The 60,948-nt window shown below is 44.5% G+C and overlaps 1 long non-coding RNA gene across 1 annotated transcript; it reads left to right on the top strand.

Moving 5' to 3' along the window:
- Positions 1–24,798: 24,798 nt before the first annotated feature.
- On the top strand, positions 24,799–28,675 carry LOC122239382. Its single transcript, XR_006218400.1, has 2 exons — positions 24,799–26,789; positions 28,134–28,675. It is a non-coding gene; the product is annotated as an uncharacterized LOC122239382 (long non-coding RNA).
- Positions 28,676–60,948: the final 32,273 nt, after the last annotated feature.

Below are 60,948 nucleotides of genomic sequence, written 5' to 3'. Positions count from 1 at the left end.
CTGAGAGGCATGGATCTCCGCCCCCTCGCCCATGTGAGGGAGAGGCAGATGAAGCAAAAGAGAAGAAAAACAACTCCTGAGGAAGAGCCACTTCAAGGGAAGGCTGCCCTCCCTTAGGGGTGGGGACAGTTCCCCCCGGGGGCCCCGTGGCTGCCTAGGCTGCATGCACTCAGGTAGATGAGCACATGACGACTAAGCCTCAAACTCCTTCTAGCTGCTTCTCGCTGTGGGTGCTTTCTCTGGGTTTAATCTGGGGATTCAGAGGAATGGCAGGGAGAAGGGAGTATCAGTCAGCTGGCAATGCCAAAGAAACTTCCAAGGCTTTCCACGGACTGGCTTAGCACTTGAAGACTCTTTCCTGTTCTGACTTGAGCTTCTCAATCTTTCCTATTGTTTTTCTCATTAAAAAAACCCAACCCTGTTCCCACTTCCCACTGATGGTTCAGACCATGCAATTCCTGCCTGTGGCCATGGCCACTCCTGTCATCTGAATGTCTGTTGCGGCCTTTCCATCCGGCCTGGGGCCAGGGGCCCTCTTCCCCTTCCCAGTCCATCACAGCGGATCCTGTACAATTACACTGGGCTCCTGTTCTATTGCCCCCTCTTGTTCTGGCCTGCATTTAAATCTTGTCGTTTAAAGCTCCTGACTATGAAATAATACCTACTTTCTGCAGAAAATACAAAAAACGCAGAAACGTATAAAGAGGAAAAAGTCATCCACAGCCCCTTCCTCTGACATAGCCACCCTGTACATCAGGGTGGGTTTGTTGCCCGTCTTTTTTCTATGTGTCCATCTATTATTATGTGATGGTTCTTTGAAACTCAGGTCATGCTGTCAATGTAGTTTCTCGCTTTAGCCAGTTAAGATTATAACACAAATATTTTCCCATCAGGGTTCTTTCCAAACCTGATGGTTCACAACCACACAATATCCTATTCAATGAGGAAACACCGTTAATTCCATCGTTGGTAGTTTCCAAAAAGGTTGTGCTCATCAACAGTCCCATTAGCAGAGTAGGACGGTGCCCACATCACTTCCTGTGTCACTATAGTGTCTTGAGAAGCAGGCACCGAGATGCATTTGGATGGGGGTGATGCCAGTGTGAAGGGGAAGGTGGGGAGGGGGGCAGGGCCAGCAGAAGAGCCTTCAGATGGAAATTTGGGAAGGCGAGAGAGGAAAGGGTAGTGTAGAAATGGCTCAGACTGTGGCATGATTCTAAGAAAGTTTTGAGCAGAGGTAGGGAACCCCCAAACCAAAGTTTCTTGCAAGAATGGGCTGGTCTGAGGACCCTTGTCACTCTCAAGCTGTGGTTGGGACCCTTAGGGGTCACCAGGGGGCAGGCAGCTAGAGCTGTCAGTCAATTCTGCTTCCCAGGCTTCCCAGGCAGGCTCCCTGGAAGGGGACCTGAACAGCCCCACCCCCCGCCACCCCTCTTCACCTCGTCAACTGTGAATATAATTAAAATACACAGTTATTAACTGCAAAAAAGATCTCATTTTGCTGATGTGCCTTTTTCTGATTAACCTTGAGATCAAACATTTATCATGAATTTAGTTACACACTTGTATTTCTTCTAAAAATTGTATGCTTGGGATTCTCTGTCTGCCCAGGATTGTCTTCCTTATTGATGTATAAAAGTATTTGCTGTATTAAAGCTTTTAGCTCTTTGTTCATTTCCTTCAAATATTTTTATTTTTAAAAAAAATTTTTTTTTCAACGTTTTTTATTTATTTTTGGGACAGAGAGAGACAGAGCATGAACGGGGGAGGGGCAGAGAGAGAGGGAGACACAGAATCGGAAACAGGCTCCAGGCTCCGAGCCATCAGCCCAGAGCCTGACGCGGGGCTCGAACTCAGCCCAGAGCCTGACGCGGGGCTCGAACTCACGGACCGCGAGATCGTGACCTGGCTGAAGTCGGACGCTCAACCGACTGCGCCACCCAGGCGCCCCAACCTTCAAATATTTTTAACCGATGTATCATTTCCTTTTATGTTTTGTGCAGGTTGTTTTTGATATGTTTTTAGATAACTCCTTCTGTTCTGATCATCACTTTCATTTACTTCATGATCAAAAAGCTTTTGCTAGGGGCACCTGGGTGGCTCAGTCTGCTAAGCATCCCACTTCAGCTCAGGTCACGATCTCATGGTTCACGAGTTTGAGCCCTGCATCCGGCTCTGTGCTGGCAGCTCGGAGCCTAGAGCCTGCTTCACATTCTGTGTCTCCCTCTCTCTCTGCCCCTTCCATGCTTGTGCTTGCTCTCTCTCTCTCTCTCTCTCTCTCTCAAAAATAAATAAAACATTAAAAATTTTTTTTAAAAAGCCTTTCCTCACCTAGGCTTTAGTTAAATATACACCAATATTTCCTTTTAGATATTTTTGGATTCATTTTTTTTTACATTTAGTACACTCAAATGTTTTTGAATGTATGTTATGAGATAGGAATCAAATTTGATTCCTTCCCCTTCCCAAACGGCCATATTTTCCAATTTCCCTTTTAGATAATTCAAACATTAACCATTGCTTTCTGGTATTTCATTTCTCAGATTTAAGTTTAAAAAAAAACATATAATAGGTTTCAGGACTGTGTGGTTCCACTTCTTCAATTGATTTGAGTCTTGCATCAGTAACACACTATTTTAATGACTGTATCAATAATAATATAGTTGGGTATCTCTTAGGGAAAGTACTTCCTTGATATTCTTTAAACAACTCTTAATTATTCTCCTCTCATCATTTTTTCCCCTTCCAGATCAGCTTTAGAATCTTTCATCAAGGTAAAAAAAAAAAAATCCCACTGGGATTTAGTTAGGCTTGCATTTCACCTAACAATTACTTTGGTGAGGATTACCAGCATTAATATATTGAATGTTTCAATCCAAGGTTACGTCTTTCCATTAACTTTTCTCTTTTATCCATCTCTGTAAAAGGTTTGTGTTTTTAATATAGGTCTTTGACATTTGTCATTAGTGTGGTTTCTGAGTTTTTTCAATCCTCCCAATATACTCCTATATTTTCTGCTTGTTGTTGGAATAGAGGAAAGAAATCAATTTGGGAGATTTTGGTATATTTGGGTAGATTTTGGTATATATTCCTTAATGTCTTATTAATACGAAGAATCTTCCAATTGATGCTCTTATAGTATCTTGATGAATAATCATATTATAGTCTACAGGACTATAGAAAGGAGTTTCCGCCTTTCTAACAGGTGTGTGGCTATTGTAGAGTGTGAAGGCAAGTTGGAGTGTTGTCCTCTTGCCTTCATGTTTGAATTTCCAGGCTATGGGGTTGAATTTAGTTTGGAATTTCAAGTAACTGTATAAAGGATGGCCGTGATTTGGGGTTGGGGGTTGTCAAAATGCCAAGTGGGTTTAAAAAACTTGAACGGTGCTGTTCTGGAGTGCCAGATGGACAGGATGGGCTCTATTTCAGGACAGTCCCCTTACTGTGCCCAACTGATATCCCTGCTGAATGCTAGGAGTATGCTTACTCCAGGATGCTGGCTAGGTGCTTGGAGAGGCAGTGGGATTGAGATCTTCTAGGAAAGCTGAGAATCCCAACAAGGCCACGGGTTGGAAGAATGTGGGGTTGCGAACGCACACACGAGCCAACAGGACCAAGGTTTCCCCTCAAACGAGCCAACCAGCAAAAACCAACCCCAGACAAGCCCTTTAGATGCTTTTCAAAGTTCTAATCCTTGTGCCTTTCCATCAGCTGTTCCAGAGGATGTTTCCCGACCGTTGGTTCATGAACTCTGAGAGGCGCATGGAGGAATTAAAGAAGATAAATATCCAATTTTCAAACCCTATACGTTAAGTGTTTTTGAACAATTCCCCTTTAAGGCCAAGTGTGGGTGCTATGTATGTGTATTGGTCACATCTGTGGGGTAGCTCGGGGAGACTCTCTGAGCATCTTTAAAACTTATGCCATCCTTGGGTGGCCTGGCTCTCACTGCCAGCTGCCATGATGTTTTCTGACCACCAAACAGTCTCAGTTTTTTCCCTTAGTCCTTCGTTATTTGCTTTAGACCCGCTTTGGCCTTGTTAGTTAAAAATGGGGAGCAAAGGGAATCCTGGTGCTGAGTTACAAGTTACTGCAGAGCACAAACATGGAAATAATTCTATAGACGTGCTGCAGGATAACCCTTTCCAGGTCCCCAAGTGGTAATCATCTCCTCAAAATCCTCAGTTTGAGCAGCATTTTGAAGGACTCTTGCACCGAGAGGCCTCCGATTCCTCAAACACCGTTGTTCAAAAGGAAAATGAATGTGCATTTCAGGGAGGCAGAAATAAAAGCCTTCGTTTGCTGCAGTGTGATGTATGTGGAAGTGTGGAATAGGTGTGATCGTTCTCTACCCTTCAGAAACAAAACATAAAAATCACGACAGCAAATTCACGTAATTAAAAAAATTATATCTTTCTGCAGCTTTGATCTATTTTTCAGACTGCCATGGGTAGTTAAATTTCAATTTGTGTTCTATTTTTTGATTTCTCCAAACCAAACACAATAGAGGTTGAAACATACTTGTTGACTGTGCTTTTTCTTTTAGCCGGTATCATTCTGAGAACAGGTGTAACCAGATGCCCTCCTTAGCCTATAAACACATTTCTGAAATTACTCTAAAATGCTCAATTAACTTTGAGCAAAGTAGTTTCCTGTATCTGCAAGAAATGGATGTTTTCTAAAATAAGAAAATAAATAAAAAAGAAATCCACGTTTTCAAAATGTCACCCCAGTAAATGATAGTGTCGACATGAGGCATGAGGATATTAGAGAGTGGGGGCAGAATTTGTAATAGCTGATTGAAAGTAGGGCCAGTTGTCTATCAAGGTATTTCTAATCTTGGCAATGAGGTCATGTTATTTGCATGAAGAAGAGCTCAGCTACAGTGGGGGACTTGTATCTGGTTCACCTAAAAGTGGGTCCAAGTTACTCACAAATATGAATGGAAATTCAGACTATATCCCATATTCTTGAACTGGAAATTCTTATCTGAGAACGACAGTTTCTATATGCCTTGTTTTGATGCTAGAATACAGACTTCCTACATGCATCAGTACAGGGATCTGAACTGGTCTCATTTAGTGTATTTCAAAGCCTTTTTTTTTTTTTTTTTTTTAATCAACAGAGCCAAAAATCCACACGAGCTACAGCCTTATGTTGTTCCTACGAGATGTCTCCTTGGGGTGATAATCAGCAAGCTAATTTGTCTCTAGACCACTGTGCTTAAATCCTTGTTTCTTGGGTACAATAGTAGCCAAAGACAGCTATAGTTGGGTTTAATCAAGAAAGAACTGACATTGGAACTTTAAAAAAAAATTAAGAATTATAAAAGCATGAAAGCGACTGCTTACTGTAAAAATGTCAAATAATCTGACACTATATGTAATAAATGAGTGTTCTAATTTACCTGCTTTCTTCCTTCCTCTCCCCAGTGCACCCCACCCCCCCAACCCCTCCCTGGATCTCATGGACAGATATGCTGGCCCTCCATCAAGGACGTATATTATCTGAGATTTTTTTTTATGGCAAAGAGAAATTGATAATAATTTGTGAAGATTAGATGTGGTTTCTGACTAGGAAGATTTTTTATTTTTTTCCTGGCTGCAGGCTCGACAGTTCGTCCGAAGCCGACCCCAAAGAGTTCAGTTCGAGGAGCCATCACTTGATAGGCAGCGAGGTAAGAAACCCTCTCTTAGTTGTCTGCTGGACAGACTCGCACAGCTCTGCTACAAAGCAGCATGTGGCCAATACAGCCTTGCATATTTTGGTTTCTAATCATCCCAGTTAGATATCTTAAAAGTTTAAAGAAGGGTGATAAACGCAGCCCGATGTGATATAATCCATGGTGCTGGCCCCTGGTAGAAACGAAGTTAGATTTTGTTTTTTCAGATGTATACTATAGACCACATTGAACACTACCCGTGCTATTTATAAGTCAGGGAGATTTTCTGCTTAGATTAATAATCTGTTTCTAGAGGAACAGCTCATGGGAAAATATTCTCTTTTCCATGTCTAAACAGGGAAGGCCCATTGCCTGGGCTAAAAAAGTCTTAGAATTTAGGTTTTGATAACTCTTTAGTGGAGTAAACAGAATCAAAGATCATTAGAGGAGACCATAGTCCCCAAGCAGACAGAAAGGACCACACATACAGAAGGAATGTAAATGTAGCTGCCTTAATTTTTTTTTAATTGAGAGAAGCTAATCTCTCCCCTTTGAAAAACCCACTTGAACGTCCCTCTTTGTTATGTAGAGAGAGCAGTGAGAGCAAGCAGTTGCTTTTTTATGGATTTAGACTGTTATAGAACCTTCCTTGACTTGCCCTCAGAAGTCTCCTGAATGCAGAGCTAATTAGGTGAGGAAGTAAATCTACTTGCATAAGAGCTAGGACCTTCTGGCAAAGACTCCAACCTCTAATTCCTGATATTCAAAGTCCTGAAGTCTTTTGGGATGGATAAAGGTGCACCACACTCAGGCATAAAATACTACCTTGACTACTGGCCCAGGCTCAATGTAAGGCCACAAGGAGGAGGTCAGTTGGGGGAAGGGATGGGATTCTAGCACACTCTGTGGGGATGGAAGCAATCCTTGACCCAGTCACTCAGGCACGCTGGACGTGCTTTGGAAATAGCCACCGAGTGTGTGTGTGTGTGTGTGTGTGTACACACCCGTGCATACTCATAAGCATGCTCAAAGGTGGGGCCTAGGTTGAGTTTAACATCATGGAAGTGGGGTCACCTTCTCTTGAAGAAGTCTACAGCCTGTTCAGGACATTGTCACTGCTGGACCAGCTCAAGTCCGGGGACCCTCCACAGGGTCAGTGTTCAATGGTGACACCATGTGGCAGTCACGCCTGACAGCGAGAAGAACTGGCCAGACTCTACCTTTCTTTCCCTGAGACATTTGAGAGTCACACAGCACTTACATAGGATCCCAAGGAGCCAGGGAAGGGCAAGCCAGAGTGGCACCTGTTGAATCCCAGAATTTCTGGAAGCCAGATTTCTGGCCTCCTCCTTTCCTGTCCAAGGAGGTGCTTTCCAAGGACTCTCTCTGGAGAAAGGGTGTTGAGCAAGGAGTGAAGACCAATATTAAGCTTTGCCCACTCTGAGAGGTAATAAACCAACCGGGGTCTAGGCAGGCTGCACACCAGATTTGGCTGAGGGTTATCTGGGGGCAAATGCCCATTTAGATCCGCCCCCGGGAGCATCGCCTTCCTGCTGTGAATTCATCTGTGATTACAAACAAGGAGATTGGTCTATTTCTCAGTGTTCAGCCACAGGTAAGTGGTACGGGCTGCAAACTGGACACTGCGATGCAACTTGAGTCTCTGGAAGGATTTCTGAGCACCCCCTACTTGGGAGACAAAGGACCCAAGCTTCTTGGGGCAAATGTCCCAAGGCAGCAGGGCCTCTCCACGGCGAAGGCACCAGGAGCAGGTACAAAGTGAGTTAAGTTTCCATGTTTAGAACCAGGCTCAAAATCGATCTGGCCTTTTTAAAACCAAAGGATAGAGATATGGAACAGAGAAGGACCAAAAATAAGCTAAAATCACAATCTAGCCGCTCGGCCTTACTGCATGTGCAAGGTTGTCATGTGATTGCCATGTCTCTCCAGCCTGAGGCCTGTGGGAGCAGGTCTCTGGGAGCCCCAGTAACCATTGAGACCCTCAGGGCGGCTTCTGGCTGGCATCCACACGGGAGTTACCTGCAGGAGAGGAGCTCTTTTATCTCACCATTTGGAAGGAAGTTGGGAAGAAACCATCATCTGTTCAGAAGTCAGATTCAGCTGGGGCAAGAGGGAACTAGAAATTTCTAGAGGCCTGTTCTCTACTTTAACCTCCACTATGCTTACGGCACCCTGGGCATTTTCTCCCTGCTCTTAGAATTGTAAGTACAAACTTGGGTCATCATTTGATTAATATCTGTCTCATTGTTCTAGATCACTGTTTTCCTGGGGGCAGAGATCCTGTCTGTCTGCTAGACACTTTTTAATCTTTACGAAGGCAAGGAGGTTGAAGTGTCCACACAAACTTTTGGGGACGTGACCACCTGTCAGTATCCAGGCACAGAGTAGGAGGTGGTATCTGGGGCTATCGGGGCCACTTTGTTTTGAGTTGGGATGCTGCTTAGAGTCAGGGGACATGTGCTCAATGGCAGCTTCAAAGCTACTGTAGAAAAGATCCCCCCACCGCCCCCCACTGACCCTGCTTTGGCCCCACTGACATACTTCTAAGCTAGTTTCAGACTGTAATACTTCTAGGCCTTCCTTGTGATGATTGACTGGGGAGAAATGGACAGAAAGAAAGGTGGGGGTCTCCCAGGCCCCAGGAGAGTTTGGGTCAACCTGGGGGACAGTTGCCATGGCTTAAAAACGTCACCCAAACATACAAGCTGGTCATTTGTTTCAGAAGGAACCTGGCTGAAGAGAAGGGCAAAGAATAAAGGGGTGATGGGTGCTCCTTTGGGGGGTCCTGGGGTAAGGGCTGGTGACAGTTTCTGCCACCATCTCTGGTGTCCCTCCATTTTCCCAGTGCTGAGAGCACCATCATCGATACTCCAAGATTTCCTGTCTCATGTGGAGTTGGGGCTCCCAGGTGACAGTGCCCATCAGGAAATGGGCGGAGACTCTAGGTTCCAGGAAGAAAGAATCAGTGTACATCAGCCAAATTTATAAAAGTTTCTTAATAGTCAAGATCCTAATCACCTGCAAACCAAAAACAAAGAAAGTGCCAAAGCATAAAGCAAAAGCTAAAAGGGTGTTGGGGCTACGGGGTTGAATTGGGAGTAACATTATTACCCTCTCTCCCCACTGCCTGATTCAAAAGTCCATCATCTCATGCTAACCGGGGAGAAGGCAGGGCCTTGGGCTGGCTCGGACCCACCAGGAAAGGCTACCTAGTTTAGATTTTCTTGTTTATTTGTTGGTCCCTCTCCGCCTACTGAGCCGTGGGCATCTGGAGGTGGGGTCTGCCACATGTTCCTGTACCCACCAGATGCATTTGATCCATGCTTAGGGGTGAAAGCGTCTTCGGAGCGGGGGTCCTTCCAGAGTGCTGTCACCTGGTTTCTATTCAGGCAAATGTTGAACACAATCAAGATATAATCCCCAGGACATGGCACTGGGCTGCCTCGTGGGGGACTCCCGCCTGCGTCATTGACGTGCAGGAGGCAGGGAAAATTGAGTTGTGGGGTGAAGAAGAAAAAGCTGATGGGTTTCAGACAATCATGGACCGCTAGTACTGGAGGGCCACTTCCAGGCCCCCAAGTTCAAAGACCTCATTTTACATCAGAAGCGACTGTGGCCTGGAGGGCCCTGTGTGTTTCCTTTGCTCAGGCCTTTCTGGGGCTGGGTCCAGGGAGCCTCCACACTGGACAAGGTGGAGCCTGCAGGGGTGGATCCCTGGGGCTGCTTGGTCACAGCCTACAGTGGCTTGCATGGCTTGGGCAGCTGCCCTGTCTTGCATAAGCCCCCTCCCCGGGTGGGGCCAAAGAGGGTTTCACAGCTGAGGGCCCAGGCACAAGGGACCTTTCGACCCAGAGTCAACAGGAGCTGCTCATTTTTGGTGGTGTGACCAAAGTACAGAGGGAAAGATACAGGAGGGCTTACTCCAGAGCACTTGACCCTCCAGAGAATGAGCCCTGGACTGGGGAACCCCGCCCCCACCCCCCAGAGGTCAGGTTGGCCTTCTCCTCTCTGATCATCTTCTGGAGCAACCCCTACCTGATCTCACCCTTGCTGCAAAGTCTGCCCCATCCCCACCCCTCCCACACGTAGGAAGTATCAGGGACCACAGACGCTATTCCAGAGGTAGAAGCTGAGGGCCTTAGGAAGCTTCGACAACATCAAAGAGGAGAGAGGAGCAGGGGCCTCCTGTACACATCGAGTGTGAATAGAAATGGCACTTCAGGGGAAATAGCCAGACGTGGGCACCAATAGAAAGTGGCCCTCACGTCTGGGCCAAGGTAGACTTGGCTGTGTGCCTTGTGAGGAGCACCAGTAGATAGATGGATCAGATGGTGGGGAAATAGGATTGGCCTCATTCTTGGTCTAACACACTTTTCTGCAGAGATCCTCGTCACTCTCTGCAACCTACTCGTCAAGAAGAAAGGCCTGAATCACAAGAAGTAGGAACTGGTGGGCCACTGAGCCAACAGAAAGACAAGTGGCACCATTTGTTCCCTAAGCACAAGTCAGTTCAGGGGTCTGGGGGTCTCTAGGCAGCACACCAGCCGTCCTCTGTGAGCTGCCTTCTGCTTGAGTCACCTGGTTGGTGGAACAGCTGGTTGCAAATCTCTCTACTGAGATGCACCAGTATTGCTTAGGGCACGATGACCCAGGTCCAAGGAAAATATTCTCCGATGCCTGAAGAGATGTGGTCTGGGGGGGGGGGCAGGGAAGAGTGGAGAGGGAGAAAAGACGTGTATAATCAGACTCATCCCTCTGGTGGGATTTCTATTCTGCATCCAGGATATAGTCCTTTCCTATAACCTGACTGCAAATGAACTCTTTGCCTATGCTCTCAAATAATGGCCAGCCCCCCGCTGTGGAATGGCACCCAGTTCTTCCAAACCAGAAACTCAATGTCATCTTTGACCCCAGCAAAGTCAGTCACTACTCCCTGGTGCCTTCCCAATGTCATTTGCTGACTCGTGCGTCCCCTAAGTCTCCAGATGAGCTCCGATCCTGGCTGCCAGGCACCCGAGCCTGTGCAAACGTTCCCAACTGGTCTCCCAGACTGAGGACACAACCCTTCCAGTCCTTTCCATGCACCACTGACAAGCGATTCTCCCCTGCCACCATTTCCTCCCCGCTAGGCTCACAGAACCTTCAACAGCTTCCCATTGCCCACAGGTTAAAGTCCAAAGTCTCCAACTTGGTGTGAGTGACCGGACAGTGTGTGGCTCCCTGCCTCCCTCTCTTGCTTCGTCCTTCTTGTCTTCTGCAGGTGCCCTCCATCCCTGTCCAAATGTTCCCTCAAATGTTCCTGAGCACTTTGTGTCCCCCCACCTGCTCCCCCTAAGCGTTAAATTTCACTCAGATTCCAGCTGAAACTGGCCTCTGCAGTCATGCAGACTTCTTTAGGAATCTTAAGAACCAATTAGTCCCCCTCCCCCCTGCCTTCAATGGTTCCCTGTATTTGTTCACCTCTTGCTAAAGACACTGTAAATTCCTTGAGGGCACGGATTGGCTTTTATGGTTCCGAGGCCTCGGCCTTGACCAACGGGCCTGAAGACTGTGCCTGCTGCCTTACGATGTCCCCTGACCCCCCAGGACTGGGTTCCAGGCGATTGCAGCATGCCATTTGGAGAGGTGCATCTAACTGTCGACGCCATACTGACGTCCAGGGTGGGCTGGAAAAAACTTGGACTGAGGTGAAAGAAGCAGGGAGAAAGGAAGAAAGGAAAGGAGAGTCTGGAGGTGCTCCTTGTGTTCTTGAGGGAAAAGGGGAACCTCTCTGGACCCATCAACAAGGAATACCAACCCTGCCCCAGCCCCAGAGTGGAAATCACTGTCGCCGTGTGGAGCGTTCATCACATCCCTCCCGGACTTCCTGGGCACACACAGACGACACGGCTATAGGTCATTGGAGAAGCTGGTTGGTTGGACATAGTCCCATGGACGCAACAGATACTATCGCTTTCAGGGGACTGGGCGTCTCACATGGACACAGAGCGACCCTTGCCATCCAGAGAAGAATGGAGAAAAAGAGTGTGGGTAAAGATGCGGGCAAGCGGCTGGGGCTCCTGCTCTGCCCACCCGGGGGGCGGGCAGTGGCAATGTGGGGAGGCCCAGAAGATGACAAATTTCTTCTGTCAAAACTAAAAGACTGTCAAGTGATTCCCAAGGTCACACCCTCTTTAAGCTGGAACTGAACACGGTTCATAGATGTCCTCAAACCCCAGCCATTGGGGGTGTGAGTGGCAACCCACCCTTCTCTGGATTCTCAGGGTCAGGGAAGGCCGGTGACATGGAAGGAGTTTTCTGAGTGGAGAAAAGGGGTTGGGGTCTGAAAGATGGGGGTCCTCTGCCCGGTGGGAGGAAGGCAGGGGGGCAAAGGCCGGTGCCCAGGATGTGGTGCTGATCAGCGTCATCCTGGCGATAGGGTGGTGCCTTCTCTTTCTCTGCCCCATGCCCACCTCTCCCTGCCCCTTCCCCTCTCGCCGGGGCTCAGCGGCCAATCACCTCAACAACTCATAAACGTCATGGAGAGTGGGGTGCAGGGGTTCAGGGAAGACAGCCATGGAGAGGGATGCAGGCTGGGTCCTCCCACGCCTGGCCTGGCCTCCCTGAGACTTTGCTGGGCGTCCAGCTCCCTCCGCCTCCCTGGGGGCAGAGGGGTGGGGGATGGGGCGGCTCTCAGATCAGTTCAGATTTGGAACTTTCCTTGGTACCCCTTGAGAATAAAAAAGGCTGTCGGGGGCAAGCTGAATAAGGCACATCACCTATCTTACAATAGTGTTTTTCACACTGTGGGTCGCAAACCGTTAGTGGGTTGTGAAATCAGTTTAGTGGTTTACAGCCAGCACTTTAAAACAACAAGATTAAAAAAAAAAGCCTCAGTGTATCATTTACAGAAAAGGTAAGTGGGTTTTTTTGTTTTGGTTTTTTTATGATCATAGGTACATCTATCTGTGCCTGTATCTCAATCTAGATTGTATAAAAATATCTGTACTGGGTGGGGGTGAAAAGTTAATTTCTTTCCATGGTTTCGGGGTCAAAAAAAATTGAAGAACATCGGCCTACCCTAGGATGTCACTGTTGGGCCCAGCTGACCCTGAAGTCGTGCAGGGAGGCCAAGTCTGAGGCTCAGGGCCTACTTTGGCCACATGGACTGGACAGCCTGGGATTAGGTGACCACTTCATTGGGCCCCATCTCTCCTTGGAGTGAGGACATGTGGGGCAGCTGGACGAGGAAGATTGAAGACAAGAAGCCTCCTTTGGAGGCCTCTGAGTGTGTCTCTAGCCGTAGCCAGATCCCTCAGCTCTCCCTTACTGTGGTTGTTCATGTTAGCTTCTGAGATGTACGGACTGGAAAAAGAGAGCCCAGAAGAACTGGGTGATGGCAAGGCAGAATGGGAAAACAGGAGTTTGTCAGCATGTGTCAGCAGCCTTCAGGGCCCTGATGCTTATTTGAGCTTAGGGGCTGGGCAGGGACAGGCCCTTGCCTTAGCTAAAGGCATGACATCCAAGATATGGAAGAGTTGGGAGGCCCCAGGGCTGGAGACCTTTGTCCAGGCAGATCAGTCCCAAAGGGCCCCATGGGGAGACCATGAGTGAGAGCACGAGGGTCTGGGGAGGGAGCAGGTCCCACCAGACTCCTCAGTCAGAGCGCTCACCTCTGCTAGCTGTGAGCTGCGTTGGAGAAAGACAAAAGTGTGTCAAACTTTGATCATTCACTACAGGAATGCTTTGCAAATCACTAAGAATTAGAGACTAGCATCCAGAACACTGAGAGGAGAAAATATTTGAATGTGTATGTGTGTGTGTGTGCGTGCACGCACACACACACACACGTGATGCCCTGAGTGGTTGCTAGGGGTGATGGCACAGCTAGGAGGATGTCCTGTGTCGAGCATCCCTGAATCTGGGTGGTAAGAATGCTACAGAGAGAGGTGGCATGTTTTAGTAAGGAAAAAATTATGTAGAATCTAGCACACTGCCCTGAATATAGATTACATGCTTAATTTCATTGGGATGATTTTTTACTAAAGATTTCCGAATTATTTGTGCTTGCTAATCACTGTGGAGATGCGGAAGAGGGTGGGTCAAAGGTGTCAGTGCCCAGGATGTGGGCAGCGTGCAAAAATAAAGGAAATTGGGATTCCAGTGTGAAATTAAAGCTCTGGCTTTCGAAGCTTAGAGTGTGCGCTGCTCTTTGCTTCCTTCAAAACCCCTTTTATTTCCCCACTGAGAGAGAACCTTCTCTCATTTCCCCCCTCCTCCCTTGTTCCTTCGTGCGCCCCTCCTCCCTGCTGCCCAGGGCTACCCACGTCCCTGGCTTTCAGTGCACCACATAGAGGGTAGAAAAATGATCTGGGCTAAGAGGAGCTGTGGATTTGGGGGTTGGGTCTAGTCTATGCTACTTTCCAGGTCTGGGCTTCCAGAAGATTGCAGCTTCCATTTACTCCCATTTCGGAGTACCAGTAAAGGATCCTACCCGCCTCGGATTCATTACTGAGCCCACGTGAGACAGCGGAGGCCGTCTGGAAGGCACTTAGCTTGTTATTGTCATCTCCACCATCCCCGGGGACACCCTGAGGTGGCAGTGGCTGTTCATTAGTGGCCATGTCCCACGACTATTTCCACAAGCACTTTGGAGAGCCCCTGTTGGCTAGCGTTGTGCCTGGGGCAGGGTGGAGAGGGGACCCACAGAGGCCGGAGGCCAGAACGTCCGCCCTCTAGAAGGTTCCTGAACTTGTCTGGGTACAAACAGAAGCACACAGTGGATGTGAAGGCAATGCCAGCTTGGATGACATTGGGAATCCAACCGCCTGAAATGGGATTTCGCTGCTATTGTTGCTTTCAAATGGGATGCACGTTGCAGATTGAACTTCTGTGTGAGTGAAAACCCTTCCTGAGGCCCCTGGAAACATCTTCCAACTTCCACTGTGTGGACTTGAGTCAACGAAACTACGCTTTACAGGCAAAGGTTCCCAAGAAGACTTAGTATTAGAAGGTGGTTGGAGAAAGGAAACTCACTCAGAAACCACACGGGCGACAGAGTGACCTTTTACAAAATAAGATCTTGCAAAAATTTGAGACCACACACGCCTACCTTCTCTTACTCTGCTAGCAGGTAGTAAGTGCTGCCGGACTCTTAATCCAGGGTTTGTGTCACTTCTGCGCCCAGGTGTCCCAGGGCATGGCAGCGAACTCACAAGAGTGCCACAGGATATTTTTAAAATGTTCAAAGTGAACACAGGGACATTTGCCAGGTGCCGTGCTAGCAAGTACTTTGGACCTAAGTACCTATTAATGGGGCCATCAGGTGTATCTTTTAGCCTGGGGGTACTGCAAAGCATCACTGAGACACCAAGGGCACCTCGAACCAGGAATGTTTGGCAGCCCTTTATGGGTTCGGGTGGCATCATCATGGACACCATCTGATGGACAGAGGGCAGTATGCCGGCTCACAGACGTCTCTTCGGCGTATCCCCTGCTCAGGTTTGTCATTGGCCAGCAACTCTGAACGTGCCATTGCTGATTTGTATCTGTCAAATGGTTGCATGTTCGGGACAAGCTTGATCGTGATTCATAGCACCCACCGATAGTTGGGCCCTACAGGCAGCTGGGATCCCTCTGCCTTTTGGGCTGAGAAACAGCCAGTTAGCACAGTGGCTAACTGTGTCAAATGGACACAACAGAGGTTGGCAGAGTTTGCCTTTAAGCCATCTGATAACAGAGCCCGCTCCTCCTCCTCCCAGAGCTCGTCACATTTCTCCTTGCTGCAGGTGCCAGCTGGGATCTCTGCTCACTCCTTCCTCCCTCCCATCAGCCTTCTCCCGCAGGCCCTCAAGGGGCCTGTCCCCGCTTAGCACCCCTCCCGGAACTGTGCATTCTGCCTTTCTGGGGCTGCTCTTGACCGTTGCCTTCAACCGCCGTTGGAATTTTCTCTCGCTAAAATTCTCAGCAGTTGGTGTCCTGGTTCTGCAGCCAAGTGGGCTGGACTATCATGCCTCAAGGACGCGGTCCAGACCTTCGTGTGGGGACCCAGCAGCGAGCATGCTGGAAATGCCCAGTGAACTTGTTGATAAATGATTCAATTATGAACTTAATTCCCAGCATGGGTTCTGGGCCAGTCAGGGCTGCATATGACACCCTCTTGTCACTGCCTGATGATGGTTTTCCAGGGGCTCTCTCTGCCTTAGCTGAGGAAAAACTTGATGTAGTGGCCTTGCCAGGCCCAGCAGATCAGGTTTTTGGGGCCTGGGAGACTTTGGCCCCCTCGTATGGCCCCTCTCCTGTCCTCCCTGGGCTCTTGTGTGTGTCTTTCCCAGCAGGCACCCGGCCAAGTGCATTCAGCTCAGCGATGGGGCAGGGCTGTATGGAGATTTATGTGCTGAATTTAATAACCTTTCTCCCTTCTCGGGGCGACAGAGGAAACCAGTATCCCCAAGGTGGAGGTGTCCCCTTCCCCTGGGAGCCCTGCCTCCTCACAGGCTGCCATGCTTTGTTGTCCCTGTGACTCACCAAGTGTGTGCAGAGGCTGGAGGGTGGGCAGGGGCTGGGAGGGGCTGGAGAAGAGGCCGGTCTTGCTTCTGACACTCGAACTCCTCAGAATTGCCACCCGCCCTGTGTGTCAGCACTGAGAGGGCATTTTAGAGATGGACAGAGGCCTGGCCTTTTCCATTTTTTGAGTACCTTGAATATTTGAAAAAAGAAGAAAAATGCCAGAATTGGTACAAAAAATTGTAGGTGGTATATTCTATTTAGATGCTTAATGAAAAAATGCTTCTAAACACTTATAAAAATACAATGGCTACGAGGACCCTCATTTGGAGAGAATGATTCCATAGATCCATAGACCATAGATTCACAGTCTATGATTTGAGGTCGTTTGTGGATGAGATTCAGAACGCGTGGCTCTCCTGGTCCTCTGCTCCCCTTCACCTCCGTGTTAGATATGGGTGCCTTTGGCGGGGCAGGGTGGGGGGTCTCCTGCTGGAGGGCTCGGGGCCCCACTCTTCTACGGGACAAAAGCCTTCAGATCAACCTTGTGCCCCTGGGGAGAGGAGTGGTGCCCTCAGGCTGGCCTGGCCTGGGCAGGGAGGGTCTCCTTGCTGGGCTGGGGTGAACAGCAGGTGGAGGGACACAACCTGAGTCATCCGTGGGACACGATGCCCCCTTCTCCTGATGTCCTCCTCCTCCAGCCAGGGGCTCATCACTGGGGTATCTGGGTTACCTTGGTTACGACATGGGAAAAGGAAGTTTTGCGAATGGCTTCTCCTTGGGTGCTTTCAGACTTAAGAAATAGCTCCATCATTTGTGGCCAGCTTTCTGCTGGTTTCCTTCTGTGATGATAGCAGCCGCCAGTTCGCCTCATGACATGCCTACATCAGCCAGGCATTGTGTTAAGAGCTGAAAATACAGCGGTTATTCACGCTGGCTGTCCTGGGGGCAGGGGAGCTGACCGTTGATTTGGGAGAAAGGCACAAGTGTGTGAGTCACCTCCATATAATGAAGTGAGCACTCTTCTTGGATTATGACAGAACCACAGAGGAGAGCCGCCCACCCAGGGCGGGGCATTCCTGAGAAGGTTCTCGAACAGAGAGGGAGGCTGAGCTGAATCCTGATGAAGAAAGGACTTAGCCAGGCTGGAGTGGGTTGTGAGAAGATCCAAGGGACGGGGGCACCCAGCTTGGGTCGAGGTATAGAGGTGTGACAGAGCAAGGGTTGAGAAAATGGGGGCCTGAGTATCCAGGAAACAAGTAGGGGTGGATGTGGAGTGGGAATGAGGGGGCAGGGGTCTTATCTCTCAGACTGGTGAGGAGCAAGAGAGCGAGGGGGTCCGGTGGGTGTTTTGGATGAAACTCTTTAGTTGCAGTATGAAGAGAGATCTCAGTGGGGGAAGGGGGGGTAGGGCTTGACTGGAGGAGGTAGATGATTGTATGTGTAGGGGTGGCCCTGGGGAGAAGCCATCAAACTAAGAAAGGAACAGAGTTGGGTGACAAGGTGTCTTGTGGCCTCAGGGGCAATGGAAGGGAATGTAGCTGGGTCAGGCTGATGTTGGGCATCAGCACTCAAGACCCTTCCATAATAGGAGTGAGGCAGCTGGGAGGGTGAGAGGAGCAGTGGAGAGGAGAAATCCATGGGGACAGATGTGTAAGGGACAGGGGTAGGAGCCAGATGGGGGCAGGGGCTGGGAATGGGGGAGAGGAGAGCTTGGTGGAGAATCCAGAGGGCACGATTGGGTGGTCTGTCCCTCGTGTACCCACTTGGGCATTCTGTCCCACCAGCAAGTGCAAGAACTCTGGGGTCACTGACCTGAGGCTTCAGGGTTGATATCTCCCTCCAGTGCCTGCCTAACACTGTGCCTGACACACAGTAGGTACTAAATTAATGTTAAGTCCACTGAACACAAATACAGCATGGAGGCCAGTGAGAGGAGGGCTGGAAACATCCAGTGGCTTTGGCAATGGAGGCGGGGCATTTCTGGGGAGTGTTTCTGGGGGACAGGTGGAAGCGGAAACCAGATTTCTGGGGAGTAAGGGAGGAGGTGGAGGAGGCAATTTTTTTGGGTGGAGTTGGGTGAGTCAAGGGGTGAGGAAATAGAAGACAAGGAGTCTGTCTATTCTTTCTAGAAGCTTGGCCATGACAGGAAGGAGAGGAAGGGCAAGACTCATGGTTGAAGCACTTTTCAAACATTAACAGTAACTTTCATTGCTTCCTCCATCCCTACAAAGATTGGGCGTTCCTTACAGAAAATCTAGGAAATGCATATAAGGAGGCAAAGAAAAAAAAAAATGAAAATCACCCGTTAATCCCATCCATTGGCAATATACGCTGTTAAACCTTGCAGTCCTTGCCTTCCAGACTTTGTTGCTGTAGTTTTTTTTTTTAGTAGAAATGGGTGTCGTGCAGCACATTTCTTACTTTGCGACATACCTTTTTTTCACTATCTCTTGTATAACTTCCTCTGTCCGAGCTACTATTCCTCCAAAACATCCTTTAAAATTTTATCTATCTACCTAAATGGTCCAAATGGTTCAAACCTCAACACATACAAAAGAGGGTTGATTCAGTGAGAAGTTGCCTTTTATTGCCTGCCCCTGAGCTACCGAGTTGGCCTTGGAGGCAACTGGTATTTCCTTCTTTCGTCCAATATGGTGATTAGATACTATTCCAATGCATGTGTCTTTCAAAACTTATTTAAACAACTTCTCATCTTAGATATTTAGACGTGACTTAGTTTTATTTTGCTATTATACATCAGGCTATAGTAAGTCTTCTTCTAGCTAAATCATTGTGCACATACCTTGTCTTCCTAGACTACATTTCCAACAGTGGGAGTTCAGGGTCAGAAGGTAGAAAGACAACTACAGAAAACTTTAAATACCAGGTTTTCCCTCCAAGGAAATCAACGTCCATTGGTGTTCCCCTCCGCAGAGCATGAGAGTCTTTCTATCCCCACCTGCCCCTCCACCCGTGTTATTAAAACTCACTTCCTCCACCTGTGCCAACTCAGTGTTTTGTTTGTTTTTTTTTTTTTTTTAAAGGTGCATGCGAGGGCCTCTAACCGTCACTGTGAGTTGCATTTTGGGAGAAACAAATGGCACCATGGGGAACGATAGGGGACCAGGTGTTGCAAAGGCAGTTCTGAGCCTGGAAAGGGCTGACCTGGTGGGAGGACAGAGAAGATTGAGCTGAGGAGTGAGCTGGCTGGCTTGTCAGTGAGCACCAAGCCCGGGGACAAGGCCCTTCTTCATTTCTAGAAACCCCGCCCTGGCCATGAGGAGCGGGAGGGCCTCCAGAGACCTGGAAGAATTTGTGGGTGAGGTCCAGGGACAACTGGTATATGGTCTGGGCTGTTTCTTGTTCTTCTTTCAAGAGGCAATCTTGTGGGTTCTTTGCTGACAGCATCCGGGGCGGGGTTCCAGGAACAGCACAGAGCTGGGTGCATGCTCTTGGGTGAGCAGAGTCCGCCTCTCCCTTGACTTTGCCTTGGGGTGACTGCATGTGGCCTTGTGCTCCCAGATGCAAGGCTGCATGATTCCCGATTGGGGAAGAGAGGCAAAGGGCTGTTAGAGACACGCACCCAGCTGGAGCGAGCGCAGAGAAAATCTGCCTCACCCTCATTCATACATTCCCGGGCTTGCAAGGTCAGCACTGGGTGTCGGATGGGCTGTTTCCTTTCACATTCACCCTTCCTTAGGGACCCTCTGGAAAGTCCCTGCTTTTCCCATGCTGCCCCCAAGGGGAGCTGCTTCTCTCTGGTTGTTTTGCATACAGCAGACATCAGGCCTTTCTCCAGACTATTTAGTGTGTGTGTGTGTGTGTGTGTGTGTGTGTTTCCCCAAAAGAGAAAGAAAGAAAATCGTTTGGTTTACAGTCTGTAGTTACTTGTCTCTGGGTTAGGATCGCTGGAGGTTGCCCCCGCCTCGCGTCCAGCTTGACTTCCAAGTTTCTGAGGCCACATTTAGCCCCTACTCCCCACCCCTGAGCTCCGTCAAGGACTGTCAACTCCCTTGAAATTGACACCCCAGAGAGTTGGAATGGGAATCCTCACTCCCTGTAAATTTGGAGTTGTATTTTGTTGCTGCAGCTTGCTCATTTCCTGGTTATTCTCATGGATAATTCTTGGGTTATCCATGAATTGGATATATATGTATAGATATATCTTCTTTTCCCCCCCCAAGGCCCTGTTTTTGTGTGTGTCAGGCATCATTTCCAGAGAGCCCACACTCCACCTAGATTCTATATTGGTCTCTGCATGCGGGGTTTAGGGCCGCTGTTACCCAATTACCACAAACCAGGTGACTTAAAACAACAGAAATGTATTGTCTCACAGTTCTGTGAGTCAGAAGCCAGAAGTCAGGGCATCAGCAGAGTTGGCTCCTTCTGGAGGCTCTGAGGGAGAATCTGTTCCATGTCCCTCTCCTCGCTTCTGGTCGTTGCTGGCAACCCGTGGCTTTCCCTGTCTTGTAGATATATCACTCCAGCCTCTGCCTCTGTCTTCATATGGTGTTTTCCTCTCTGTATGTGTCTTTGTGTGTCCTCTCCTTATAAGGACAAAAGTCACTGGGTTTTAGGGCCCACCCCAATCCAGTAGGATCTCACCTTAACTAATTACATTTGCAAAGACCCTATTTCCAAATAAGGTCACATTCTGAGGTGTTCTGGGTAGATATGGATTTTCAAAGGTCACCGGTAAACCCACCACAGTCTCTTCACCTTCCGACCCTTCCTTCCACTGATCCGTCCCATGCACCTCGCCAGAGCCATTTTTCTCAAACCTCCTTAGCAGGAGCAACCAACTCTTATGCCAAAAATCTCCAGTGACTTCCCGCTGCCAACAGAATAAAGTCCTATCTCTTTAGCTCAACTTCAGAAGACTCACCATAGTGTTGCTCCAGCGATCTTTTTCACGTTCCTTGTCTCCACTCTCCTTCACACATTCTCCAGCTGCATCTGGAAGGTCTTCTGTGGCATGGCACATACTGTAAAGGGCTCTTGTCTTCTGCTAGGGCCTCTGTCCCTTGCCTAGATGCTCTCCTTTTCAAGCATCCCTGTCATGTCATAGCCTTTTTTCTCTGATGAGAACATCCCTGGCCAGTCGAGATCAAGGGCTCAGCGCTGACCACAGACCGACTTCGATGCCACCCCCTTCCTTCCCCCATCCTCAGTGGCGAGCGATGCTACTCTCTGCCAAGTGGAATTTTTATCCAAAGATAAGCCTGTGTCTAATACGTCTTTGGGTCTTTGGATTGGAAAATGATGCATTGAATCTTGCGACTTCTTGGCAAATGACTGTGGGTGCCACTGCTGTGAGCACATGAGGGGGGTGATTTGAATCTGAAGCGACCAGGATGCTCATGGGTCAGTGCATGAACTCCATGCCTATAGCCCCACTAGGTCTGAAGCAGATGAAGATCCCCTGTGTGGAGATAAAATGAGGGGAAGGAGAGAATGGCTGCTGTATTGAGAGTCAAGGGCAGTGGTCTTTCAAAGGAAGACGTAGGAGAAGCAGATCCCTAAGGTTGGGTACTGAGGGGCACTGGGCTCAGTGGGAAGGGTTGTAGTGATATCCAGCAGGCCCCCTCCCCATCCTCCCTGATGGACGGTTGGTGAGCAAGATGGCAGGTGGGACAGGGCTAGGGAGGGAGGTAAAATGGAGACATAGGGTACAATGAACAGAATGGGTTCCAACACCTTTCACTTCCAGCTTTCACAGATGCCCTGAACACTTGAAAGCAACAAGGAAGTTTTCATTGCAAAGAGTGATGCTGGCATCTTTTTCTAGCCCCTCCCAAGTGGCACTGATTGACCATTGACAACTGGCTCTTCAAACTCTCTTCCAAAGCATTGCATCTCTGTGGAGACACATGAGGAATGTAGTTCATCTGCAAGTAGGTTTCCTCTAAACTGTCTTGCCTCATGTGCTCTTTTTCCTCTGCTCATACCTCAGTTGCATCAAAGCCCCATAGGCATTGTCCCTGGGGATCAAGAAGCAGTCCACCCCAAAAGGAATAGCAGAGACATAAAGAATTGGAGTGAGAGAGAGTTCTGGGCAGATGCTCAAGGTGTGGGTGGCAGGTTGAGCCCACTGATTTGTGACATTCTGCATTTCAGGTACTGGGACATTTCTAACATCAAAATCTTTGAAGCCACCAGGGCTCTTTCTTGCTGGGTCTTGGCAATACTCCTTCATGTCATAGGTTTAGAAACTCAGGCTAAAGAAAGTACCCAGGGAAAAGTGCTTGCCCCTGGAAATGTTTATGATAGCTCTGCTCCTTCCTCTATTGACTCATAACTCTGCATGCATGGTCTCACCTGGCTGGGTTCAGAAAATAGTTATCTTATTATAAAAACAGTAAACCCTTGACTCCATTAAATAATTATAGCTTCTTAGACATCCCATCTAAAAAGTTTCCCATTTTTCTTCCTGACAAATTGCCAATTTGTGCATTTTAAAGCAGATGGATTTAGTCAAATTTCCTTTGTCAGTAAGTATTCTGTGCAACAAATCTGTTTCCAGGTCCTAAAGGCGACTTTGCTCAGGTTCAAGCCAACAACCTCCACCCCGCAACCAAACAAAAAGGAATGACCCCAGTTTGAGTTAGTCGTATCCATATACATGAAGAATATCCATGAGTTTGAAATGTTTTAAGAATCATGAAGGGCGGGGGAGAGGAGAAAAGAGGAAAAGGATGAATTGCTTATGATTCTGCTCTTAAGGAGTGATTTTATGTCACTGCTCCCTGCTACTGGAAGTTGCCATCCACCTCTGACCAAAGTACAAAGAACATTTGACACAACATAAAACATGAAAAGAACTTTCAGTGGCTTAGTGTCCTGGCTGTGACTCAAATGTGCATGCCCAGGCAGGCTCCACAGTGGAGGTCTGGCTCCATTGCTCTACTCTAGGAGGCTGAAGCAGATGTGGTCCATTAATATCACTCTCTTGCCAATAGCAGTTTCCATCGATGGAAGCTGGACTGATCCAACTGTAGTCTTACTTCTGAAACATCCAAGGATTCTAGGTAGCTGCTTCTGTGTTTCTTTTTCCAACTAGACAGTGAATTCCTTGAGGGAAAGGATAATGTCCATTTGGTTTGCATCTGTAGACATCAGCTCAGTAATTGGCACATAAAGGCACTCTGATAAAAAAAATTTTTTTTAATGAAATGGTTTAAAAACAGCAAGATCCTCTGTAAAAGTAGGACATTATACTCCTCTAGTTTTCTTCAGAGCATATAAATATTTGATAGGAGGTTGCACCAGGACTGGGATTCTGACTCCTAGTGGTGCCGGGATCTGGGGCTCCGGGACTTAGAGACAGAAGAGATGGAACTCTGGTTCCGTCAAGGACAAAGCTGATGGGAAACTGTGGCATGGGTGTTAGGAGGGAGGGTGAATTAGTTTCCTATAGATGCTGTAACAAATTACACCAAAAGATGAGTGGGTTAAAACAACACCAACTTATTAGCTTAACCATTCTGGAAGTCAGAAGTTCAAAATGAGTCCCCCGGGCTAAAATCAAGGTGTTGACAAGGCTGTGTTCCCTGGGGAGGCTCTAGGGGAGAATAGTTTTCTTGCATTTTCCCATTTCTAGAGGCCATCTGCATCGTTTGGCTCATGGCCTCTGCCTCCGTCTTCAAAACCAACATCTTCAAATCTCTCTCTGACTCTTACCCTGACCCTCCTGCTTCCCTCTTTGACTTATAAGGACCCTTGAGATTACATGGGGCTCAACTGGTTCCCCATCTCAAGGTTACCTGATTAGCAGTCTAAATTCCATCTGCAACTTTAATTCCCCTTTTCCATGTAACATAACATATTCACAAATTCTGAGGAGTAGGGCATGGATGGCTTTTGAGGGGAGGCATTATTCTGTTTACCACAGAAGGGCACCTGGGTGGTCATGGAGTCCAGCATCCTCGTGCTACACTTGAGGAAACTCAAGCTCCAAGAGTTTATTGGAATTCCAACTGTTTTCCTCCACAGGAGAGTTAAGCTCACTCTAAGGCCCGACCGTCTGCACCCAGAGCCCTAAGCAAGACTCAGCAGGAGGCCCCTGGCCTCCTCTTCCTCCAGTTCTTTCTTCTACACCTGTGCCTCATTGCTTTCCCACCCTGTCCAGGGGAGGGTGCCAGGGTGTGTGTGTGTGTGTGGGTCACAGTACACCTGACCCATGTCCAGACTGGATGGAGAATGGCCATTTCATGGGGCCAGAGAATGGATTGGACCCATCCATAAGAGCCGTGTCATTTTTGCAGAAGCATGAGCTCTTAGAAGTACAGCTTCTGGAGAGAGGGGAGGATAGGTGATGGGTATTGAAGAGGGCGTCTTTTGGGATGAGCACTGGATGTTGTATGGAAACCAAGTTGACAATAAATTTCATATATTAAAAAAAAAAAAGAAGTACAGCTTCTGGAGCCACCTGCGTGGCTCAGTGACTTAAGTGTCGGACTTCAGCTCAGGTCATGATCTCACAGATCCTGAGTTCAAGCTCCACATGGGACTCACTGCTGTCAGCTCAGAGCCCACTTCAGATCCTCTGTATCCCCTCCCCCTCGCCCCTCCCTCTCCTCTTTCTCATAAACAAATAAACATTAAAGAAAAAAAGAATGGGTGTCTGCATGGCTCAGTTGGTTAAGTGTCCGACTTTTGATTTTGGCTCAGGTCCTGATCTCACGGTTTGTGTGTTCGAACCCTGTGTTCGACAGGGCTTCTGCGCTGACAGCGTGGAGCCTGCTTGTGATTCTGTCTCTCCTTCTCTCTGTCCCTCTCTCCCTCTCTCTCTCAAAAATAAATAAAACGTTTTTTAAAAAAAAGAAAAAGAAAAAAAAGAAAAAAAAAGAAGTACATCTGCCAGTTGCCTAACTAGGACACTGAACTCAAGGGACTTGGGGCCTCAAGAATCTGAAAGCCTGTATTGTCCTTACTAGGAAGTCCATAAAAGGGGGAACTAGTGGGTGATCCCCAACTGGCTGGTTCACAACTGACACTGATATTGCTGCTGGGGCCGCTGCTGTGGGTTTCTCAGCCTGGAGACCCTGTTGGACCATGGCCCATTCTTGGCAAAAGAAGGTTCTGGCTGCCGAGTGTCCTTTGAGTAGATGCTGGTGATTCTGGCCCCAGAGCTCAAGTTTAAGGCAGTAGGTGGTCCAGGAGGCACAAGAGCAGGTCCCCGGTCAAGGCCGGGGCCAGAGGAGAAGACACAGGAGGATTTACTGCATGAGACATTTACTAGGAAAGAGCAAACCACCATCTGGGGGAGCAGAGGATCAGGGGACGGGACAGGTCTTATTCCTAAAGTTCCCTCCTTTCATGTCACTCCGTTCTGTGTAGCTGGCCAGCCCCTTTACCTTCACCACAGCCAACAAAAGCCTCTGGCCAAGGACACGAGGGCCCAGGACCTTGCTTGGAATTCCTCAGAACCCTGGGATGCAGCCAGTCTGGTGGGGGGAAGATGGGGTGTTAAGGGTGGATGGGACCACTGAGGAAGGCAGGCCAGGCCTTTGGAGGCGGTTGACATGGCTCCGTGAAGCACAAGGGGACCATGGCCCCCTCAGCGTAGGGCTATAGAGTTCCCCATATGTCCCCTGGCAGCTGACAGGTGGAGACAAGAACCCTGACCCGAGAGGTGAGTGAAAAGAGAAGCAAGGTATCTTCACCCAGGGGAGAACCCATGTCCTCTGGCTGAGTGCCTGGCGAGGTTGGGATCACCATGAGCAAGTTCTACTTTGATTGAAAGTCTCTAACCCAGGATTCTGGACCAAAACCTCAGCATCCTCTGAAGGAGACACAGCTGAGGATCCGAAAGGGCAGAGAGAGCTTGCGAGGAAACGGGTGCAGGTGAAACTGGGGAGAACAGGTGGAAATGGGTCAGGGATGTGGCTGAGGCTGAGGTTGGCGGTTCCAGTGATGATGGAGGTCGAGGAAGATGACGCGTCGGGGATCAGGATGTGCTTCTGAGACACAATATCGAGGAAGAATGAGGTGGGGGTATCGATCAGCCTGAGGGATATTCCTTTTGCAGATGGGCAGTGTTGATGGAGCCCTGCCTTTTCAGTGGTGCTGAAAACTGGGCAGCCCCAGGGAGGAGAGAGGCCTTATATACTTTGTCTACACCTACAGCTGCAGACAAGAAGGCAGGGCACCCGCCTTTCCCCAGAAGAGTCAGTTGAGAAGGACATAGCCGCCGTCCCTAGGGAGGCCCCTGCTTCCTTCCCGTCAGGGCCCTCCAAAGGCTGCACAACCCAGGCCCCCAGAAGTGAGCCCCCCTAATGTGTAGTGGAAAATGAATCCTAAAGGAAGGCCAGACTGCCACCTGACGAGCACCCTAGACTGGATGTCACTTGAAGCCTCCTGGGGCTCCGGTGCCCTGTGAATCTCTTCCTCTTGGAACCTGGGCAACAGCTATCTAGTGCCTTGCTGGGCCCCAGGCTCTCCTGCCAGCAGTGCCTGAGATGGGAAGACTGAGAGCTAAGATTCTCCTTTAGGAACTCAGTGTTCAAAAATGTGCCATGACCCATGGTGGCCCTTTTTCTCTTGGGGCTCCAGAGAGCTTCTGAGCTGGACAGACTGGAATAAGAGAACCCAGCAGAAATGGAGGGAGAAGCAAGAGGTAAGATCTCTGGCTGAAACGAGGCTGTTGGGGGGCAGCCTCTAAGATACTCTTCCTGGTGGGTAAGAGCTGAAGTACTCCAGAAAGCCCACCCAAGGAAGTCCCTGACCCCTGGGCACGGGACGGCCCCTTTGGGACTGATGAGTTCATCAGGCTTTGGCCAAGTTTGTGTTTCTCAGAGGGACCATGGCCAACCTCTGGTGCATAACTGTCTATGAGTGGAGACTGGATCTCGAGCAGAGAAAAAGTACTGTGGGCTCTGGAGCAAGGAGAACCCCCAAAGATATGGGATGGAGTCTGGCATTTCTGGGAGCTGGAGCAGGCCTGGGTGGGAAATGCCAGTGGGTGGCATGGTGTTACGAAGTTACTTCTTCCCAGAACTTATGAGACATTGAATTCATTTCTAGAATTTCTGTCCTAAAACCATGAGTTAAATGTTCTGTGTTTTTTGTTTTTGTTTTTGTTTTTTTTTTGTTTTGTTTTGTTTCTAACCCAGTTAAGCACAGGAGTTTGATAATGGCCATCAGGTAATGTGTTTGGAAATCTGGTCTGCGAAGACCAACATCATTATATTTTAAAACGCTGACGTGTACCTAAATGGCTATATTTTCAGATGAGCTTGAGTATGATTTGTCAAGATCTATAATGTCGCCATGAGAACTGTAACCACATCAAACCTATGGATTCACTTGGGAAGTGAAGCCATTGTTGTTGGATCTAGCGTTTTCAATTCAGAGCAGCTTGCGTAGAAAGGCAGAAGGTAGTGGTTAAGAACACAACCTCTGAGCCTCGCTGCCTGGGTTTGGGTCTCTACTTTGCCTCTCTGGCCTTGGGCAAGAGCCTTAAGATTTCTGTCCCTCAGGTTCCTCATCTGTAAAATGGGGATTAATCCCAGGGTTATTGTGAAGATCAGGTAAGTTAATAGATGTAAAATATATAGAACAGTGCTTGGCATGTACTAAGGACTCAAACGTTAGCTACTATTATTATTTCTAATTTTATTTTATTTCAGTTCTTTAAAAACTGCATTCCATTTTTGTGGATTCTGCAATGCTTTATTTTATTTTATTTTATTTTATTATTTTATTTTATTTTATTTTATTAAGGAAAACTTACTCCTTCCTTTTTTTCTGACCTGACAGCATGCCCAGGAAACAAGGTGGTTTGTTTTGGGGCTGAGGATTCTGGAAAGATGTTAGGAACAATACACGGGAATGTAATTTTTCAGTATCCCTAATCTACGCTCAGCCTTAAGCCCTGTGCCCTTTACAATGGTGTGAGCTTGGTAAATGGTCGATAAATAATTTCAATACATTCACCAAAATCATTTTTGGTTGTTTCTAGGTCCAGAGTCTGGGAAAATGTCATTGGAAAGTAGCTAGCATGGAAATGTGAGTTTCCCGCCCTCTACTATTCTGATATTCTCAGGAGCTGGGAAGCTGGCATAAAAAATAGTCAAGGTTTTAAAGCTGCAATGGACTATATTCTGTTTCTTTCAAAATTCTTTTCACATCCTCCCTGGCAGAGAGGCCTGCCTGCTTTCCTATCGACACTGAAGAATGTATAGCAGCATCTATATATACAGCCTGAGGTGTGCTCCCAGAGCCTGATGGTTGGAGCTGCCTCCCTGGCTCTTTCTTCCAATTGATGGAATGGTGTCTGTAAAAATGTTTTGAAAATATGAAAAGTGGCAAATTGGCCTTCATGACAAATAGAACTTAATGTAACATATTTTACACGTTAAATCTCCACGAACAAAAGCGATCTCTAATGTTTTCTTTCTCAGGGCAAATTTCTTGGCATTTACATACCTTCAGTGTTTTACTGTGATCCTGGCTGGTGGGGGTGGGGAGTTATCATAATAAATAAAACAGCTTTCACCTGTATGGAGCTTATGATTTATCTGATAGCAACCCATTGTATCTCACCCCCGAGAGAGGTGGGGTGCAGGTGATGGGGAAGAGGTCCTCATGTTGCAGCCCCCAGATGGAACCTGTTTGACTCCCTCCCCTAATCCCCCAACTCCCTGCTCCTCCAAACCCTGGGCTGTTAAGTGCTCCTTTGAAGGAGAGGGAGTCAGAGGTATAGGAAATACCAGCTTCTGAGACTTTGATGGCTGAGCCCAGTATGGTCTGGGGTGTCTCTCCCTGAGTTAATGGCATGGGGACTCCCCAACAGCAGTTGACCCAACTGATCCACTCCACTGTGGGAAAAGTAGGCCCTGCTTCTCCAGTGTCCCAAATGGGGTGTGGGGTGGCAGTGGGCACAGGGGACAACTGTTGAGGCAACTTCGACCCTTTGACACCCAGGGTTGCTTTGGACAGAAGCTGAAAGGAGGAGAATAGAAATGCACAGGGTTTGTGTTTTGCACTCCCCCCAATCCCCCATTGAAACAGTGAAATTGGGAGGGGGAGAAAGAAGGGACAGGGGACAGGCTTGTTTATTTTAATTTAATTTTTTAAAGTTTATTTTGAGAGAGAGAGAGAGAGAGAGAGAACAATAGGTGGAGGGGCAGAGGGAGAGGGAGAGAGAGAGAGAATCCCAAGCAGGCTCCTCACTTTCAGCCCAAAGCCTGACTCGAGGCTTGATCTTACGAACCGTGAGATCACAACCTGAGCCAATATCAAGAGTTAGATGCGTAACCAACTGAGCCACCCAGGTGCCCCCAGGCTTGTTCATTTTAAGGAGAGTAGAGTGGAATCAGAAAAGATGGTCTCATCCAGATGGTAATAAACACGATACTGTTTTTGAGTGCTTATTGTCTGCCTGGGACTGGCTACCTGGTACTCATCCTGGGTGTGGATTTCTCAAGTTGCAAACCATGGCACACACGAAATACTTCCTACAACTTGATTTCTACCCAGAGTTGTCATTTCATCTGACAGTAGAAACTTAATGATTAATTCGCCATAGTTCAGCCACTCTGGGTTTTCTGAGCATGCTTGGAATGTAACAGCTTAATTCTTTCAAAGCTCATCCATCACCCTTATGCCTCCCTCCCCTGGGATTTTCACCCAAGATCTGAGAGCCTTAATGGTCACTGGGGGTGGGGTGGTGGGGTAATGACCAAGGGGAGGGGAGTGGTGGTCTTGGGACCCATTCCCTGTGGAGTGCCTGTGGGCCTTCTCCCTGACACTTCTGGCTGTGACCCTCTTGGTCTGTCTGCCATCCCAAGCCAGCTCTAAAATGAATGCCCTCATGGTGGGGGCAGTTTGTGGTGCCTTGAGCTTTTTCTTATTCTTCAGTGCTCCTTTAAAAGTAATGTTATTTTTTTTTAACAACTAGAAGTTTGTACTTCTTAACGCTATTTTGCCCATCCCTCCTACCCCCTCAACCAGCAGTTTGTATTTAAGAGTCTATTGGGGGGCGCCTGGGTGGCGCAGTCGGTTGAGCGTCTGACTTCAGCCAGGTCACGATCTCGCGGTCCGTGAGTTCGAGCCCCGCGTCAGGCTCTGGGCTGAGTTCGAGCCCCGCGTCAGGCTCTGGGCTGAGTTCGAGCCCCGCGTCAGGCTCTGGGCTGATGGCTCGGAGCCTGGAGCCTGTTTCCGATTCTGTGTCTCCCTCTCTCTCTGCCCCTCCCCCGTTCATGCTCTGTCTCTCTCTGTCCCAAAAATAAATAAAAAACGTTGAAAAAAAAAATTAAAAAAAAAAAAAAGAGTCTATTGGTATTTTGTTTGTTTTTAGTTTCATTTATTTTTAAGTTTTTAAAGTTTATTTTTGAGAGAGAGAGAGAGAGAGAGACAGCAAGCTGGGGAGGAACAGAGAGAGAGAGAGAGAGAGAGAGAGAGAGAGAGAATCTCAAGCAGGCTCCATGCTAACAGCCCAGAGCCCCATGCAGGGCTTGAAACTACGAACCGTGAGATCATGACCTGAAATGAAATCAGGTGTCGAAGCCTTAACCGACTGAGCCACTCAGGCTCCCTTTCCATATATAAATGAAATCATATGGTATTTGTTTTTCTCTGACTTATTTCAGTTAGCATAATACCCTCTAGCTTCATCCATGTTGTTGCAAATGGCAAGATCTCATTCTTTTTTATGGCTGAGTAATATTCCATTGTATATACACCACATCTTTATCCATTCATCTGTTGGTAAACACTTGGGGTGTTTCCATCTTTTGCTATTGTAAGTAACACTGGAATAAACATAGGGATGCACCTATCTTTTTGAATTCATGTTTTCATTTCTTTAAATAAAATTTTTTTAATGTTTATTTTTGAGAGAGAGAGCGAGACAGAGTGCAAGTGGGGGATGGCAGAGAGAGAGGAGACACAGAATCTGAAGCAGGCTCCAAGCTCTGAGCTGTCAGCATAGAGCCCGATGTGGGGCTTGAACTCACAAACCATGAGATCATGACTTGAGCCAAAGTTGGATGCTTAACCAACTGAGCCACCCAGGTGCCCCTCATTTCCTTTAGATATATCCCCAAAATGGAATTGGTGGATCATATGGTAGTTTTATTTTTAATTTTTTGAAGAATCTCCATACTGTTTTCCATAATGGCTGTACCAATTTACATTCCCACAAACAGTACATGAGCATTCCCTTTTCTTCACATCCTCATTGACACTTGTTATTTCTTGTATTTTCTATTGTAGTCATTCTGACAGGTGTGAGGTGACATTTCACTGCAGTTTTGATTTGCATTTCCCTGATGATGAGTGATGTTGAGCATCTTTTCATGTGTCTGTTGGCCATCTATGTCTTCTTTGGAAAAATGTCTACTCATGTCCTCTGCCAATTTTTTAATCAAATTGTTTGTTGGTTTTGGTGTTGAATTTTAAAAATTCTTTATATATTGTGGATATTAACTCCTTATCAGCTGTATTGTTTGCAAATAGTTTCTCCATTCACTAGTTGTTTTTTGTTTGTTTGTTTGTTTTGTTGATGGTTTCCTTGGCTGTGCAAAAGCATTTTATTTTGGTGCATAAAAGTAAATTTAATGATTAAACTAAAAATCAATCCTCTGTAGACTTCACTAGGAATTTTAAAAACATGCCTCTAAGGATTCCGAAGTCCCACAATTTCTCTGTGCGCACTCTCTGGTTAGACCTGCCTTTCCTTAAGTAACTGTGTTCAAGTTAATAAACGATTTTCTACCCATTCTGTTGTGTTATGACTTAGTTACTAAGTTATTGTATTATTTCCCACTCTTCAAATGCATTGCTGGTAATATTATTAGTTTAGTAGGTTTCTATGGGCTGTACTTGGACACCTACCATCAACCAATTGCATTATTTCTTTGGGAAAATGTATTTTGAGTTTCTCACCCAAAGTGTAGACATCTTTTTAGAACTCAAACCAGTTTTGGGGAAACTTCTTATGTACTATATTAAATTTTGAAAAGTGTTTCTCTGGTGCACAATTTGAGAAAAATGTCATATTTTTATTATTTTGTCCTACGAGTTTAGCTTCTTCAACTATTCAAAATGGCAGGCAGGAAGTTGATACAATAGGATGGATTGTAAGAAAACAGGTTAAGAGACAAGGATGTCTTTTCTCCTCCTCAGCCCAGGAAAGAGATGCTGGCATTGGGTTTCTTTATTTATCTCCTTTTCCTAAGTTTTTTCTTTAGCAGTGATGATTTGTATTGTGCGTTTTAGGAAGACCAAAGGGCTTAGGCAAAACTGAGCCCCTTAACGGTGAGTAAATGAAGTCCATTTTCAGCAAGTGAGCAAGTCAAGCTGCAGGCCTTTATGCCTCTAAGCCCCCTGGGGGGATTACTGCTGACGGCTGAGGGGTCTGGGATGGCAAGAAGGGCTCAAAGAAGGCTTGATGAAATCAGTGGAGCAACCCAATGACAGTGGGTATTTCCTTCCAAGGTGGGGAAAGAAGATGGTGTCACATAGTAAGACCAGTGCCCAACTGGTTGGGGTTTGGCCACATATTTGGAGAATTTCGGCTAGTGTGGAATTTCACTGTTTTCTCCCAACATTCCCAGATATACTGGATATACTTGATGGGTCTAAGTCACTAAGTTCTTCCTCCCTCCCCCTCATCCCGAGTTGGGGGTAGTAGACAACTCTCAATGTATTGCCTGTGTGCCCTGGCATACCTTTGACTGTTTCTGTGCATCCTTCCCTTCTCTCTGGCTTTTGTGTGCTAGGAGTTTACATTCCCCTACCCAGCCCAGAGTCTGACTTGACCCCCCACATTTTTCCCACACCAACCAAGGGTTTAATAGAAATACAACCAGTATAGGAAAACAAACTCCATAAACCCAAACCAGAATGCCAAGTGGTCAAAGCAAAGCAGAATTTCTGACCCTTTGACTTAGCCAGCACCCAAATAAAAACCAATAAAGATGATGAAGTTAAGAGTAAAGTACTTAATAGAGATCTTTGTCGGGAGCATTGGGAGCTGTTCTGTCTCCAAATGAGGAGACAAGGTCATGCTGTCTTAGTTACTATTGCTGTGCCCAAAATTTAGTGGCATAGAATAACAAGTTATTTATTTTGCTCATTAAGTCTGCAATTTGGGTGGGGCACAATGGGGATAACTTGTCCATTTGTCAGCTCTGATGACTCTACTGGGAGGAAGTTTCACTTCCAAGATGACTTATTCACATAGCTGGCAAGTCGGTGGTGGCTTTCAGTTCTTCTCCTCATGGATCTCTCCATGGAGCAGAGCATGCTTCCTCACAGCGTGGCATCTAGGTTCCAAAGCAAGTGCTCCAAGAGTCAAGAAGTGGAAACTGACATTTTCTTAAGATCTGAGCCTGGAAACCAGCACAGCATCACTTCTGCTGCATTTTATTGGTCAAACAGAGAGTCCAGATTCAGGTGGAGGGGTCAGTATTAACACATTTTGCTGCCATGTTTTCAGACTTCAACAGCATCTTCCACCAAGTTGTGATGGCTGACAATCTGAGAGTCATCTTTGTCCCTCCATTTCCCTCACCCCTTATGTTTAATGTTCCACTAAGACCTGTTTTTTGCTTCTTTTTAAAAAAGTTTATTTATTTATTTGGAGAGAGAGAGCACAAGTTGGGGAGGAACACAGAGAAAGGGAGAAAGAGAATCCCAAGCAGGCTCCATGCTGTCAGCACAGAGCCTGATGTGGGGCTCAAACTCACAAACTGTGACATCATGACCCGAGCCCAAATCAAGAGTCAGATGCTCAACCGACCGAGTCACCCAGGTGCCCTGAGACTTTTTTTTTAGTTCTTTATTATGTTAAAATATACATACTATAAAAAGTATACAATCCAGTGGCATTTGCTACATTTACGATTTTTAATTGTAAGTCATTGCTGATTTCCCTCCCCTCTGCCCCATCCCCTGGTAATGACTCATCTGCCCTCTTCTAAGGATTTGCCTATTCTGGATATTTCATATGAATGAGTTGTACAATATATGGCCTTTGTATCTGGCTTTTCCCACATAGTGTAATGTTTTTAAGGTTCATCCATGTTGTGATATGTATCAGTATTTCATTTCTTTTTATGGCCAAGTGATAGTCCATTGTATGAATACACCACATTTTGTTTATACACTTACCAGTTGATGGACATTTGAGTTGTTTCCGTCTTTTGGTTATTGTAAATAATGCTGCTATATATATTTGTATATAAGTTTTTGTCTGAACACGTGATTTTAATTCCTTTGGGTATAAGTCTAGGAGTGGAATTACTGGGTTGTATGGTGATTCTATGTTTAACTTATTGAGGAACCTTCATATCGTTTTCCATATTGGCTTCACCATTTCAAATTACCACAAGCAATGTTTGAAGCTTCAAATTTCTCCACATCCTCACCAACACTTGTTATTTTCTATAGTTTGCATTTTCTTAATGACTAATGATGTTGAGCATATTTTCATGCATTTGTTGGTCATTTGTATATCTTCTTAGAAGAAATGTCTATTCAAGTCCTTTGGCCATTTTTTAAATTGGGTTGTCTTTTTGTCATTGGCCTATAATTGTTTGTTACATATTCTGAACAGTAGATATTTACCAGATCTATGATTAAAAATATTTTTCTCCCAGTCTATGTGTTGTCTTTTTACTCTGTTTGTAGTGTTCTTTGGTACGTTAAAATTTTTAATTTTGATAAAGCCTGATTGATTTTTTCTTTTGTTGCTGCTTTAGCTGTCATATCTAGAGTCAGTTGACAAATTTAAGGTCATGAAGATTTATTACTATTTTCTTTTAAGAGTTTTGGCTCTTATATTTAGGTGTTTGGTCCTTTTTGAATTAATTTTTGTATATAGTGTGAGTTAAACATCCAGCTTCATTCTTTCACATGTGGCTATCCAGTTGTCTAGCTAGCACCATTTGTAAAAAAAATCATTTGCCCATAGATGTATGGCTTATATTCTGGGCTCTAAATTCTATTCCATTGATCTCTATGCCTACCACACTATTTTGACTATTCTTAGCATTGTACTAAATTTTGAAATTGGGATGTGTGTGTTCGCCAATTCTCTTCTTTATCAAGGTTGTACTTGGGGTCCCTTGTAATTTCATATGGATTTTGGGATCAGTTTTTTCATTTCTATAAAAAGGGCCATTGAGATTTTAATAGAGATTGCATTGAATTTGTAGATTGCTTCAGGGAGTATTGCCATGTTAACCATATTCTTTTAATCCATGAACATAGAATGTATTTCCTTTTATCCAGCTCTTTAATTTCTTTGAGCAATATTTTGTAGCATTTAGTGTACAATTCTTGTACCTTCTTGGTTAAATTTAGTCCTAAGTATTTTATCCTTTTAGATGCTATAAAAATGAAATGAAAAAAAACTTTCTTATTTTCCTTTTCATATTGTTCATTGTGAGTGTATAGAAATACAATAGATTTTTGTGTGTTGATCTTGTATATTGTAACTTTGTTGAATTCATTTATTAACTCCAATAGTTTCTTTGGTGTGGATTCTTTAGGATTTTCTCTGTATGAGATTATGTCATCTGCAAATAGAGTTTACTTCTTCATTTCCAGTTTGAGTGACTTTTGATTTTGTCTCTTGCCTTATTTGCCTGCCTAGAACTTACAGTACAGTATTAAATAGAAGTGGTGAAAGTGGGCATCCTTATCTTCTTATTTCTTAAAAAATTTTTTTAAATGTTTATTTATTTTTTAGAGAAAGAGAGAGACAGAGCATGAGCAGGGGAGGGGCAGAGAGAGAGGGAGACACAGAATCCGAAGCAGGCTCCAGGCTCCGAACTGTCAGCACAGAGCCCAATGTGGGGCTCAAACCTGTGAACCTTAAGATCATCACCTGAGCCAAAGTTGGATGCTCAACCGACTGAGCCACCCAGGTGCCCCCTTATCTTCTTATTTCTAATTTAGAGAAAATCTTTTCCGTTTTTCACCATTGAGTCTATTAGCTATGGGTTTTTCATAAATACCTCTTATCATGTAGAGGAAGTGTCCTTTGTTCCTAGTTTGTTGAATGTTTTCATCACAAAAGGGTACTGAATTTTGTCAAAATTATTTTCTGTATTGGTTGATAATCATATTTTCCTTCATCATATTAATGTGGTGAATTATGTTGATTGATTTTTTATGTTGAACTGTCCTTGCATTTCTGGGGTAAACCCCACTTGGTCATTGTGGTTAACCATTGTAATGTGCTGCTAGATACAGTTTTCTAGTATTTTATTGAGGATTTTTGCATCTATATTCATAAGGGCTGTTTGTAGTTTTCTTTTGATGTCTTTGTCTAGCTTTGGCCTCATGGAATAAGTTAGGAAGTATTCCTTATTCTTAAATTTTTGGGAAGGTTTTAAAAAAGATTAGCATTAATTCTTTAAATGTTTGGTTGAATTTACCAGTGAAGCCATTTGGTCCTCAGCTTTTGTTGTTATTGGAAATTTTGATTACTGGTTCAATCTCTTTACTGGTTATAGGTCTGTTCAAATGCTCTATTAAGTCAGTTTTGGTAGTTAGGTGTGTTTCTGGTAATTTGTTCAATCTCACCTACGTCACTAATTTGTTGGCATACAATTTTTTCATGGTAATCTCTTATAATCCTGTTCCTTTGGTTTCTTTTATTTCCTTATAAATGGTCTCCTTTAGCTCTTTGAGCATATTTAAGACTTTATTTAAAGTCTTGGACTGGTAAATCCAATGTTTGGCTTTCCTTAGGGATGGTTTCTCTCAATTTCTTTTTTTCTTGTGAATGAACCACATTCTCTTGGTTTTTGTTTGTTTTTGTTTTTGGTTTGTTTTCTTTACATCTCTTTGTCTCTCTCTATCTCTCTCTCTTTTATTGGAAACCGAATGTTTTGAATATTATAATGTGGTAATTCTGGAAATGAGATTCTCCCCCATCTTCAGGATCTGTTGTTGCTACTTAGTATGGGATGTTGTTGTTTGTTTAGTGACTTTTGTCTTTGATTTTTGTCAAGACCATATTTTTTGTCATGTGTGACCAGTGGAGTCTCTTTTTAGTGACTGGCTAATACTTTGACAGAGATTTCCTTAAAGGCCTCGAGCAGCAAAAAAAAAAGGGGGGGGGCGTGCCTAGTTGGCTCGGTTGGTTAAATGTCCCATGTCCGACTTTGGCTCAGGTCATGATCTTGCCATTTGTGAGTTCGAGCCCCGCATAAAGCTCTGTGCTGACAGCGTAGAGCCTGGAGCCTGCTCCAGATTCTGTGTCTCCCTTTCTGTCTGCCCCTCCCCAACTCATGCTCTCTCTCTCTCTCTTTCAAAACTAAACATTAAAAAAAAGTAAAATAAAAGGAAAACTTTCCCAGGGTTTGCTGGTTGTCTCTGTGTTGGGGCACTCTTTCCATGCTTAGTCAGACCATTTATAACTCTGCCTTAGCCATCACTTCCTGCTTGTGTGGAGCCTAAAGGTTAGCCAGAGGTGAAAGCTTAGGGTTTTAGGTCTTTTCTGAGTGTGGGACACACACACACACACATTCCCCCGATTCTCTGGCATATGTAGAAGTCCCCCAAAGCCCTCACTCCCCAGGTATCTCCCTCCTAAGCTTCCTCTTCCCAGTGTCCTTAGTCCATCCATTAATTACCTTGTTTGCCATCTCCTGCCCCAGGAAGCTGTGGATAGAACATTTACCTTCAAGTGCTTTTGACAAACGCCACCTGGGAGGCTGCCCTAGCCCTGAGAAAGTGCTAAGACTAATTCCTCAGGGATCCACCAGCCACGTCAAATCATACAAACACAATTCCTGGAGAATGAAACAAAGATTTCCCCCTCAGACACCAGCCAGCCACAGCACATATGTGGGACACCATCCCTCATCCCTATAGCTGCTGATGAGCTGGGGACATAGCAGGTGGATAAGTTAAAATGCCACAGCACTCTTTTGCAAAAATTTCGTAGTTGCTTTCTTAATTTAACATTCTTCTGGTTGTTGTTAAGTTTTTGATTAGTTTCCAGAGTTCTAAAAAAGTTGATTCTGATAGTTTTTGCCAGTTTTAAAATTGTTTTTTGGAATTTCTTACTTTTCCATTTTCAGTGACATCATCTGTTGATTTTAGTTCTAAAATATCTCTAGAATATAGCTTCTTTTTATCCCTCCCTACTGCCCTCACTCTGGTCCAAGACATCATCTGTGTCACCTCATTGCAATGCGTTCTTAACTGGTCCCCTGACTCCCACCCTTGTTTCCCTATAAGCTAGAGTGAGGTTTTAAAACACAACTCTGCTTATATTACTCATTTGCTTATTGTAACCATTATTTTTAGAACAAAGGCCTAAACGTTCATCTCTTCTGCTCTCTGAACTTTAGCCCCACTCCCATCTGCAATGGACTTTGGGTGGAATGTTCCTTGTGCACAAAATGCTTTATCCATCATTCCACTTGTTAATCCATATTCACTTTTTAGGTCTCAGCTCAAGCGTCACTTCCTAGTGGAAGGCTTCCTTGCTTGGCCCAGGCTAGGCTCCTAGCACCCTGTATTTTTCTTTTCTAGCATTTGAAGTGAACAGTTATTTATGTAATTATTTCATTAACAGTTATCTCCTTAACTAGACTGTAAGCTCCACAAATGCTTTGTTTTGTTTACTACATATATCCAGTGTCTAGCATCATGCCTGCTATAATGGGTTTAATGGTGGTCCCCCAAAAGATATGTCCATGTTATAATCCCTCATAACCTGTGGATGTGATCTTATTTGGAATATGGATCTTTTTTTTAAATTAATTAATTAATTATTATTTTTTTTAAAATTTACATCCAAGTTAGTTAGCATATAGTGCAACAGTGATTTCAGGGGTAGCCCTTTACCCATTTATCCCATCTCCCCTCCCACAATCCCTCCAGTAACCTTCTGTTTGTTCTCCATATTTAAGAGTCTCTTATGTTTTGTCCCCCTCCCTGTTTTTATATTATTTTTGCTTCCTTTCCCTTGTGTTTATCTGTTCTGTGTCTTAAAGTCCCCATATGAGTGCAGTCAAATGATATTTATCTTTCTTTGACTAATTTCGCTTAGCATAATACCCTCTAGTTATATCCACATAGTTGTGAATGGCAAGATTTCATTCTTTTTGATTGCTCAGTAATACTCCATTGTGTATATGTACCACATCTTCTTTATCCATTCATCCATCGATGGGCATTTGGGCTTTTTCCATACTTTGGCTATTGTCAGTACTGCTGCTATAAACATTGGGGTGCATGTGCCCCTTCGAAACAGCATACCTGTAACCTTTGGATAAATACCTAGTAGTGCAATTGCTGGGTGGTAGGGTAGTTCTATTTTTAATTTTTGGAGAAACCTCCATACTGTTTTCCAGAGTGTCTGCCCCAGTTTGCATCCCCACCAGCAGTGCAAAAAAGATCCTCTTTCTCCTCATCCTCGCCAACATCTGTTGTTGCCTGAGTTGTTAATGTTAGCCATTCTGACAGGACAGGCATGAGGTGGTATCTCATTGTGGTTTTGATTTGTATTTCCCTGATGATGAGTGATGTTGAGCATTTTTTCATGTGTCAGTTGGCCATCTGGATGTCTTCTTTGGAGAACTGTCTATTCATGTCTTTTGCTCATCTCTTCACTGGATTATTTATTTATTGTGTGTTGAATTTGATAAGTACTTTATAGATTTTGGATACTAACCCTTTATCTGATATGTCGTTTGCAAATATCTTCTCCCAGTCGGTCAGTTGCCTTTTAGTTTTGCAGGTTCTTTTCTTGGCCATGCAGAAGCTTTTTATTTTGATGAGGTCCCAATAGTTCATTTTTGCTTTTGTTTCCCTTGCTTCTGGGGATGTGTTGAGTAAGAAGTTGCTGTTGCCAAGATCAAAGAGGTTTTTCCCTGCTTTCTCCTCAAGAATTTTGATGGCTTCCTGTCTTACATTTATGTCTTTCATCCATTTTGAGTTTATTTTTGTGAATGGTGTAAGAAAGTGGTCAAGGTTCATTTTTCTACATGTCGCTGTCTAGTATTCCCAGCACCATTTGCTGAAGAGGCTGTCTTTATTCCATTGGATATTCCTTCCTGCTTTGTCAAAGATTAGTTGGCCATACGTTTGTGGGTCCATTTCTGGGTTCTCTATTATGTTCCACTGATCTGAGTGTCTGTTTTCGTACCAGTACCATACTGTCTTGATGATTACAGCTGTGTAATACAGCTTGAAGTCCGGGATTGTGATGCCTCCTATCTTGGTTTTCTTTTTCAAGACTGCTTTGGCTATTTGGGGTCTTTTCTGATTCCACACAAATTTTAGGATTGTTTGTTCTAGTTCTGTGAAAAATGCTGGTGTTATTTTGATAGGGATTGCATTGAATATGTAGATTGCTTTGGGTAGTATTGACATTTTAACAGTATTTGTTCTTCCTATCCAGGAGCATGGAATATTTTTTCATTTTTTTGTGTCTTCTTCAATTTCTTTCATAAGCTTTCTGTAGTTTTCAGTGTATAGATTTTTCACCTCTTTGTTTAGATTTATTCCTAGGTATTTTGTGGGTTTTGGTGCAATTGTAAATGGAATCAATTTCTTGATTTCTCTTTCTGTTGCTTCATTGTTGGTGTAAAGGAATGCAACCGATTTCTGTGCATTGATTTTATATCCTGCAACTTTGGTAAATTCATGGTTCAGTTCTAGTAGTTTTTTGGTGGAATCTTTTGGGTTTTCCGTATAGAGTATTATGTCATGCGCAAAGAGTGAAAGTTTGACATCCTCCTGGCCAATTTGGATGCCTTTTATTTCTTTGTGTTGTCTGATTGCTGAGGCTAAGACTTCCAGTACTATGTTAATTAAAATGGCGAGAGTAGATATCCCTGTCTTGTTCCTGACCTTAGGGGGTAAGCTCTCAGTTTTTCCCCATTGAGGATGATATTAGCATTGGGTCTTTTGTATATGGCCTTTATGATATTGAGGTATGCTCCTTCTGTCTCTACTTTCTTGAGGGTTTTTATCAAGAAAGGATGTTGTATTTTGTCAAATGCTTTCTCTGCATCCATTGAGAGGATCATATGGTTCTTGTCCTTTCTTTTATTGATGTGCTGAATAACATTGATTGTTTTGCAGATATTGAACCAGCCCTGCGTCCCAGATATAAATCCCACTTGGTCATGGTGAATAATTTTTTTAACGTATTGTTGGATCTGGTTGGCTAATATCTTGTTAAGGATTTTTGCATACATGTTCATCAGGGAAATTGGCCTATAGTTCTCCTTTTTAGTGGGGTCTTTGTCTGGTTTTCGAATCAAGGTAATGCTGGCTTCATAGAAAGAGTTTGGAATTTTTCCTACCATTCCTAGTTTTTGGAACAGCTTCAAGAGAATAGGTGTTAACTCTTCCTTAAATGTTTGGCAGAATTCCCCTGCAAAGCCACCTGGCCCTGGACTCTTGTTTTTTGGGAGATTTTTGATTACTGATTTGATTTCTCTACTGGTTATGGGTCTGTTCAAATTTTCTGTTTCTTCCAGTTTCAGTTGGTAGTTTATATGTTTCTAGGAATTTGTCCATTTCTTCCAGATTGCCCATTGTATTGGCATATTATTGTTTGTATTTCTGCTTTGTTGGTTGTGATCTCTCCTCTTTCATTCTTGGGTTTATTTATTTGGGTCTTTCCTTTTTCTTTTTGATCAAACTGGCTAGTGGTTTATGAATTTTGTTAATTCTTTCAAATAACCAGCTTCTGGTTTCATTGATCTGTTCTACTGTTTTTTTGGTTTTGATGGCATTAATTTCTGCTCTAATCTTTATTATTTCCTGTCTTCTGCTGTTTTTGGGTTTTATTTGCTGTTCTTTTTTCCAGCTTTTTAAGGTGTAAGGTTAGGTTGTGTATCTGTGACCTTTCTTCCTTCTTTAGGAAGTCCTGGATTGCTATATACTTTCCTCTCATGACTGCCTTTGCTGCGTCCCAGAGGTTTTGGGTTGTGGTGTTATCACTTTCATTGGCTTCCATGTACTTTTTAATTTCCTCTTTAACTTCTTGGTTAGCCCATTCATTCTTTAGTAGGATGTTCTTTAGTCTCCAAGTATTTGTTGCCTTTCCAAATTTTTTCTTGTGGTTGATTTCGAGTTTCATAGCATTGTGGTCTGAAAATATGCACGGTATGATCTCAATCTTTTTGTACTTGTTAAGGGATGATTTGTGTCCCAGTATGTGGTCTATTCTGGAGAACATTCCATGTGCACTGGAGAAGAATGTATGTTCCACTGCTTTAGGATGAAATGTTCTGAATATATCTGTTAAGTCCATCTGGTCCAGTGTGTCATTCAAAGCCATTGTTTCCTTGTTGATTTTCTGATTAGATGATCTGTCCATTGCTGTCCAAGTGGGGTGTTGAAGTCCCCTACTGTTATGGTATTATTACCAATGAGTTTCTTTATGTTTGTGATTAATTAATTTATATATTTGGGTGCTATAGCATTTGGAACATAAATGTTTACAATTGTTAGCTCTTCTTGGTGGATAGACCCCTTAATTATGATATAATGCCCTTCTTCATCTCTTGTTACAGTCTTTATTTTGAAGTCTAGATTGTCTGATATAAGTATGGCTACTCTGGCTTTCTTTTGTCAACCATTAGCATGATAGATGGTTCTCCATCCCCTTGCTTTTAATCTGAAGGTGTCTTTAGGTCTAAAGTGGGTCTCTTGTAAACAGCATATAGATGGATCTTGTTTTCTTATCTTATCCATTCTGTTACCCTATGTGTTTTGATTGGAGCATTTAGTCCATTGACGTTTAGAGTGAGTACTGAAAGATATGAATTTATTGACATTATGTTGCTTGTAGAGTTGAAGTTTCTGGTGGTGTTCTCTGGTTCTTTCTAGTCTTTGTTGCTTTTGGTATTTATTTATTTATTTATTTATTTAATCTTTTCTCCCCTCAGAGAGTCCCCCTTAAAATTTCTTGCAGGGCTGGTTTAGTGGTCACGAACTCCTTTAATTTTTGTTTGTCTGGGAAACTTTTAATCTCTCCTTCTATTTTGAATGACAGCCTTGGTGGATAAGGAATTTTTGGCTGCACATTTTTCTGATTCAGCACATTGAATATATCCTGCCACTCCTTTCTGTCCTGCCAAGTTTCTGTGGATAGGTCTGCTACAAACCTGATCTGTCTTCTCTTGTAGGTTAAGGACTTTTTTTCCCTTGATGCTTTTATGATTCTTTCCTTGCCTGAGTATTTTGTGAATTTGACTATGTTGACTATGTGAATTTGACTATATTTAATGTGAATTTGGCATTGTTGATGGTCAGTTTTTGTTGAATCTAATGGGAGTCCTCTGTGCTTCCTGGATTTTCATGTCTGTGTCTTTCCCCAGGTTAAGAAAGCTTTTCACTATGATTTGCTCACATAACCCTTCTACTCCTTTTTCTCTCTCTTCCTTTTCTGGGGCCCCTATGATTCTGATGCTATTCCTTTTTAATGAGTCACTGATTTCTCTAATTCTTAAATTGTGCTCTTTTGCTTAGTCTCCCTTTTTTTTCCTGTTTCATTATTTTCCATAATTTTGTCTTCTATATTGCTGATTTTCTGCTCTGCCTCATCCATCCTTGCCGCTGTGGCATCCCTTTGAGATTGCAACTCAGTTATAACATTTTTTATTTCATTCTGACTAGCTTTTACTTCTTTTATCCCCACAGAAAGGGATTCTAATCTTTTTTTGACTCCAGCTAGTATTCTTATTATCATGATTCTAAATTCTGGTTCAGACATCTTGCTTGTATCTGTTTGTATCTGTGTTAGTTAAGTCTTTGGCTGTTGTTTCTTCCTGCTCTTTCTTTTGGGGTGAATTCCTTTATTTCATCATTTTGAAGGGAGAAAAGGAATTAATGAGATTAAACATTTTTTTAAAAAATTAAGATTAAAAAATTAAAAACAACAAACACACAAAAAAATCAAATAAGTGATGCTAGATCCTAGGTATGTTTTGGCCTGGGTGTTGAAAGGGGCTTGATAGATTAGAGAAAAAAAGGGGAAAGAAAAAAAAAGGAAATTGTTTGAAAATTTGAAAAAATGAATACACCGAAATAGAATAAAATGAAATAATGGAAGTAAAATAGGATTTGAAAAATTTACACAAAAGTAAAAAATATAGTAGAAAAAAAAGAAAAATACTTTTAATAAAAATTGAAAATAAAAATAAAATTTTTTTCTGTATTCAAGAAAAAGAAACGAAAAAGAGCAAAAAAAGGGAAAAAAAGAAAATTGAATAGATGGACCAGCGAACAGACTGAAATATGATTGAAATTACTTTGTTTTCCCCTAGAAGTTAAACTATGAAGCGCTTGATAGTCTGTAAACTAAGCAGGCGCAGAGACTTGTGTTCTGAAGAGCGAGGCTCCCCAGTTGGGCGGGGCTTAGTGTAACAGCTCTGTTCTCCACTAGATGGCGCTGCTTAGCCCTGGGGAGGGTTGTTTAGGCGCGCCTAGGTGTGTATGCGCATGCGCGGGAGCAGTGGCAAGTGCGTCTCCCGTCTACCCAGTCTCTGTTATTGGAGCTCTGTTCTCTCGGATCAGCAGTCGCGCAATGTCCTTTGTACCCGGCTTCCCTGCACTGCCTGCTTTTACACCCTCCGTGACCAAGCCGTCAGGTTGCCAGGCGGCACCTCCTTCCTGAGTTTTATCTCCGATGTGGCTGTGTTTCGCGACCCCTCACTTCTGAGCGACCGCGGCTTTGACCCGCTCCGCCCCTCTGCGGGAGGGTCTCCCTGAGCACGGCTGGGTGCCCGCCGCCCCCAGGAATGTTTGTGGGACCCTGCTGCTGCCAACACCCAGAGACCGCGGCCGGGTGCCAGCCGCCCCAGAAAAAGTTCCCGCGTTTGTGTAGCAGCAGCGTTTCAGGGACTGTGGAAAATCACAACATACACCTGGCACCGGACTTCACCCCAGCGACCTTGTTCCAGCACCAGCCAATGTGGTTGTTCTCTGGGGTCTGCTGGGACCGGGTGGCTGCACGGCCTCTACCGAATGTCCTTCCAGCAGGGGAACCGCTTCTCCCCGTGTGGCCCCAGAACCTCCCGGACCCCACTCTGCTCCTGAGGATCCGCCCTTCCCACCAGAGCTCCACCAGGTAACGAGCTGCGGAGTTGCAGACTCTGCGCTCCCCGTTTATACAGTCTTAATGGAATTCACCCCTCTCCTTTCTCCCTTCTCCTTTTTTAGTTAAGTCTCTGCGGCTGTTTCCACTTTTCCACGTTCTCTCCAGCTGCTTTTGGGGGCGGTTGCTTTTCCCGTATTAAACCCCCCCGCCCCGCGCCGTCTCTGTCCTCTCTCCACAAGCAAAAACAGCTCCTGCCTTCCGAGGCTTCTCTCTCCCCAAGTTCATCTTTCCGCGCTGCATACCTGCTGAGTTCTGTGGTTCAGGTTGTGCAGACTGTTGTGTTAATCCTCAAATCAGTTTTCTAGGTGTGCAGGATGGTTTAGTGTTGATCTGTCTGTATTTCATGGACGTGAGACACAGAACTTTCATGCTGTTCCCTGGAATAAGGGTCTTTGCAGATAAAATTAAGATTTTGAGATGTGGAGATCATCCTGTATTATTTGGATAGGCTTAAATTTGATGTTAAGTGTCCTTATAAGGGATCCACAGAGGACAAGACAAAAGAGAAGGCAATATGACTACAGAGGTAGAGATTTGAGTGATGTGACCACAAGCCAAGCAATGCCAACAGACACCAGAAGCTGGAAGAGGCAAAGAATGGATTCTCTCCTAGAGCCTCCGGAGAGTGTGGCCCTGTTGACACCTTGATTTTGGCCTCTTGGCCTTTAGAACTGTAAGAGAATAAATTTCTCTTGTTTGAAGGCACCCAGTTTAAGCCACCTAGGTTTTATAGCTGCCACAGGAAATGAATACACCTGACATACAGCTGGTGAGCAGCAAATATTTATTGACTGAATACACAAAAGCAGGAAGTGTTTTCATCATTTTGGGGTCATTGAGCTAAAATAAATGTTTCAGGATTCTGAGCCAAATCTAGGTTCCGCAAGAGAAGGTGTTGGAATTAATCGGGGATTGTACTTGTATAGTTAGGCCAGATTAATAACAGGTTACCCCCCAAGTAGCAGGAGATTAACACAATTAACATCTACTCTGGGCTCACGTTCCATGTGCAACATAGATCTGTGGGGGTAGGGTTGAAGAGTGACACTGCTCCAGGTGGTCACTTGGGGATCTTGTAGCCACACCATCTAGAACATGTGGCTTCTTTAGTCACTACAGATGGGGGAAGAAGCACAGGGGACTTCACATCAGTTCTGTGCTTCAGTCTGGCAGTGACTCACATCAACCCAGTCATGGCCCTTTAACTGTTACTGGTCACCTGACTGTGCCTAACTGGGAGGCCAAAGCGTCTAGAGTAGCATCTGGGAATTGGATAAAGAGCAGGTGTCTCTGCTGTGATGATGTTTGCCAAGAAAGTAATACCTTGTTCTTTCACTCAACATGTATTTGTTAAGCTCCTGTGACGTGCTAGGGCATCGTACCAGGGTCTGAATGGTGCCAGCCATTGGTCATCCATTACCATGAAGTTTCAGGAACAGAAAGCATGAGTCTGAACCTCAGCTCCTCCATTAAAGTAACTATTTCATCCTGAACAACTTTCTTAAACTGTCTGAGCCCCCTGGTATTCTTACCCGAAGTGCGCACAGAATGGGAATCTTCTCTAAGCAGCAGAAAGATTCTCTTTTGGGGGGAACTCCCCTCCTCCATGATTCCGCATCGTATTTTGGGTGGGATCACACCCCACTGTCATCTTCAGTGTTTGACTGATCTCAGGCAATCCTTGTAATGTGTTCCTGTGGCCAGAGTGGTTGGTTCAGGGGAGCATGTGATCTAAAGGAGGCTCAGGAGTTGTCCTTAATGGCTGGGGAAAGACGCTCTCCCTGTGGGTATGAGTGAGGAAGCCAGAAGCCCTCTTCCCTCTTTGCTGTTGGCAGTCATCCCGTAAACCTGAGCCCAGCCAGCCTTGAGATGACACTGCATGGTGGATGGTAGAGATGGGGTTCTTGGGACATCCCTGAGCCCTAGGATCAGTCCTTGCCGAAGTCTGCCCCACCTCCAGAGCTTCCAGTAACATGAGCCAATAAATTCTCCTGAAAGGCTGAGCCAGTCTGGGTTGGGGTTTCTGTTCCCTGTAGCTGAAGCACCCTAATGGGTCCACACCTTCCAATGCTGTTATGAGGGTGTTTGAGATCTTCCTGGTTTCAGGTATGATAAGTGATTTTGGACTGAAATCTGGACATTTTGGGTACTATGTTGTAAGACTCTGGATCTTATTTAAGTCTTGCATTTTAGCAGCCGCCTCTGACACCCTTCTGGTGGGTGAAGGGGGCACCACTTTGTTCCTGCCAGGCCTCTGCTGATACCTCCCTGGCGGGGAGGGAAGTGGGAGGAGCAGCTCCTTACTGCTGCCCATGTGGCCTCCAGTGACACCCTGGGGAGGTGATCTTGTCACCACCAAGCCGTGAGAGGTCCTGGTTCTCCACTAAACATCCTCTGATACTACCACTAGTGGTTGTCCAGGCTGCTCCCGCACAGCACCGCAGACGGGGGGCTTGAATATCAGAAATTTATTTTCTCATAGTCCTGGAGGCTAGAAGTGTGAGATCAATCAAGGTGTCACTGGGTTGGTTCCTTCTGAGGCCTCTCTCCTTGGCTTGTACGTGGCCATCTCCTCCTCCGTATGTCTAGACATGGTCTTGTGTGTGTGTGTGTGTGTGTGTGCGCGCGCACGTGTGCGTGTGTGTGTCTGTGTTCTAGTCTAGTCTCCTCTTCTTAAAAGGACACTAGCCATACTGGATTAGAGCCTACCCCAATGACCTCATTTCACCTTAACTGCTCTTTAAAAAACTGTCTCCAAGGGGTGCTTGGGTGGCTCAGTTGATGATGCCTCTGACTTCAGCTCAGGTCATAATCTTGAGGTTCGTGGGTTCAAGCCCAAGCTCAAAGTCTGGAGCCTGCTTCAGATTCTGTGTCTCCCTCTTTCTCTGCGCCTCCCCCTGATCACACTCTGTCTCTCTCTCTTTCTCTCTCAAAAATAAATAAAACATTAAAAAATAAACATTAAAAAATTAAAAAAAAACCTGTCTTCAAATACAGTGACATTCTGAGTCACCCTAAAGAGGATGAAGTCCTGCTCTGCATACAGTCTTTTATGGCCTCACCCTGGTTGAGAAGGGAGGTGAATGGAGCATCTTGTTACAGCCTTTTGAGGGTGGCTGTCCGGGCTCCTCATGTGGCCTTTGCTGGCATGGGTGGGGTGGGGTGGAGCCACAGGTTTTTTTTCAGGTGTGCTGTTTGGCTGGCCAAATGGGTTATTGTCTGAAAGTTTTCTGTCTTGCGAAGACATCCCTCTCTTGGTCCTTTGGCTAGAGAGAGTAGACTTTTGTTGGAGTTCGTATTGTCTATGGTTAGCATGTATATAGGGCAGGGGGAGATCAGCTACAGGATGGTTTTCCTCTACCAAAGGCCACAGCTCAGTTGGGATAGCCCCCTCCTGCAGCTACGACTCCAGCTTTCTCTAGGCTCCAGGCAAATCCCTCCCATGCCCCTTCGGGCCTGCGGTTATGATGGGTCTCCACTGTCTCTAGCTCTATGCACCACCACCCTTGTGCGTTTCTCTTACATGTACCCACACCTTTGAATGTGGCCGCTTTCCTAAACTTTCTCCAGTTGCTCTGCTCAAGGGCTGCATCAGTATCTTGTCAGCAAACCGACCAGTCATGGGAATATATTCGTGTGATGTTGGCAAAGTGTCCTGTGGAATTTCCTGTGACTTTTCCCTAAGAGTTAGCCTCTCTCCATGGCCTCTTTTTCCACTCTCTGGCTTGGGAAGTGACACTGCCATCCATCCCGGATGATGAGGCCCAGGGCCACCGCCTAGGATGGCAGTGTTGTGAGCTGGAAGGAGCCCACACATCCTTGAGGGTTTGGTGGGAAGAGGTGCTACACTGGTCCGGCACTGATGTCACTACTTACTGGCTGTGGGATATTGGGTCAATTGCTTAATCGTTTTGAATCTTAGTCTCCTTATCTGTGAAGTGGGTTTTAAAACGAGTTGCTCCCTGAAGGTGAAATGATTTATATACAAATGCCTAGCAAATGCATGCAAACAAAAGGGGCTCAATAAACATTGTGAATTTGCCTTTAATGAAAACTCCGAACCTTTATACTCCTGCCGAGAAGATGTACAGCCTATGTTTACTTTCTCCAAGGGAATAATAACACCTTAGATTTGCAGTTTACAAAGCACTCTGACATTCATTATCATATTTAATCCATGCAACACTTTGGTGAGGAAGGAGGCAACTCAGCATGACTGTTCTTTTTTTATATTAAAGAAGGAAGAGCCCCAGAAAAAGAAAGACTGGCAGAATGATACTGACCTAACTAGTTAACTAGTGAGTGACAGAATCAGGCCCAGAATTCTGGCACCCTAGCTTCACCAGAGAGATCTAGAGATATGTCCAGTGGAACATCCCTATTGGGAAACCTTGTTATGTTTTCTATTTAAATTATTAAAAAATGTCCTGTGGTAAATATCAGGCCTCAGACAAGAGATTATATAAGAGGCAAGTTTGCAAATTGTTCCCCAAGGGAACCTGTTGCGCAGTCAGTATCGGGGGCAGCCGGGGGGGCTTCCTGGGACAGGAAAACAATGGATGAAATTCACAAGTAATTAGGAAGAAATCAGGAAAGTGCCCTCAGAGCCTGTGTGCTCGGTATAAAGAGGTCCACGTGGCTGCAATGATTTTTCTTTCTAGTTGGAAACTCAAGAGGAAAGAAGTGGAGAAACCAGAGTGTTGTCATTTGTAGCCAGAAAGGAGACTTTGAGTCTCTCGCTGACAGTGTGAGCCAGGTGATGCCTGTGTTTCAGACAGCAGAGAGAAGTCAGCGCCTGAGCTAAGTGGACTAACAAGCGGACCAAAGGGCCGACACCCTGGAGCTGTGAGCTGTGAGAGAGATGCTCGCCACTCAGTTCTGGATGGAAGACTATGATTAAATCATGACCAGTTTGCAGTCAAGAAGTGGAGGGAGAAAGGGGTGCCTGGGTGGCTCAGTCAGTTGAGTGTCCAACTTTGGACTTTGGCTCAGGTCATGATCTCACAGTTTGTGAGTTTGAGCCCCATGTGGGGCTCTGTGCTGACAGCATTGAGCCTGCTTGGGATCCTCTGTCTTCTCTGTCTCTACCCTTCCCCAGCTCGTTCTCTCTCTCTCTCAAAAATAAATAAACTTAAAAAAAAAAAGAATTGGAGGAAGAGGGTTTCAGATAGCACCTGGCTAACTGTCCCCAGAGTAATCTATCCTTACTAAAATATACAGAAGCTGTGGGAAGAGAAGAGAGCTCACTGCAGTGGAGAAGGCTGGGGTTGGGATCAACCCAAAGGCTGAATTAGGGAGAGGTTGTTGCTAACTGCAAGGCGGGGGGAACCAGCTGGAGAACAGACCCCTGGTCTCTTGCAGCTGACGGGGTGGATGGAGCCACTGCTCCAGGAGCACTGGTCTGGTTGGGGCCTCAGCCAGACCTGGCCGCCGGTTAGGTTTCTCTGCTCCACATCCTCTCCCACCCTACTCGGTGACTCATACATACTGTTTTCACACCTCTCGGACTTCTGACTCAGTCTCTCCTTCATACTCCTCTCTTGCTTGCAACATTTACCCCTATGCCCACTGCAAACATAAACTTACTGTGTAGGTCACAGAGGAAGAAGTCACGAAATGGTAAATCCCTCAACTTGATGTATCAGACCTCCAAACCCACTTTGCCGTATTCCTGCCTGTTATGAGGGGATGTCCTGTCTCCTACCTAATCGGAAAAGTTCTTCATATTAACAGAGGTAAATTAATCCATCTTATATAGAGTCATATAGGGCTATGGTGTCAATCTTACAGTCTATTCTAGATATCCAGGCTGTCCTTTATTTTAGCTTAAGTACAGTTGGTTCTACTTCCCTGCACCGTTAGCCCATGTACCACATGGAATGCTAGCTGTTGTGCAGACTTACCTCCTCCCCTGACTGACCAAATGAAAAAGAATTCTATTATTTAGAACTACCTGGACTAAAGAATTTAAACTTGCTTGTTGTGATCCCAGGGAGTGGCTCCCTAAATCACGACATCAGCTCAATTAGAGGAAAACTTTTTGATTGTTCCAAATTCCCCAAATTCTATTCAGGATATTGATATCATTAGGGATGCATTCCACCAATACCTCCAGGCAGAGATATTATTCTTTAGGAATATTTAAAAAAAAATTTTTTTTTTTAACATTTATTCATTTTTGAGACAGAGACAGAGGATGAACGGGGGAGGGTCAGAGAGAGGGAGACACAGAATCTGAAACAGGCTCCAGGCTCTGAGCTGTCAGCACAGAGCCCGACGCGGGGCTCGAACTCACGGACCATAAGATCATGACCTGAGCTGAAGTCGGCCGCTTAACCGACTGAGCCACCCAGGTGCCCCTAGGAATATTTTTTAAGGAGACATAATTTACTGAAGATATTGAGGAGTCATAAACTTGGAATGATCTAACTAATAGCTCCACAGGGTAATTAGCTATGGTCCTTGGTTGGCTTCTAAGAGCCTGATTTTTACATGGGAAAAATAACTGAGGAAATGCACAGTAGTGTCACAGTATGTGGCAAATCTTAGTGGAGCCAAGGTGTTGTCAGGACTATTACATCACTGTTACATCCCAAGAAATTCTACATCTTCTTTTCCAAGCAGAAGTACATTTTTCTTCATTGAAAATGTCTACTAGGACTACTATAATTAGTGAGGTCAGCATAATTTTATGAGTATGGCTTTGGATATTTTTGTCTACTAGGGGATTTGACCTGAAATATTAACACTAAGGAAACACCATGAGTAGCTATGAAAGAAGGGGTAAAGAAGAGGGCTGGACCAGTTTATATGCTCAAGTTGAGTCATGGTCATTACATAAATATAGTTGTAGCAATCCTATCCTGGATGTTCATTAATAAATATTAGTCTAAAAGCTATTTGTTGATTAGAATATTCTTGAGCAAAATTCTCTTTAGGAGGATGAAGACTGATTGCATGTATGGCTATTATTTGGGGGTTTTTAGGAGTTGGCCACACTGGTAATAACTTAGGAACACTGTATTATAGAGTTGGGGTAATTTTACCTTCATTAAGGCCTAGACAAAGGAAATCGTTATTAGTAGGAATAGCAACATTATAGGCTAAGTCCAAAGTGTATGATGTTAAATCAGTAATGAGGAAAAGTATGATCAAAAGGTAATAGAGGAGAGTAACAAAGGGAAGTGTAGCATATAGAAAAATCTTGTTCTAATCATCTTCATGATGGGCATCAACTTGTTCTGAATCCCTTGAGTTAGAAGCCAACTTCTATGGACTGCTTCCTTCTGGAAGCTTTCTTTTTGGGGGAAATCTCAATTTAAGATATTTAGTAGATATGAATTTCTGTTGTGTGTGTGTGTGTGTTTTGGAATACCTTTTTTCAATTTATTTTTTAAATTTACATCCAAGTTAGTTAGCATATAGTGCAACAATGATTTCAGGGGTAGATTCCTTGATGCCCCTTACCCATTTAGCCCATCTCCCCTCCCACAACCCCTCCAGTAACCCTCTGTTTGTTCTCCATATTTAAGAGTCTCTCATGTTTTGTCCCCCTCCCTGTTTTTATATTATTTTTGCTTCTCTTCCCTTGTGTTTATCTGTTCTATGTCTTAAAGTCCTCATATGAGTGAGGTCATATGATATTTGTCTTTCTTTCACTAATTTCACTTAGCATAATACCCTCTAGTTCTATGCACGTAGTTGTGAATGGCAAGATTTCATTCTTTTTGATTGCTCAGTAATACTCCATTGTATATATATATATCACATCTTCTTTATCCATTCATCCATCGATGGACATTTGGGCTCTTTCCATACTTTGGCTATTGTCGGTACTGCTGCTATAAACATTGGGGTACATGTGCCCCTTCGAAACAGCATACCTGTATCCTTTGGATAAATACCTAGTAGTGCAATTGCTGGGTCACAGGTAGTTCTATTTTTAATTTTTGGAGGAACCTCCATACTGTTTTCCAGAGTGTCTGCCCAGTTTGCATTGCCACCAGCAGCGCAAGAGAGATCCTCCCTCTTTGCATCCTCGCCAACATCTGTTGTTGCCTGAGTTGTTAATGTTAGCCATTCTGACAGGACAGGTATGAGGTGGTATCTCATTGTGGTTTTGATTTGTATTTCCCTGATGTTGAGCATTTTTTCACGTGTCGGTTGGCCATCTGGATGTCTTTTTTGGAGAAGTGTCTATTCATGTCTTTTGCCCATTTCTTCACTGGATGATTATTTTTTGTGTGTTGAGTTTGATAAGTTCTTTATAGATTTTGGATACTAACCATTTATCTGATATGTCGTTTGCAAATATCTTCCCCCATTCTGTCGGTTGCCTTTTAGTTTTGCTGATTGTTTCCTCTGCTGTGCAGAAGCTTTTTATTTTGATGAGGTCCCAGTAGTTCATTTTTGCTTTTGTTTCCCTTGCTTCTGGGGATGTGTTGAGTAAGAAGTTGCTGTGGCCAAGGTCAAAGAGGTTTTTGCCTGCTTTTTCCTTAAGAATTTTGATAGCTTCCTGCTTTACGTGTAGGTCTTTCATCCATTTTGAGTTTATTTTTGTGAATGGTGTAAGAAAGTGGTCCACGTTCATTTTTCTGCACGTCAATGTCCAGTTTTCCCATCACCACTTGCTGAAGAGGCTGTCTTTATTCCATTGGATATTCTTTACTGCTTTGTCAAAGATTAGTTGGCCATATGTTTGTGGGTCCATTTCTGGGTTCTCTATTATGTTCCACTGATCTGAGTGTCTGTTTTTGTGCCAGTAGATAGAACTTTCTGATTTTTGTCAGATGGATGATGTCATTTTGATTGAGTAACATGTATCTAAGGATAATTCCTTGTTTGACAGATGCACCAGGAGCTAAGAGCAGTTTATAAGGTCTTTTTCAGTGAGATTCAAGGACATCTTTGTCTGATGTCCTTTCCAGTGCTCTAGATGACCTTGTTTTAGGTCAAAGAGGGGCTAGTTAGGTCATTGGAGGGGGAATAGCAGCCTATGTAATGATTGGACTGAGTGATTGAGGTAGTCCCTTATAATATTTAGCTTGATTAGCTTACAAAAAATTGGAATCGAGTATGGATGGAGATACTCCTAGTCACATGGATTTTCCAGTCATCCTTTTACAAGAAGGTAGTGTAGGAGTTCCTGAAGAACAAGAACTCAGGACTATAATACCTAAAGGTGGTGAGGTACTTTCAGTTTTAATATTTAATTTGTTCTTTCTATTTTCCCAGAGGATTGGAGGCAATAAGGACAACAGAGATTTTGAGAAAAGAGCAAAGCTTTGCATAATTTATAATTAACTATTCCAGTAAAATGTATTCCTTTATCCCTGGATGGATTAAATAGGAAGGTCCCAAGTAGGTCACACAAAGCTAATAGTATTTCGGCTATGGTGGATCCTAGGTTTGTATCAGAGGGATACTTCAAGTCACCCACAACAGAAATATACTATTACTATTATACGTACATAACCTGTAGAGGAAGGCAATTGTATAAAATTCATTTGGAGATTGTCCAAGTATCCCTTAGGACGTACTTCTGGTCCATATCCCACTTTTACAGTATTCCCTAAATTATGTTGGTTACAGATAAGGAATGAACTGGATAGTCTAGAAGAGTTTCTCAATCAGTGTTTGTTTAATATTGTAGTAGGCTTGTTCCTATTGTGATGAGTTGTTTCATGGTATATTTTAGAAAGTAGCCCTTTGAGGTTGTCTGGTGTTTCCATTCAGGCATCCTGGCCTCACCAGATCTGCCTTTCATGCATCTTCCTCTCCAGTTATTCACAGCATTTGTTTTCCTAGTTGGTAGCCAAATTTTGTGCATCTATTATGGAATTCTTTCTTTCTTTCTTTCTTTTCTTTTTTTTTTTTTTTTGTATTGTGGAATTCTCGAACAACTCTATGGATATTTATTTTTTCCTCTAAGAGATTCTTGCATAAGGATGATTATCAGGGCAGCTTGTTTAGCATGATGATGTACTAAAGCATTTCTTCTGATTTCTGTAGTATCTCATTTGCTTTTACAAGAACAGTTACCTTAGGTAGCATTAAGACATCAAGTAATTTATGTATTTGTTGTCCTTTGTTTGTGTAGGAGTGTTTGAGAAGGTTAAGACATTTACTTGCTTCCATGTCATTTCTAAGTCATGAACTACTCCAAAAGCATGTCAGCTGTCTGTGAATATATTTACCCTCATATTTTTTGCAATAAAAATGAACTTAGCTATGCCCCTGAAAGAGCTATGTATTTGATTACCTACACTGATTTGACTTTTAGTAAGGGACTGGTAATGCCTTATGGTATTGAGGTGGCTGTTAAGGGAATTTTCTTTTTTAAAAAAAAATTTTTTTTTTAACGTTTATTTATTTTTGAGACAGAGAAAGACAGAGCATGAACGGGGGAGGGTTAGAGAGAGGGAGACACAGAATCTGAAACAGGCTCCAGGCTCTGAGCTGTCAGCACAGAGCCCGACGCGGGGCTTAAACTCACCGACCGTGAGATCATGACCTGAGCCGAAGTCGGCCGCTTAACAGACTGAGCCACCCAGGCACCCCTGTTAAGGGACTTTTCAAGGGAATCCGTGATAGCTTTCATATAACCAGACTGGCCTTATCTCTTCTTATTTTTATTTCTTATTGTGGTAAAACATCTGTAACATAAAATATACCACTTTAGTCATTTTTAATTGTACAGTTAAGCAGGAAGTGGCATTAAGTGGCATTACATTCACAGTGAGCACACATCACTCTCATGCGGCTCTAGAACTTTTTCATCTTCTCCAACTGAAACTCTGTACCCAATTAAACACTAACTCTCCATTCCCTCCTTCCCTCAGCCCTGGAAACCACCATTCTTCTTCCTGTCTCTATAGATTTGGCTCCCCTAAGCAAGTCATATAAGTGGGATCATACAATATCTGTCCTTTGTGTCTGGCTTATTTCACTTAGCATAATGTCTTCAAAGTTCAACCACGTTGTAGCAGGTGTTAGAATTTCTTTCCATGGTAAGGCTGAATAACAGCTCATTGTATGCATATACCACACTTTGTTTATCTCTGCCAGTGGATTCCTGGGCTGCTTCCACCTTTTTTCTGTTGTAAATAATGCTGCTGTGGACATGGGTGTGCACCTTTTCAAGTAAGACCAATCAACAAACGATATGTAGTTAGGATTTGGTGTGGAGATGCCCACAATATGTGTTCTGGGCATGGACAATTCTTAAGCAACAGAGACACCGTTATAATACTCCCTTTCCTGGAGTAAGGATAATAAAGTTGCCGGGTGGAGTTGTCAGAATAGTGTATAGTTTTATGAGAAGGGAGAAAGTAACAATATTTTTTTATTAATAGACTAGAAGAAAAATGTTGGCATTTTCAATTAGCCATGGGGATTGTTTTACGTGTAGTCCCATCAGGTTTAAAGGCAATCCAAATACAGGATCTGAAGTACTTTGTTTAATTTAGCTGAGGGTACACAGTTGCTCTGAGGCAAGTAGGAAAATCTCTAGCTAGCAGACCAAGGGGCCAGATATAATAAGCAAAGGGTCTTTGATGTGAGGAATGTTTTTGAGTTAATACCCCTAGAGCAGGGCCTAACCTTTCAAGCACAAACAAAAGATAAGGCTTATGATAATTTGGGAGATTTAGTTTAGGAGGCTGTCAAAGGGATATTTGAAATCACTGAAGGCCTTTCTAGTTGTTTTTTTATTTTGTTCCATGGGAGGGTGTCTGGTATTTGATCCTGTCAAATCATATACAGCCAGAAAAACTTTGTGCCCGTTCTCCACAATACCCAGTTAATGCCAGATATCTTGTTTTTTTAGTAGTTGGTCTTGGGTAATTTTGCACAATTTATAATCTCTCTTCAGATAATGCCTTTCCTGCAGTTGATAGGTCACTGTCCAGACAATGAATTATTTTTTTCAGAATTAGAAATTGTCCCTTACAGCTCTGTGTGCTGTTTTTGGTAGCTCTGTGAGTAGAAGTACAGAGTTGGTTTTAGAATCTTCAAGAATAATGGAACATAAAAAGTAGTCATCTATACATTGGATCCAAATGGACCCACAAGGAAACAGTATATCCTTAAGATCCTTTAAGACTTGAGAAAAGTAGGATGGAGCTTTGGTGAATTCCTAGGGCATAACTATCCAGGAGAATTGTTGCTTTTCTGAAGTGAAGGCAAATACATATCCGGCTTCTTCATCACCTGGGATACTAAAGAACATTGAACAAAAATCTATTATAGTACAGAATTTGCCTTCAGGTGGGACCAAGGAAGGTGTGGTATCTGAGTAAGGCACTGCTGGGAAGCAAGCCTATTTTAACTACTCATAGACCTTAGACAAATCTATATGTTCAACTGTTAGGCTTTTAAACAGGTGAAACAGATATTACAGAGACCAGCTCAAAGAGTAATTAATTCTTTTTCAGTTGAGCTGGTTGTAATTGGCCTAAGACCTTTGCATTTAGTTTCAGTAGGTTATTGAGAAGTTTAGGTAAAGGTGTAGAAGAATAGATCTGGACTCTTGTGGCTCTGCTCCAACTAGTTTACTTGTGGTGAGGGAGCATAAGGCAGGCTGTGGGCAAAGCACCAGCGAGCACAATCCTCCCCCTCCCCCCTCCTTCCCCACCCCTGCCCCAGGTGAGATACCTGGGATATTCCTCAGGCACTCCTGGCTGCCCAAGGACAGAGGAAAGGGAAAAACAAATGGTTAATCCATAGAGATCACAGTCCTGAAGGACCTGAGTCTTCATCAGTTTGCGACTCTTTTAATGATTTACACAAGAAAAAGCCAATCACCAGAAACCTATAGACTCAGTCTCCTGGAGTCCTGACATCATCTTCCCTTCCACGATGATGTGGGGGAACAAAGGCAAGAAGAAAATGTAGATCAGATTACATTTCTTTATAACCTGCAGCCCAGTGACAAATACTTGAGGCAAGTACAGAGTATAACATTCCTCCAGGAACTCCCTACTGTCTTAATGTTAATGCCTTACTAGAGGGAAAAATAACTTCAGCTCAACAACAGCAAAGCCTCCAGTATCTGATGAGTCCCCTTTGGCATAGGAAAGTCCTTTTGTCTTCCCTCTTTCCTTATTCTCCCCTAGCCCCCCCCCCCAACTCCATAGTATATAATCAGTCACTCCTCACAACCCCAGTGAGCTCTTTCTGCCCACAGGTCCTGTCCCCATGCTTTAATAAAATCACCTTTTCCGCACCAAAGATGTCTCAAGAATTCTTTCTTGCCATCGGCTCAGGACCCCCACCACCACTGATGAAGTTTTTGAGGTGATAGTGGGGTCTGGAGCTGATGGCCAAGAAAGAATTCTTGAAGACATCTTTGGTGCAAAAAGGTGATTTTATTAAAGCACGGGGACAGGACCCATAGGCTGGAAGAGCTGTCTTGGGACCCTGTGGAGAGACTGGTTATATACTTGGGAGGTGGGGGAGGTAAAGTCAAGGAAAAGTTTCTAGTGAGATTTTCATCTGCTAAAGAAGACTCCCAGGATACTGGAGGCCTAGCTATTGTCAGGCTAATGTTGTTTTTCCCTCTAGCAAAGCATTAGCATGAAGGCAGTAGGAAGTTCCTGGAGAAATATTTTACTCTGCTGGCCTCAAGTAGTTGCCAATGGACTGCAGGTTATAAGAAAATTTAATTTTACCTGCCATTTCCTTCTTGCCTTTGTTCCCCACATCACTATGGAGGGGTGATGTTGGGGCTCCAGGAAACTGAGTCTATAGGTTTCTGGAGATTAGACTATTGATAAGACTGCCTTTTTCTTGTAATTTACTAAGATATTTGTAAGTTGATAGAGACCCATGTCCTGTAGGCCTGTGATCTCTATTAGTTAACCATTTATTTTTCCCCTTTCCTCTGTCCTTGGGCAGCCAGGAGTGCCTGAGGAATGTCACACAAACCCCACCTGGGGCAGGGGTGGGGAAGGAGGGGGGAGGGGGAGGGTTATGTCCTTGTGTCACCATGGGAGACAAAGAAGTAGAAATTGCATTGAAGACTATACCCCTCTACACTCAGGGCTAAGCCTTTTTGAGATCTTAGCCCGCTGAGCCCATGCCGGCATGAATAAAGCTGCTTCCTGGAAAGAACGGCCTTGGTGTCCTGTCCCTCTGTGCAAGACTCCTGTTACGCGTAGAGCAGCACCCATGTCAATAATAAAGATGAATTGTTGTCTGTATATATTTATAAACCGTTACCCTTGGGAGTTTAGGTGAAGGGCAGGGAAGTAATTGGGTACGAATCTTTCTCCCAGCTGCAGCACCACTGGGCTGACTTTGGACAGTTCTTTTCTGTTTCTTAACCAACATATGACATGTGTTTTTCCAGTGGCCCTTCTGCCTGCAGTATCTACAGGTGTCCTTACTCATAGACCCTTGGGATTCTCAGAGAATAGAAAACCTCCTGCTTTTGTTTTCATTTCAGGGACCAGTTGTTTAATTGGGACGGCCAGAAGTTTGTTTTCATTCCTAGCTTGTTTATTTTCTAGGGCTTTTTGAAAATGTTAAGCCACATGTTGGAGATCTTCTAAATTGGCAATTTCCCAGTCCAATTTATTTTTCTGACTAAATTTCCTATTTCAGATGTGAACCTATTTACAAAAAGAGAGGGCAAGGCTTCTTTTGCTTCAGCTGCTAGGTATATCTCAGAATATTGTTGAAAGGATTCCTAAAGTCTAGTTTTCAAGTCTCCTATTGAGACATATTTATTTTATTTACAACTTTGAAGTTTCATCCAATCTTCTCTCAAGGGGAAGACTCCAATAAAGGCTGTATGTATTTCATTTCCTATTTTTTTGTCCTCTCAAGGCCAATATCTGAAATATCTGAATTGAGCACAGTTGGCTTATTTAAATCCCATCTTGGCCTTTCCCACCCTATTGCCTTTAATGATTTTCCCCGTGTGAGGGGCTTACAATTAAGTGAACTAGTTGGTATGGATCTGGCAGTCCAGGATAGTAAATAACTGACAAAATCCATAATTCTGCAGATTACTTTTGTCTGTGTTCCTGTGGTTTTGGAATCCTTAATTATAGCCCTTAATTCAACTTAAATTTGACTTCTAGATCAGCATGTTGGCCTGGAAATTTCGAGGGGATATTACAAACTGTGATCCTTTTCTGAGAAAAAAATCTGGGAAAGGACAGTTCATTTAGGAGGTCAGGAGAAGGAGCCAAAGTACAGCTGGGTGTCTGTGGCCCAAAGATAATTTGGAGTAGAGAGAAAAAGGTGCAAGGAGAGCAGGTTTCAGAAGGTTGAAATGAAAGTGATTTTGGTTTGCTGGCTTCTGCCAAAGAGTCTTTCAGAAAGGCTATCTTGAAGTCAGTGTTTCATTTGGAGGTCTTGGCCAACCACTGAATGTCTGTCTTTGCCCGTGTTCCTGTTCAATGCATTATTTTTACCACACTGTAAGTTACGGATAGTTGAGGTGGGTAGATCATGTGGTCTTGAGGCTGCCCCTTTCCTGCTCCTTCCAGTGGTGGTGGGAAAAGGGAGTGAGCTGGATCTCAGCTGGGAATAGTGGAAGGGTGAATGTGGGCTGGAGGGAGGAAAGTAGCAAGGAAGGGGTTCTGCCCACCCTGGACAAGATGTCTACCAAGGTGCTCAGCCAGCTGAAGGGATATAAATAGCTTGAGTAAAGTGCAAAACGGAGAAGGAAGTTTTA

Source organism: Panthera tigris, chromosome B3, assembly GCF_018350195.1.
Source record: "Panthera tigris isolate Pti1 chromosome B3, P.tigris_Pti1_mat1.1, whole genome shotgun sequence".
Taxonomy (NCBI): domain Eukaryota; kingdom Metazoa; phylum Chordata; class Mammalia; order Carnivora; family Felidae; genus Panthera; species Panthera tigris.
The sequence above is the reverse complement of the archived record's forward strand: the minus strand, read 5'-3'. Positions and strand labels throughout refer to the sequence as shown.